Below are 70,963 nucleotides of genomic sequence, written 5' to 3'. Positions count from 1 at the left end.
GTGAAAGCTTTTTTTTTTTTCTTCCGGTTATTCTACGCGCGCTCGCTATGACCGTTGGCGGCGGCGAATTTCGACTACGCGTGCTGTGAAAGCTTTTTTTTTTTCTTCCGGTTATTCTACGCGCGCTCGCTATGACCGTTGGCGGCGGCGAATTTCGACTACGCGTGCTGTGAAAGCTTTTTTTTTTCTTCCGGTTATTCTACGCGCGCTCGCTATGACCGTTGGCGGCGGCGAATTTCGACTACGCGTGCTGTGAAAGCTTTTTTTTTTCTTCCGGTTATTCTACGCGCGCTCGCTATGACCGTTGGCGGCGGCGAATTTCGACTACGCGTGCTGTGAAAGCTTTTTTTTTTTCTTCCGGTTATTCTACGCGCGCTCGCTATGACCGTTGGCGGCGACGAATTTCGACTACGCGTGCTGTGAAAGCTTTTTTTTTTCTTCCGGTTATTCTACGCGCGCTCGCTATGACCGTTGGCGGCTGCGAATTTCGACTACGCGTGCTGTGAAAGCTTTTTTTTTTTCCGGTTATTCTACGCGCGCTCGCTATGATCGTTGGCGGCTGCGAATTTCGACTACGCGTGCTGTGAAAGCTTTTTTTTTTCTTCCGGTTATTCTACGCGCGCTCGCTATGACCGTTGGCGGCTGCGAATTTCGACTACGCGTGCTGTGAAAGATTTTTTTTCTTTCGGTTATTCTACGCGTGCTCGCTATGACCGTTGGCGGCGGCGAATTTCGACTACGCGTGCTGTGAAAGCTTTTTTTTTTCTTCCGGTTATTCTACGCGCGCTCGCTATGACCGTTGGCGGTGGCGAATTTCGACTACGCGTGCTGTGAAAGCTTTTTTTTTCTTCCGGTTATTCTACGCGCGCTCGCTATGACCGTTGGCGGCTGCGAATTTCGACTACGCGTGCTGTGAAAGATTTTTTTTTTCTTTCGGTTATTCTACGCGCGCTCGCTATGACCGTTGGCGGCTGCGAATTTCGACTACGCGTGCTGTGAAAGCTTTTTTTTTTCTTCCGGTTATTCTACGCGCGCTCGCTATGACCGTTGGTGGCGGCGAATTTCGACTACGCGTGCTGTGAAAGCTTTTTTTTTTCTTCCGGTTATTCTACGCGCGCTCGCTATGACCGTTGGCGGCTGCAAATTTCGACTACGCGTGCTGTGAAAGATTTTTTTTTTCTTTCGGTTATTCTACGCGCGCTCGCTATGACCGTTGGCGGCGGCGAATTTCGACTACGCGTGCTGTGAAAGCTTTTTTTTTTCCGGTTATTCTACGCGCGCTCGCTATGACCGTTGGCGGCGGCGAATTTCGACTACGCGTGCTGTGAAAGCTTTTTTTTTTTTCTTCCGGTTATTCTACGCGCGCTCGCTATGACCGTTGGCGGCGGCGAATTTCGACTACGCGTGCTGTGAAAGCTTTTTTTTTTTTCTTCCGGTTATTCTACGCGCGCTCGCTATGACCGTTGGCGGCGGCGAATTTCGACTACGCGTTCTGTGAAAGCTTTTTTTTTTCTTCCGGTTATTCTACGCGCGCTCGCTATGACCGTTGGCGGCGGCGAATTTCGACTACGCGTGCTGTGAAAGCTTTTTTTTTTCTTCCGGTTATTCTACGCGCGCTCGCTATGACCGTTGGCGGCGGCGAATTTCGACTACGCGTGCTGTGAAAGCTTTTTTTTTTTCTTCCGGTTATTCTACGCGCGCTCGCTATGACCGTTGGCGGCGACGAATTTCGACTACGCGTGCTGTGAAAGCTTTTTTTTTTCTTCCGGTTATTCTACGCGCGCTCGCTATGACCGTTGGCGGCTGCGAATTTCGACTACGCGTGCTGTGAAAGCTTTTTTTTTTTCCGGTTATTCTACGCGCGCTCGCTATGACCGTTGGCGGCTGCGAATTTCGACTACGCGTGCTGTGAAAGCTTTTTTTTTTCTTCCGGTTATTCTACGCGCGCTCGCTATGACCGTTGGCGGCTGCGAATTTCGACTACGCGTGCTGTGAAAGATTTTTTTTTCTTTCGGTTATTCTACGCGTGCTCGCTATGACCGTTGGCGGCGGCGAATTTCGACTACGCGTGCTGTGAAAGCTTTTTTTTTTCTTCCGGTTATTCTACGCGCGCTCGCTATGACCGTTGGCGGTGGCGAATTTCGACTACGCGTGCTGTGAAAGCTTTTTTTTTCTTTCGGTTATTCTACGCGCGCTCGCTATGACCGTTGGCGGCTGCGAATTTCGACTACGCGTGCTGTGAAAGATTTTTTTTTTCTTTCGGTTATTCTACGCGCGCTCGCTATGACCGTTGGCGGCTGCGAATTTCGACTACGCGTGCTGTGAAAGCTTTTTTTTTTTCTTCCGGTTATTCTACGCGCGCTCGCTATGACCGTTGGCGGCGGCGAATTTCGACTACGCGTGCTGTGAAAGCTTTTTTTTTTTCTTTCGGTTATTCTACGCGCGCTCGCTATGACCGTTGGCGGCTGCGAATTTCTACTACGCGTGCTGTGAAAGATTTTTTTTTCTTTCGGTTATTCTACGCGCGCTCGCTATGACCGTTGGCGGCGGCGAATTTCGACTACGCGTGCTGCGAAAGCTTTTTTTTTTCTTCCGGTTATTCTACGCGCGCTCGCTATGACCGTTGGCGGCGGCGAATTTCGACTACGCGTGCTGTGAAAGCTTTTTTTTTTTCTTCCGGTTATTCTACGCGCGCTCGCTATGACCGTTGGCGGCTGCGAATTTCGACTACGCGTGCTGTGAAAGATTTTTTTTTTCTTCCGGTTATTCTACGCGCGCTCGCTATGACCGTTGGCGGCGGCGAATTTCGACTACGCGTGCTGTGAAAGCTTTTTTTTTCTTCCGGTTATTCTACGCGCGCTCGCTATGACCGTTGGCGGCTGCGAATTTCGACTACGCGTGCTGTGAAAGATTTTTTTTTTCTTTCGGTTATTCTACGCGCGCTCGCTATGACCGTTGGCGGCTGCGAATTTCGACTACGCGTGCTGTGAAAGCTTTATTTTTTCTTCCGGTTATTCTACGCGCGCTCGCTATGACCGTTGGCGGCGGCGAATTTCGACTACGCGTGCTGTGAAAGCTTTTTTTTTTCTTTCGGTTATTCTACGCGCGCTCGCTATGACCGTTGGCGGCTGCGTATTTCTACTACGCGTGCTGTGAAAGATTTTTTTTTTCTTTCGGTTATTCTACGCGGGCTCGCTATGACCGTTGGCGGCGGCGAATTTCGACTACGCGTGCTGTGAAAGCTTTTTTTTTTCTTCCGGTTATTCTACGCGCGCTCGCTATGACCGTTGGCGGCTGCGAATTTCGACTACGCGTGCTGTGAAAGATTTTTTTTTTCTTTCGGTTATTCTACGCGCGCTCGCTATGACCGTTGGCGGCTGCGAATTTCGACTACGCGTGCTGTGAAAGCTTTTTTTTTCTTCCGGTTATTCTACGCGCGCTCGCTATGACCGTTGGCGGCTGCGAATTTCGACTACGCGTGCTGTGAAAGATTTTTTTTTCTTTCGGTTATTCTACGCGCGCTCGCTATGACCGTTGGCGGCGGCGAATTTCGACTACGCGTGCTGTGAAAGCTTTTTTTTTTTCCGGTTATTCTACGCGCGCTCGCTATGACCGTTGGCGGCGGCGAATTTCGACTACGCGTGCTGTGAAAGCTTTTTTTTTCTTCCGGTTATTCTACGCGCGCTCGCTATGACCGTTGGCGGCGGCGAATTTCGACTACGCGTGCTGTTAAAGCTTTTTTTTTTTTCTTCCGGTTATTCTACGCGCGCTCGCTATGACCGTTGGGGGCGGCGAATTTCGACTACGCGTGCTGTGAAAGCTTTTTTTTTTTCTTCCGGTTATTCTACGCGCGCTCGCTATGACCGTTGGCGGCGGCGAATTTCGACTCCGCGTGCTGTGAAAGCTTTTTTTTTTCTTCCGGTTATTCTACGTGCGCTCGCTATGACCGTTGGCGGCGGCGAATTTCGACTACGCGTGCTGTGAAAGCTTTTTTTTTTCTTCCGGTTATTCTACGCGCGCTCGCTATGACCGTTGGCGGCGGCGAATTTCGACTACGCGTGCTGTGAAAGCTTTTTTTTTTTCTTCCGGTTATTCTACGCGCGCTCGCTATGACCGTTGGCGGCGACGAATTTCGACTACGCGTGCTGTGAAAGCTTTTTTTTTTCTTCCGGTTATTCTACGCGCGCTCGCTATGACCGTTGGCGGCTGCGAATTTCGACTACGCGTGCTGTGAAAGCTTTTTTTTTTCCGGTTATTCTACGCGCTCTCGCTATGACCGTTGGCGGCTGCGAATTTCGACTACGCGTGCTGTGAAAGCTTTTTTTTTTCTTCCGGTTATTCTACGCGCGCTCGCTATGACCGTTGGCGGCTGCGAATTTCGACTACGCGTGCTGTGAAAGATCTTTTTTTCTTTCGGTTATTCTACGCGCGCTCGCTATGACCGTTGGCGGCGGCGAATTTCGACTACGCGTGCTGTGAAAGCTTTTTTTTTTCTTCCGGTTATTCTACGCGCGCTCGCTATGACCGTTGGCGGTGGCGAATTTCGACTACGCGTGCTGTGAAAGCTTTTTTTTTCTTCCGGTTATTCTACGCGCGCTCGCTATGACCGTTGGCGGCTGCGAATTTCGACTACGCGTGCTGTGAAAGTTTTTTTTTTCTTCCGGTTATTCTACGCGCGCTCGCTATGACCGTTGGCGGCGGCGAATTTCGACTACGCGTGCTGTGAAAGCTTTTTTTTTTCTTCCGGTTATTCTACGCGCGCTCGCTATGACCGTTGGCGGCGGCGAATTTCGACTACGCGTGCTGTGAAAGCTTTTTTTTTACTTCCGGTTATTCTACGCGCGCTCGCTATGACCGTTGGCGGCGGCGAATTTCGACTACGCGTGCTGTGAAAGCTTTTTTTTTTCTTCCGGTTATTCTACGCGCGCTCGCTATGACCGTTGGCGGCGGCGAATTTCGACTACGCGTGCTGTGAAAGCTTTTTTTTTTCTTTCGGTTATTCTACGCGCGCTCGCTATGACCGTTGGCGGCTGCGAATTTCGACTACGCGTGCTGTGAAAGCTTTTTTTTTTCTTCCGGTTATTCTACGCGCGCTCGCTATGACCGTTGGCGGCGGCGAATTTCGACTACGCGTGCTGTGAAAGCTTTTTTTTTTCTTCCGGTTATTCTACGCGCGCTCGCTATGACCGTTGGCGGCGGCGAATTTCGACTACGCGTGCTGTGAAAGCTTTTTTTTTTCTTCCGGTTATTCTACGCGCGCTCGCTATGACCGTTGGCGGCTGCGAATTTCGACTACGCGTGCTGTGAAAGATTTTTTTTTCTTTCGGTTATTCTACGCGCGCTCGCTATGACCGTTGGCGGCTGCGAATTTCGACTACGCGTGCTGTGAAAGCTTTTTTTTTTCTTCCGGTTATTCTACGCGCGCTCGCTATGACCGTTGGCGGCGGCGAATTTCGACTACGCGTGCTGTGAAAGCTTTTTTTTTCTTCCGGTTATTCTACGCGCGCTCGCTATGACCGTTGGCGGCTGCGAATTTCGACTACGCGTGCTGTGAAAGTTTTTTTTTCTTCCGGTTATTCTACGCGCGCTCGCTATGACCGTTGGCGGCGGCGAATTTCGACTACGCGTGCTGTGAAAGCTTTTTTTTTTCTTCCGGTTATTCTACGCGCGCTCGCTATGACCGTTGGCGGCGGCGAATTTCGACTACGCGTGCTGTGAAAGATTTTTTTTTTCTTCCGGTTATTCTACGCGCGCTCGCTATGACCGTTGGCGGCTGCGAATTTCGACTACGCGTGCTGTGAAAGATTTTTTCTTTTCTTTCGGTTATTCTACGCGCGCTCGCTATGACCGTTGGCGGCTGCGAATTTCGACTACGCGTGCTGTGAAAGATTTTTTTTTTCTTTCGGTTATTCTACGCGCGCTCGTTATGACCGTTGGCGGCTGCGAATTTCGACTACGCGTGCTGTGAAAGCTTTTTTTTTTCTTCCGGCTATTCTACGCGCGCTCGCTATGACCGTTGGCGGCGGCGAATTTCGACTACGCGTGCTGTGAAAGCTTTTCTTTTTTTTCTTCCGGTTATTCTACGCGCGCTCGCTATGACCGTTGGCGGCTGCGAATTTCGACTACGCGTGCTGTGAAAGATTTTTTTTTTCTTCTTCCGGTTATTCTACGCGCGCTCGCTATGACCGTTGGCGGCGGCGAATTTCGACTACGCGTGCTGTGAAAGCTTTTTTTTTTCTTCCGGTTATTCTACGCGCGCTCGCTATGACCGTTGGCGGCTGCGAATTTCGACTACGCGTGCTGTGAAAGATTTTTTTTTCTTTCGGTTATTCTACGCGCGCTCGCTATGACCGTTGGCGGCTGCGAATTTCGACTACGCGTGCCATGAAAGCTTTTTTTTTTCTTCCGGTTATTCTACGCGCGCTCGCTATGACCGTTGGCGGCGGCGAATTTCGACTACGCGTGCTGTGAAAGCTTTTTTTTTTCTTTCGGTTATTCTACGCGCGCTCGCTATGACCGTTGGCGGCTGCGAATTTCTACTACGCGTGCTGTGAAAGATTTTTTTTTCTTTCGGTTATTCTACGCGCGCTCGCTATGACCGTTGGCGGCGGCGAATTTCGACTACGCGTGCTGCGAAAGCTTTTTTTTTTCTTCCGGTTATTCTACGCGCGCTCGCTATGACCGTTGGCGGCGGCGAATTTCGACTACGCGTGCTGTGAAAGCTTTTTTTTTTCTTCCGGTTATTCTACGCGCGCTCGCTATGACCGTTGGCGGCTGCGAATTTCGACTACGCGTGCTGTGAAAGATTTTTTTTTTCTTCCGGTTATTCTACGCGCGCTCGCTATGACCGTTGGCGGCGGCGAATTTCGACTACGCGTGCTGTGAAAGCTTTTTTTTTTTCTTCCGGTTATTCTACGCGCGCTCGCTATGACCGTTGGCGGCTGCGAATTTCGACTACGCGTGCTGTGAAAGATTTTTTTTTTCTTTCGGTTATTCTACGCGCGCTCGCTATGACCGTTGGCGGCGGCGAATTTCGACTACGCGTGCTGTGAAAGCTTTTTTTTTTCTTCCGGTTATTCTACGCGCGCTCGCTATGACCGTTGGCGGCTGCGAATTTCGACTACGCGTGCTGTGAAAGATTTTTTTTTTCTTTCGGTTATTCTACGCGCGCTCGCTATGACCGTTGGCGGCGGCGAATTTCGACTACGCGTGCTGTGAAAGCTTTTTTTTTTCTTCCGGTTATTCTACGCGCGCTCGCTATGACCGTTGGCGGCTGCGAATTTCGACTACGCGTGCTGTGAAAGCTTTTTTTTTCTTCCGGTTATTCTACGCGCGCTCGCTATGACCGTTGGCGGCGGCGAATTTCGACTACGCGTGCTGTGAAAGCTTTTTTTTTTTTCTTCCGGTTATTCTACGCGCGCTCGCTATGACCGTTGGCGGCTGCGAATTTCGACTACGCGTGCTGTGAAAGATTTTTTTTTTCTTTCGGTTATTCTACGCGCGCTCGCTATGACCGTTGGCGGCTGCGAATTTCGACTACGCGTGCTGTGAAAGCTTTTTTTTTTTCTTCCGGTTATTCTACGCGCGCTCGCTATGACCGTTGGCGGCTGCGAATTTCGACTACGCGTGCTGTGAAAGCTTTTTTTTTTCTTCCGGTTATTCTACGCGCGCTCGCTATGACCGTTGGCGGCTGCGAATTTCGACTACGCGTGCTGTGAAAGATTTTTTTTTTCTTTCGGTTATTCTACGCGCGCTCGCTATGACCGTTGCCGGCGGCGAATTTCGACTACGCGTGCTGTGAAAGCTTTTTTTTTTCTTCCGGTTATTCTACGCGCGCTCGCTATGACCGTTGGCGGCTGCGAATTTCGACTACGCGTGCTGTGAAAGATTTTTTTTCTTTCGGTTATTCTACGCGCGCTCGCTATGACCGTTGGCGGCGGCGAATTTCGACTACGCGTGCTGTGAAAGCTTTTTTTTTTCTTCCGGTTATTCTACGCGCGCTCGCTATGACCGTTGGCGGCTGCGAATTTCGACTACGCGTGCTGTGAAAGCTTTTTTTTTCTTCCGGTTATTCTACGCGCGCTCGCTATGACCGTTGGCGGCGGCGAATTTCGACTACGCGTGCTGTGAAAGCTTTTTTTTTTTTCTTCCGGTTATTCTACGCGCGCTCGCTATGACCGTTGGCGGCTGCGAATTTCGACTACGCGTGCTGTGAAAGATTTTTTTTTTCTTTCGGTTATTCTACGCGCGCTCGCTATGACCGTTGGCGGCTGCGAATTTCGACTACGCGTGCTGTGAAAGCTTTTTTTCTTTTCTTCCGGTTATTCTACGCGCGCTCGCATGACCGTTGGCGGCTGCGAATTTCGACTACGCGTGCTGTGAAAGATTTTTTTTTCTTTCGGTTATTCTACGCGCGCTCGCTATGACCGTTGGCGGCTGCGAATTTCGACTACGCGTGCTGTGAAAGCTTTTTTTTTTCTTCCGGTTATTCTACGCGCGCTCGCTATGACCGTTGGCGGCTGCGAATTTCGACTACGCGTGCTGTGAAAGATTTTTTTTTTCTTTCGGTTACTCTACGCGCGCTCGCTATGACCGTTGGCGGCGGCGAATTTCGACTACGCGTGCTGTGAAAGCTTTTTTTTTTCTTCCGGTTATTCTACGCGCGCTCGCTATGACCGTTGGCGGCTGCGAATTTCGGCTACGCGTGCTGTGAAAGATTTTTTTTTCTTCCGGTTATTCTACGCGCGCTCGCTATGACCGTTGGCGGCGGCGAATTTCGACTACGCGTGCTGTGAAAGCTTTTTTTTTTCTTCCGGTTATTCTACGCGCGCTCGCTATGACCGTTGGCGGCTGCGAATTTCGACTACGCGTGCTGTGAAAGATTTTTTTTTTCTTTCGGTTATTCTACGCGCGCTCGCTATGACCGTTGGCGGCTGCGAATTTCGACTACGCGTGCTGTGAAAGCTTTTTTTTTTCTTCCGGTTATTCTACGCGCGCTCGCTATGACCGTTGGCGGCGGCGAATTTCGACTACGCGTGCTGTGAAAGCTTTTTTTTTTTCTTCCGGTTATTCTACGCGCGCTCGCTATGACCGTTGGCGGCTGCAAATTTCGACTACGCGTGCTGTGAAAGATTTTTTTTTTCTTTCGGTTATTCTACGCGCGCTCGCTATGACCGTTGGCGGCGGCGAATTTCGACTACGCGTGCTGTGAAAGCTTTTTTTTTTCCGGTTATTCTACGCGCGCTCGCTATGACCGTTGGCGGCGGCGAATTTCGACTACGCGTGCTGTGAAAGCTTTTTTTTTTTTCTTCCGGTTATTCTACGCGCGCTCGCTATGACCGTTGGCGGCGGCGAATTTCGACTACGCGTGCTGTGAAAGCTTTTTTTTTTCTTCCGGTTATTCTACGCGCGCTCGCTATGACCGTTGGCGGCGGCGAATTTCGACTACGCGTGCTGTGAAAGCTTTTTTTTTTCTTCCGGTTATTCTACGCGCGCTCGCTATGACCGTTGGCGGCGGCGAATTTCGACTACGCGTGCTGTGAAAGCTTTTTTTTTTCTTCCGGTTATTCTACGCGCGCTCGCTATGACCGTTGGCGGCGGCGAATTTCGACTACGCGTGCTGTGAAAGCTTTTTTTTTTTCTTCCGGTTATTCTACGCGCGCTCGCTATGACCGTTGGCGGCGACGAATTTCGACTACGCGTGCTGTGAAAGCTTTTTTTTTTCTTCCGGTTATTCTACGCGCGCTCGCTATGACCGTTGGCGGCTGCGAATTTCGACTACGCGTGCTGTGAAAGCTTTTTTTTTTTCCGGTTATTCTACGCGCGCTCGCTATGACCGTTGGCGGCTGCGAATTTCGACTACGCGTGCTGTGAAAGCTTTTTTTTTTCTTCCGGTTATTCTACGCGCGCTCGCTATGACCGTTGGCGGCTGCGAATTTCGACTACGCGTGCTGTGAAAGATTTTTTTTCTTTCGGTTATTCTACGCGTGCTCGCTATGACCGTTGGCGGCGGCGAATTTCGACTACGCGTGCTGTGAAAGCTTTTTTTTTTCTTCCGGTTATTCTACGCGCGCTCGCTATGACCGTTGGCGGTGGCGAATTTCGACTACGCGTGCTGTGAAAGCTTTTTTTTTCTTCCGGTTATTCTACGCGCGCTCGCTATGACCGTTGGCGGCTGCGAATTTCGACTACGCGTGCTGTGAAAGATTTTTTTTTTCTTTCGGTTATTCTACGCGCGCTCGCTATGACCGTTGGCGGCTGCGAATTTCGACTACGCGTGCTGTGAAAGCTTTTTTTTTTCTTCCGGTTATTCTACGCGCGCTCGCTATGACCGTTGGTGGCGGCGAATTTCGACTACGCGTGCTGTGAAAGCTTTTTTTTTTCTTCCGGTTATTCTACGCGCGCTCGCTATGACCGTTGGCGGCTGCAAATTTCGACTACGCGTGCTGTGAAAGATTTTTTTTTTCTTTCGGTTATTCTACTCGCGCTCGCTATGACCGTTGGCGGCGGCGAATTTCGACTACGCGTGCTGTGAAAGCTTTTTTTTTTCCGGTTATTCTACGCGCGCTCGCTATGACCGTTGGCGGCGGCGAATTTCGACTACGCGTGCTGTGAAAGCTTTTTTTTTTTCTTCCGGTTATTCTACGCGCGCTCGCTATGACCGTTGGCGGCGGCGAATTTCGACTACGCGTGCTGTGAAAGCTTTTTTTTTTTCTTCCGGTTATTCTACGCGCGCTCGCTATGACCGTTGGCGGCGGCGAATTTCGACTACGCGTGCTGTGAAAGCTTTTTTTTTTCTTCCGGTTATTCTACGCGCGCTCGCTATGACCGTTGGCGGCGGCGAATTTCGACTACGCGTGCTGTGAAAGCTTTTTTTTTTCTTCCGGTTATTCTACGCGCGCTCGCTATGACCGTTGGCGGCGGCGAATTTCGACTACGCGTGCTGTGAAAGCTTTTTTTTTTTCTTCCGGTTATTCTACGCGCGCTCGCTATGACCGTTGGCGGCGACGAATTTCGACTACGCGTGCTGTGAAAGCTTTTTTTTTTCTTCCGGTTATTCTACGCGCGCTCGCTATGACCGTTGGCGGCTGCGAATTTCGACTACGCGTGCTGTGAAAGCTTTTTTTTTTTCCGGTTATTCTACGCGCGCTCGCTATGACCGTTGGCGGCTGCGAATTTCGACTACGCGTGCTGTGAAAGCTTTTTTTTTTCTTCCGGTTATTCTACGCGCGCTCGCTATGACCGTTGGCGGCTGCGAATTTCGACTACGCGTGCTGTGAAAGATTTTTTTTTCTTTCGGTTATTCTACGCGTGCTCGCTATGACCGTTGGCGGCGGCGAATTTCGACTACGCGTGCTGTGAAAGCTTTTTTTTTCTTCCGGTTATTCTACGCGCGCTCGCTATGACCGTTGGCGGTGGCGAATTTCGACTACGCGTGCTGTGAAAGCTTTTTTTTTCTTTCGGTTATTCTACGCGCGCTCGCTATGACCGTTGGCGGCTGCGAATTTCGACTACGCGTGCTGTGAAAGATTTTTTTTTTCTTTCGGTTATTCTACGCGCGCTCGCTATGACCGTTGGCGGCTGCGAATTTCGACTACGCGTGCTGTGAAAGCTTTTTTTTTTTCTTCCGGTTATTCTACGCGCGCTCGCTATGACCGTTGGCGGCGGCGAATTTCGACTACGCGTGCTGTGAAAGCTTTTTTTTTTCTTTCGGTTATTCTACGCGCGCTCGCTATGACCGTTGGCGGCTGCGAATTTCTACTACGCGTGCTGTGAAAGATTTTTTTTTCTTTCGGTTATTCTACGCGCGCTCGCTATGACCGTTGGCGGCGGCGAATTTCGACTACGCGTGCTGCGAAAGCTTTTTTTTTTCTTCCGGTTATTCTACGCGCGCTCGCTATGACCGTTGGCGGCGGCGAATTTCGACTACGCGTGCTGTGAAAGCTTTTTTTTTTCTTCCGGTTATTCTACGCGCGCTCGCTATGACCGTTGGCGGCTGCGAATTTCGACTACGCGTGCTGTGAAAGATTTTTTTTTTCTTCCGGTTATTCTACGCGCGCTCGCTATGACCGTTGGCGGCGGCGAATTTCGACTACGCGTGCTGTGAAAGCTTTTTTTTTCTTCCGGTTATTCTACGCGCGCTCGCTATGACCGTTGGCGGCTGCGAATTTCGACTACGCGTGCTGTGAAAGATTTTTTTTTTCTTTCGGTTATTCTACGCGCGCTCGCTATGACCGTTGGCGGCTGCGAATTTCGACTACGCGTGCTGTGAAAGCTTTATTTTTTCTTCCGGTTATTCTACGCGCGCTCGCTATGACCGTTGGCGGCGGCGAATTTCGACTACGCGTGCTGTGAAAGCTTTTTTTTTTCTTTCGGTTATTCTACGCGCGCTCGCTATGACCGTTGGCGGCGGCGAATTTCGACTACGCGTGCTGTGAAAGCTTTTTTTTTTTCCGGTTATTCTACGCGCGCTCGCTATGACCGTTGGCGGCGGCGAATTTCGACTACGCGTGCTGTGAAAGCTTTTTTTTTCTTCCGGTTATTCTACGCGCGCTCGCTATGACCGTTGGCGGCGGCGAATTTCGACTACGCGTGCTGTTAAAGCTTTTTTTTTTTTCTTCCGGTTATTCTACGCGCGCTCGCTATGACCGTTGGGGGCGGCGAATTTCGACTACGCGTGCTGTGAAAGCTTTTTTTTTTTCTTCCGGTTATTCTACGCGCGCTCGCTATGACCGTTGGCGGCGGCGAATTTCGACTCCGCGTGCTGTGAAAGCTTTTTTTTTTCTTCCGGTTATTCTACGTGCGCTCGCTATGACCGTTGGCGGCGGCGAATTTCGACTACGCGTGCTGTGAAAGCTTTTTTTTTTCTTCCGGTTATTCTACGCGCGCTCGCTATGACCGTTGGCGGCGGCGAATTTCGACTACGCGTGCTGTGAAAGCTTTTTTTTTTCTTCCGGTTATTCTACGCGCGCTCGCTATGACCGTTGGCGGCGACGAATTTCGACTACGCGTGCTGTGAAAGCTTTTTTTTTTCTTCCGGTTATTCTACGCGCGCTCGCTATGACCGTTGGCGGCTGCGAATTTCGACTACGCGTGCTGTGAAAGCTTTTTTTTTTTCCGGTTATTCTACGCGCGCTCGCTATGACCGTTGGCGGCTGCGAATTTCGACTACGCGTGCTGTGAAAGCTTTTTTTTTTCTTCCGGTTATTCTACGCGCGCTCGCTATGACCGTTGGCGGCTGCGAATTTCGACTACGCGTGCTGTGAAAGATCTTTTTTTCTTTCGGTTATTCTACGCGCGCTCGCTATGACCGTTGGCGGCGGCGAATTTCGACTACGCGTGCTGTGAAAGCTTTTTTTTTTCTTCCGGTTATTCTACGCGCGCTCGCTATGACCGTTGGCGGTGGCGAATTTCGACTACGCGTGCTGTGAAAGCTTTTTTTTTCTTCCGGTTATTCTACGCGCGCTCGCTATGACCGTTGGCGGCTGCGAATTTCGACTACGCGTGCTGTGAAAGTTTTTTTTTCTTCCGGTTATTCTACGCGCGCTCGCTATGACCGTTGGCGGCGGCGAATTTCGACTACGCGTGCTGTGAAAGCTTTTTTTTTTCTTCCGGTTATTCTACGCGCGCTCGCTATGACCGTTGGCGGCGGCGAATTTCGACTACGCGTGCTGTGAAAGCTTTTTTTTTACTTCCGGTTATTCTACGCGCGCTCGCTATGACCGTTGGCGGCGGCGAATTTCGACTACGCGTGCTGTGAAAGCTTTTTTTTTTCTTCCGGTTATTCTACGCGCGCTCGCTATGACCGTTGGCGGCGGCGAATTTCGACTACGCGTGCTGTGAAAGCTTTTTTTTTCTTTCGGTTATTCTACGCGCGCTCGCTATGACCGTTGGCGGCTGCGAATTTCGACTACGCGTGCTGTGAAAGCTTTTTTTTTTCTTCCGGTTATTCTACGCGCGCTCGCTATGACCGTTGGCGGCGGCGAATTTCGACTACGCGTGCTGTGAAAGCTTTTTTTTTTCTTCCGGTTATTCTACGCGCGCTCGCTATGACCGTTGGCGGCGGCGAATTTCGACTACGCGTGCTGTGAAAGCTTTTTTTTTTCTTCCGGTTATTCTACGCGCGCTCGCTATGACCGTTGGCGGCTGCGAATTTCGACTACGCGTGCTGTGAAAGATTTTTTTTTCTTTCGGTTATTCTACGCGCGCTCGCTATGACCGTTGGCGGCTGCGAATTTCGACTACGCGTGCTGTGAAAGCTTTTTTTTTTCTTCCGGTTATTCTACGCGCGCTCGCTATGACCGTTGGCGGCGGCGAATTTCGACTACGCGTGCTGTGAAAGCTTTTTTTTTCTTCCGGTTATTCTACGCGCGCTCGCTATGACCGTTGGCGGCTGCGAATTTCGACTACGCGTGCTGTGAAAGTTTTTTTTTCTTCCGGTTATTCTACGCGCGCTCGCTATGACCGTTGGCGGCGGCGAATTTCGACTACGCGTGCTGTGAAAGCTTTTTTTTTTCTTCCGGTTATTCTACGCGCGCTCGCTATGACCGTTGGCGGCGGCGAATTTCGACTACGCGTGCTGTGAAAGATTTTTTTTTTCTTCCGGTTATTCTACGCGCGCTCGCTATGACCGTTGGCGGCTGCGAATTTCGACTACGCGTGCTGTGAAAGATTTTTTCTTTTCTTTCGGTTATTCTACGCGCGCTCGCTATGACCGTTGGCGGCTGCGAATTTCGACTACGCGTGCTGTGAAAGATTTTTTTTTTCTTTCGGTTATTCTACGCGCGCTCGTTATGACCGTTGGCGGCTGCGAATTTCGACTACGCGTGCTGTGAAAGCTTTTTTTTTTCTTCCGGCTATTCTATGCGCGCTCGCTATGACCTTTGGCGGCGGCGAATTTCGACTACGCGTGCTGTGAAAGCTTTTCTTTTTTTTCTTCCGGTTATTCTACGCGCGCTCGCTATGACCGTTGGCGGCTGCGAATTTCGACTACGCGTGCTGTGAAAGATTTTTTTTTTCTTCTTCCGGTTATTCTACGCGCGCTCGCTATGACCGTTGGCGGCGGCGAATTTCGACTACGCGTGCTGTGAAAGCTTTTTTTTTTCTTCCGGTTATTCTACGCGCGCTCGCTATGACCGTTGGCGGCTGCGAATTTCGACTACGCGTGCTGTGAAAGATTTTTTTTTCTTTCGGTTATTCTACGCGCGCTCGCTATGACCGTTGGCGGCTGCGAATTTCGACTACGCGTGCTGTGAAAGCTTTTTTTTTTCTTCCGGTTATTCTACGCGCGCTCGCTATGACCGTTGGCGGCGGCGAATTTCGACTACGCGTGCTGTGAAAGCTTTTTTTTTTCTTTCGGTTATTCTACGCGCGCTCGCTATGACCGTTGGCGGCTGCGAATTTCTACTACGCGTGCTGTGAAAGATTTTTTTTTCTTTCGGTTATTCTACGCGCGCTCGCTATGACCGTTGGCGGCGGCGAATTTCGACTACGCGTGCTGCGAAAGCTTTTTTTTTTCTTCCGGTTATTCTACGCGCGCTCGCTATGACCGTTGGCGGCGGCGAATTTCGACTACGCGTGCTGTGAAAGCTTTTTTTTTTCTTCCGGTTATTCTACGCGCGCTCGCTATGACCGTTGGCGGCTGCGAATTTCGACTACGCGTGCTGTGAAAGATTTTTTTTTTCTTCCGGTTATTCTACGCGCGCTCGCTATGACCGTTGGCGGCGGCGAATTTCGACTACGCGTGCTGTGAAAGCTTTTTTTTTTTCTTCCGGTTATTCTACGCGCGCTCGCTATGACCGTTGGCGGCTGCGAATTTCGACTACGCGTGCTGTGAAAGATTTTTTTTTTCTTTCGGTTATTCTACGCGCGCTCGCTATGACCGTTGGCGGCTGCGAATTTCGACTACGCGTGCTGTGAAAGCTTTATTTTTTCTTCCGGTTATTCTACGCGCGCTCGCTATGACCGTTGGCGGCGGCGAATTTCGACTACGCGTGCTGTGAAAGCTTTTTTTTTTCTTTCGGTTATTCTACGCGCGCTCGCTATGACCGTTGGCGGCTGCGTATTTCTACTACGCGTGCTGTGAAAGATTTTTTTTTTCTTTCGGTTATTCTACGCGCGCTCGCTATGACCGTTGGCGGCGGCGAATTTCGACTACGCGTGCTGTGAAAGCTTTTTTTTTTCTTCCGGTTATTCTACGCTCGCTCGCTATGACCGTTGGCGGCGGCGAATTTCGACTACGCGTGCTGTGAAAGCTTTTTTTTTTCTTCCGGTTATTCTACGCGCGCTCGCTATGACCGTCGGCGGCGGCGAATTTCGACTACGCGTGCTGTGAAAGCTTTTTTTTTTCTTCCGGTTATTCTACGCGCGCTCGCTATGACCGTTGGCGGCTGCGAATTTCGACTACGCGTGCTGTGAAAGCTTTTTTTTTTTTTCTTCCGGTTATTCTACGCGCGCTCGCTATGACCGTTGGCGGCGGCGAATTTCGACTACGCGTGCTGTGAAAGCTTTTTTTTTTCTTCCGGTTATTCTACGCGCGCTCGCTATGACCGTTGGCGGCGACGAATTTCGACTACGCGTGCTGTGAAAGCTTTTTTTTTTCTTCCGGTTATTCTACGCGCGCTCGCTATGACCGTTGGCGGCTGCGAATTTCGACTACGCGTGCTGTGAAAGCTTTTTTTTTTCCGGTTATTCTACGCGCGCTCGCTATGACCGTTGGCGGCTGCGAATTTCGACTACGCGTGCTGTGAAAGCTTTTTTTTTTCTTCCGGTTATTCTACGCGCGCTCGCTATGACCGTTGGCGGCTGCGAATTTCGACTACGCGTGCTGTGAAAGATTTTTTTTTCTTTCGGTTATTCTACGCGCGCTCGCTATGACCGTTGGTGGCGGCGAATTTCGACTACGCGTGCTGTGAAAGCTTTTTTTTTCTTCCGGTTATTCTACGCGCGCTCGCTATGACCGTTGGCGGTGGCGAATTTCGACTACGCGTGCTGTGAAAGATTTTTTTTTCTTTCGGTTATTCTACGCGCGCTCGCTATGACCGTTGGCGGCTGCGAATTTCGACTACGCGTGCTGTGAAAGATTTTTTTTTTTCTTTCGGTTATTCTACGCGCGCTCGCTATGACCGTTGGCGGCTGCGAATTTCGACTACGCGTGCTGTGAAAGCTTTTTTTTTTCTTCCGGTTATTCTACGCGCGCTCGCTATGCACCGTTGGCGGCGGCGAATTTCGACTACGCGTGCTGTGAAAGATTTTTTTTTTTTCGGTTATTCTACGCGCGCTCGCTATGACCGTCGGCGGCGGCGAATTTCGACTACGCGTGCTGTGAAAGCTTTTTTTTTTTCTTCCGGTTATTCTACGCGCGCTCGCTATGACCGTTGGCGGCTGCGAATTTCGACTACGCGTGCTGTGAAAGCTTTTTTTTTTTTCTTCCGGTTATTCTACGCGCGCTCGCTATGACCGTTGGCGGCGGCGAATTTCGACTACGCGTGCTGTGAAAGCTTTTTTTTTTCTTTCGGTTATTCTACGCGCGCTCGCTATGACCGTTGGCGGCTGCGAATTTCTACTACGCGTGCTGTGAAAGATTTTTTTTTCTTTCGGTTATTCTACGCGCGCTCGCTATGACCGTTGGCGGCGGCGAATTTCGACTACGCGTGCTGCGAAAGCTTTTTTTTTTTCTTCCGGTTATTCTACGCGCGCTCGCTATGACCGTTGGCGGCGGCGAATTTCGACTACGCGTGCTGTGAAAGCTTTTTTTTTTCTTCCGGTTATTCTACGCGCGCTCGCTATGACCGTTGGCGGCTGCGAATTTCGACTACGCGTGCTGTGAAAGATTTTTTTTTTCTTCCGGTTATTCTACGCGCGCTCCCTATGACCGTTGGCGGCGGCGAATTTCGACTACGCGTGCTGTGAAAGCTTTTTTTTTTTTCCGGTTATTCTACGCGCGCTCGCTATGACCGTTGGCGGCTGCGAATTTCGACTACGCGTGCTGTGAAAGATTTTTTTTTTCTTTCGGTTATTCTACGCGCGCTCGCTATGACCGTTGGCGGCTGCGAATTTCGACTACGCGTGCTGTGAAAGCTTTTTTTTTTCTTCCGGTTATTCTACGCGCGCTCGCTATGACCGTTGGCGGCTGCGAATTTCTACTACGCGTGCTGTGAAAGATTTTTTTTTCTTTCGGTTATTCTACGCGCGCTCGCTATGACCGTTGGCGGCGGCGAATTTCGACTACGCGTGCTGCGAAAGCTTTTTTTTTTCTTCCGGTTATTCTACGCGCGCTCGCTATGACCGTTGGCGGCTGCGAATTTCGACTACGCGTGCTGTGAAAGCTTTTTTTTTTCTTCCGGTTATTCTACGCGCGCTCGCTATGACCGTTGGCGGCTGCGAATTTCGACTACGCGTGCTGTGAAAGATTTTTTTTTCTTTCGGTTATTCTACGCGCGCTCGCTATGACCGTTGGCGGCTGCGAATTTCGACTACGCGTGCTGTGAAAGCTTTTTTTTTTCTTCCGGTTATTCTACGCGCGCTCGCTATGACCGTTGGCGGCGGCGAATTTCGACTACGCGTGCTGTGAAAGCTTTTTTTTTTCTTTCGGTTATTCTACGCGCGCTCGCTATGACCGTTGGCGGCTGCGAATTTCTACTACGCGTGCTGTGAAAGATTTTTTTTTCTTTCGGTTATTCTACGCGCGCTCGCTATGACCGTTGGCGGCGGCGAATTTCGACTACGCGTGCTGCGAAAGCTTTTTTTTTTCTTCCGGTTATTCTACGCGCGCTCGCTATGATCGTTGGCGGCGGCGAATTTCGACTACGCGTGCTGTGAAAGCTTTTTTTTTTCTTCCGGTTATTCTACGCGCGCTCGCTATGACCGTTGGCGGCTGCGAATTTCGACTACGCGTGCTGTGAAAGATTTTTTTTTTCTTCCGGTTATTCTACGCGCGCTCGCTATGACCGTTGGCGGCGGCGAATTTCGACTACGCGTGCTGTGAAAGCTTTTTTTTTTCTTCCGGTTATTCTACGCGCGCTCGCTATGACCGTTGGCGGCTGCGAATTTCGACTACGCGTGCTGTGAAAGATTTTTTTTTCTTTCGGTTATTCTACGCGCGCTCGCTATGACCGTTGGCGGCTGCGAATTTCGACTACGCGTGCTGTGAAAGCTTTATTTTTTCTTCCGGTTATTCTACGCGCGCTCGCTATGACCGTTGGCGGCGGCGAATTTCGACTACGCGTGCTGTGAAAGCTTTTTTTTTTCTTCCGGTTATTCTACGCTCGCTCGCTATGACCGTTGGCGGCGGCGAATTTCGACTACGCGTGCTGTGAAAGCTTTTTTTTTTCTTCCGGTTATTCTACGCGCGCTCGCTATGACCGTCGGCGGCGGCGAATTTCGACTACGCGTGCTGTGAAAGCTTTTTTTTTTTCTTCCGGTTATTCTACGCGCGCTCGCTATGACCGTTGGCGGCTGCGAATTTCGACTACGCGTGCTGTGAAAGCTTTTTTTTTTTTCTTCCGGTTATTCTACGCGCGCTCGCTATGACCGTTGGCGGCGGCGAATTTCGACTACGCGTGCTGTGAAAGCTTTTTTTTTTCTTCCGGTTATTCTACGCGCGCTCGCTATGACCGTTGGCGGCGACGAATTTCGACTACGCGTGCTGTGAAAGCTTTTTTTTTTCTTCCGGTTATTCTACGCGCGCTCGCTATGACCGTTGGCGGCTGCGAATTTCGACTACGCGTGCTGTGAAAGCTTTTTTTTTTCCGGTTATTCTACGCGCGCTCGCTATGACCGTTGGCGGCTGCGAATTTCGACTACGCGTGCTGTGAAAGCTTTTTTTTTTCTTCCGGTTATTCTACGCGCGCTCGCTATGACCGTTGGCGGCTGCGAATTTCGACTACGCGTGCTGTGAAAGATTTTTTTTTCTTTCGGTTATTCTACGCGCGCTCGCTATGACCGTTGGTGGCGGCGAATTTCGACTACGCGTGCTGTGAAAGCTTTTTTTTTCTTCCGGTTATTCTACGCGCGCTCGCTATGACCGTTGGCGGTGGCGAATTTCGACTACGCGTGCTGTGAAAGATTTTTTTTTCTTTCGGTTATTCTACGCGCGCTCGCTATGACCGTTGGCGGCTGCGAATTTCGACTACGCGTGCTGTGAAAGATTTTTTTTTTCTTTCGGTTATTCTACGCGCGCTCGCTATGACCGTTGGCGGCTGCGAATTTCGACTACGCGTGCTGTGAAAGCTTTTTTTTTTCTTCCGGTTATTCTACGCGCGCTCGCTATGCACCGTTGGCGGCGGCGAATTTCGACTACGCGTGCTGTGAAAGATTTTTTTTTTCTTTCGGTTATTCTACGCGCGCTCGCTATGACCGTTGGCGGCTGCGAATTTCGACTACGCGTGCTGTGAAAGCTTTATTTTTTCTTCCGGTTATTCTACGCGCGCTCGCTATGACCGTTGGCGGCGGCGAATTTCGACTACGCGTGCTGTGAAAGCTTTTTTTTTTCTTTCGGTTATTCTACGCGCGCTCGCTATGACCGTTGGCGGCGGCGAATTTCGACTACGCGTGCTGTGAAAGCTTTTTTTTTTTCCGGTTATTCTACGCGCGCTCGCTATGACCGTTGGCGGCGGCGAATTTCGACTACGCGTGCTGTGAAAGCTTTTTTTTTTCTTCCGGTTATTCTACGCTCGCTCGCTATGACCGTTGGCGGCGGCGAATTTCGACTACGCGTGCTGTGAAAGCTTTTTTTTTTCTTCCGGTTATTCTACGCGCGCTCGCTATGACCGTCGGCGGCGGCGAATTTCGACTACGCGTGCTGTGAAAGCTTTTTTTTTTTCTTCCGGTTATTCTACGCGCGCTCGCTATGACCGTTGGCGGCTGCGAATTTCGACTACGCGTGCTGTGAAAGCTTTTTTTTTTTTCTTCCGGTTATTCTACGCGCGCTCGCTATGACCGTTGGCGGCGGCGAATTTCGACTACGCGTGCTGTGAAAGCTTTTTTTTTTCTTCCGGTTATTCTACGCGCGCTCGCTATGACCGTTGGCGGCGACGAATTTCGACTACGCGTGCTGTGAAAGCTTTTTTTTTTCTTCCGGTTATTCTACGCGCGCTCGCTATGACCGTTGGCGGCTGCGAATTTCGACTACGCGTGCTGTGAAAGCTTTTTTTTTTTCCGGTTATTCTACGCGCGCTCGCTATGACCGTTGGCGGCTGCGAATTTCGACTACGCGTGCTGTGAAAGCTTTTTTTTTTCTTCCGGTTATTCTACGCGCGCTCGCTATGACCGTTGGCGGCTGCGAATTTCGACTACGCGTGCTGTGAAAGATTTTTTTTTCTTTCGGTTATTCTACGCGCGCTCGCTATGACCGTTGGTGGCGGCGAATTTCGACTACGCGTGCTGTGAAAGCTTTTTTTTTCTTCCGGTTATTCTACGCGCGCTCGCTATGACCGTTGGCGGTGGCGAATTTCGACTACGCGTGCTGTGAAAGATTTTTTTTTCTTTCGGTTATTCTACGCGCGCTCGCTATGACCGTTGGCGGCTGCGAATTTCGACTACGCGTGCTGTGAAAGATTTTTTTTTTCTTTCGGTTATTCTACGCGCGCTCGCTATGACCGTTGGCGGCTGCGAATTTCGACTACGCGTGCTGTGAAAGCTTTTTTTTTTCTTCCGGTTATTCTACGCGCGCTCGCTATGCACCGTTGGCGGCGGCGAATTTCGACTACGCGTGCTGTGAAAGCTTTTTTTTTTCTTCCGGTTATTCTACGCGCGCTCGCTATGACCGTTGGCGGCTGCGAATTTCGACTACGCGTGCTGTGAAAGATTTTTTTTTCTTCTTCCGGTTATTCTACGCGCGCTCGCTATGACCGTTGGCGGCGGCGAATTTCGACTACGCGTGCTGTGAAAGCTTTTTTTTTTCTTCCGGTTATTCTACGCGCGCTCGCTATGACCGTTGGCGGCTGCGAATTTCGACTACGCGTGCTGTGAAAGATTTTTTTTTCTTTCGGTTATTCTACGCGCGCTCGCTATGACCGTTGGCGGCTGCGAATTTCGACTACGCGTGCTGTGAAAGCTTTTTTTTTTCTTCCGGTTATTCTACGCGCGCTCGCTATGACCGTTGGCGGCGGCGAATTTCGACTACGCGTGCTGTGAAAGCTTTTTTTTTTCTTTCGGTTATTCTACGCGCGCTCGCTATGACCGTTGGCGGCTGCGAATTTCTACTACGCGTGCTGTGAAAGATTTTTTTTTCTTTCGGTTATTCTACGCGCGCTCGCTATGACCGTTGGCGGCGGCGAATTTCGACTACGCGTGCTGTGAAAGATTTTTTCTTTTCTTTCGGTTATTCTACGCGCGCTCGCTATGACCGTTGGCGGCTGCGAATTTCGACTACGCGTGCTGTGAAAGATTTTTTTTTTCTTCCGGTTATTCTACGCGCGCTCGCCATGACCGTTGGCGGCTGCGAATTTCGACTACGCGTGCTGTGAAAGCTTTTTTTTTTTTCTTCCGGTTATTCTACGCGCGCTCGCTATGACCGTTGGCGGCTGCGAATTTCGACTACGCGTGCTGTGAAAGATTTTTTTTTTCTTCCGGTTATTCTACGCGCGCTCGCTATGACCGTTGGCGGCTGCGAATTTCGACTACGCGTGCTGTGAAAGCTTTTTTTTTTCTTCCGGTTATTCTACGCGCGCTCGCTATGACCGTTGGCGGCTGCGAATTTCGACTACGCGTGCTGTGAAAGATTTTTTTTTTCTTTCGGTTATTTTACGCGCGCTCGCTATGACCGTTGGCGGCGGCGAATTTCGACTACGCGTGCTGTGAAAGCTTTTTTTTTTCTTCCGGTTATTCTACGCGCGCTCGCTATGACCGTTGGCGGCTGCGAATTTCGACTACGCGTGCTGTGAAAGATTTTTTTTTCTTCCGGTTATTCTACGCGCGCTCGCTATGACCGTTGGCGGCTGCGAATTTCGACTACGCGTGCTGTGAAAGCTTTTTTTTTTCCGGTTATTCTACGCGCGCTCGCTATGACCGTTGGCGGCTGCGAATTTCGACTACGCGTGCTGTGAAAGCTTTTTTTTTTTCTTCCGGTTATTCTACGCGCGCTCGCTATGACCGTTGGCGGCTGCGAATTTCGACTACGCGTGCTGTGAAAGATTTTTTTTTCTTTCGGTTATTCTACGCGCGCTCGCTATGACCGTTGGTGGCGGCGAATTTCGACTACGCGTGCTGTGAAAGCTTTTTTTTTTTCTTCCGGTTATTCTACGCGCGCTCGCTATGACCGTTGGCGGTGGCGAATTTCGACTACGCGTGCTGTGAAACCTTTTTTTTTCTTCCGGTTATTCTACGCGCGCTCGCTATGACCGTTGGCGGCTGCGAATTTCGACTACGCGTGCTGTGAAAGTTTTTTTTTCTTCCGGTTATTCTACGCGCGCTCGCTATGACCGTTGGCGGCGGCGAATTTCGACTACGCGTGCTGTGAAAGCTTTTTTTTTTTCTTCCGGTTATTCTACGCGCGCTCGCTATGACCGTTGGCGGCGGCGAATTTCGACTACGCGTGCTGTGAAAGCTTTTTTTTTTCTTCCGGTTATTCTACGCGCGCTCGCTATGACCGTTGGCGGCGGCGAATTTCGACTACGCGTGCTGTGAAAGCTTTTTTTTTTCTTTCGGTTATTCTACGCGCGCTCGCTATGACCGTTGGCGGCTGCGAATTTCGACTACGCGTGCTGTGAAAGCTTTTTTTTTCTTCCGGTTATTCTACGCGCGCTCGCTATGACCGTTGGCGGCGGCGAATTTCGACTACGCGTGCTGTGAAAGCTTTTTTTTTTCTTCCGGTTATTCTACGCGCGCTCGCTATGACCGTTGGCGGCGGCGAATTTCGACTACGCGTGCTGTGAAAGTTTTTTTTTCTTCCGGTTATTCTACGCGCGCTCGCTATGACCGTTGGCGGCTGCGAATTTCGACTACGCGTGCTGTGAAAGATTTTTTTTTCTTCCGGTTATTCTACGCGCGCTCGCTATGACCGTTGGCGGCGGCGAATTTCGACTACGCGTGCTGTGAAAGATTTTTTCTTTTCTTTCGGTTATTCTACGCGCGCTCGCTATGACCGTTGGCGGCTGCGAATTTCGACTACGCGTGCTGTGAAAGATTTTTTTTTTCTTCCGGTTATTCTACGCGCGCTCGCCATGACCGTTGGCGGCTGCGAATTTCGACTACGCGTGCTGTGAAAGCTTTTTTTTTTTCTTCCGGTTATTCTACGCGCGCTCGCTATGACCGTTGGCGGCTGCGAATTTCGACTACGCGTGCTGTGAAAGATTTTTTTTTTCTTCCGGTTATTCTACGCGCGCTCGCTATGACCGTTGGCGGCTGCGAATTTCGACTACGCGTGCTGTGAAAGCTTTTTTTTTTCTTCCGGTTATTCTACGCGCGCTCGCTATGACCGTTGGCGGCTGCGAATTTCGACTACGCGTGCTGTGAAAGATTTTTTTTTTCTTTCGGTTATTTTACGCGCGCTCGCTATGACCGTTGGCGGCGGCGAATTTCGACTACGCGTGCTGTGAAAGCTTTTTTTTTTTCTTCCGGTTATTCTACGCGCGCTCGCTATGACCGTTGGCGGCTGCGAATTTCGACTACGCGTGCTGTGAAAGATTTTTTTTTCTTTCGGTTATTCTACGCGCGCTCGCTATGACCGTTGGCGGCTGCGAATTTCGACTACGCGTGCTGTGAAAGTTTTTTTTTTCTTCCGGTTATTCTACGCGCGCTCGCTATGACCGTTGGCGGCGGCGAATTTCGACTACGGGTGCTGTGAAAGCTTTTTTTTTTCTTCCGGTTATTCTACGCGCGCTCGCTATGACCGTTGGCGGCGGCGAATTTCGACTACGCGTGCTGTGAAAGATTTTTTTTTTCTTCCGGTTATTCTACGCGCGCTCGCTATGACCGTTGGCGGCTGCGAATTTCGACTACGCGTGCTGTGAAAGCTTTTTTTTTTCTTCCGGTTATTCTACGCGCGCTCGCTATGACCGTTGGCGGCGGCGAATTTCGACTACGCGTGCTGTGAAAGCTTTTTTTTTTCTTCCGGTTATTCTACGCGCGCTCGCTATGACCGTTGGCGGCGGCGAATTTCGACTACGCGTGCTGTGAAAGTTTTTTTTTCTTCCGGTTATTCTACGCGCGCTCGCTATGACCGTTGGCGGCTGCGAATTTCGACTACGCGTGCTGTGAAAGATTTTTTTTTTCTTCCGGTTATTCTACGCGCGCTCGCTATGACCGTTGGCGGCGGCGAATTTCGACTACGCGTGCTGTGAAAGATTTTTTCTTTTCTTTCGGTTATTCTACGCGCGCTCGCTATGACCGTTGGCGGCTGCGAATTTCGACTACGCGTGCTGTGAAAGATTTTTTTTTTCTTCCGGTTATTCTACGCGCGCTCGCCATGACCGTTGGCGGCTGCGAATTTCGACTACGCGTGCTGTGAAAGCTTTTTTTTTTTTCTTCCGGTTATTCTACGCGCGCTCGCTATGACCGTTGGCGGCTGCGAATTTCGACTACGCGTGCTGTGAAAGATTTTTTCTTTTCTTTCGGTTATTCTACGCGCGCTCGCTATGACCGTTGGCGGCTGCGAATTTCGACTACGCGTGCTGTGAAAGATTTTTTTTTCTTTCGGTTATTCTACGCGCGCTCGCTATGACCGTTGGCGGCTGCGAATTTCGACTACGCGTGCTGTGAAAGCTTTTTTTTTTCTTCCGGTTATTCTACGCGCGCTCGCTATGACCGTTGGCGGCGGCGAATTTCGACTACGCGTGCTGTGAAAGCTTTTTTTTTTCTTCCGGTTATTCTACGCGCGCTCGCTATGACCGTTGGCGGCTGCGAATTTCGACTACGCGTGCTGTGAAAGCTTTTTTTTTTCTTCCGGTTATTCTACGCGCGCTCGCTATGACCGTTGGCGGCTGCGAATTTCGACTACGCGTGCTGTGAAAGCTTTTTTTTTTCTTCCGGTTATTCTACGCGCGCTCGCTATGACCGTTGGCGGCGGCGAATTTCGACTACGCGTGCTGTGAAAGCTTTTTTTTTTTCTTCCGGTTATTCTACGCGCGCTCGCTATGACCGTTGGCGGCGGCGAATTTCGACTACGCGTGCTGTGAAAGCTTTTTTTTTTCTTCCGGTTATTCTACGCGCGCTCGCTATGACCGTTGGCGGCTGCGAATTTCGACTACGCGTGCTGTGAAAGATTTTTTTTTCTTTCGGTTATTCTACGCGCGCTCGCTATGACCGTTGGCGGCTGCGAATTTCGACTACGCGTGCTGTGAAAGCTTTTTTTTTTCTTCCGGTTATTCTACGCGCGCTCGCTATGACCGTTGGCGGCGGCGAATTTCGACTACGCGTGCTGTGAAAGCTTTTTTTTTCTTTCGGTTATTCTACGCGCGCTCGCTATGACCGTTGGCGGCTGCGAATTTCTACTACGCGTGCTGTGAAAGATTTTTTTTTCTTTCGGTTATTCTACGCGCGCTCGCTATGACCGTTGGCGGCGGCGAATTTCGACTACGCGTGCTGCGAAAGCTTTTTTTTTTCTTCCGGTTATTCTACGCGCGCTCGCTATGACCGTTGGCGGCGGCGAATTTCGACTACGCGTGCTGTGAAAGCTTTTTTTTTTCTTCCGGTTATTCTACGCGCGCTCGCTATGACCGTTGGCGGCTGCGAATTTCGACTACGCGTGCTGTGAAAGATTTTTTTTTTTCTTCCGGTTATTCTACGCGCGCTCGCTATGACCGTTGGCGGCGGCGAATTTCGACTACGCGTGCTGTGAAAGCTTTTTTTTTTCTTCCGGTTATTCTACGCGCGCTCGCTATGACCGTTGGCGGCTGCGAATTTCGACTACGCGTGCTGTGAAAGATTTTTTTTTTCTTTCGGTTATTCTACGCGCGCTCGCTATGACCGTTGGCGGCTGCGAATTTCGACTACGCGTGCTGTGAAAGCTTTATTTTTTCTTCCGGTTATTCTACGCGCGCTCGCTATGACCGTTGGCGGCGGCGAATTTCGACTACGCGTGCTGTGAAAGCTTTTTTTTTTCTTTCGGTTATTCTACGCGCGCTCGCTATGACCGTTGGCGGCTGCGTATTTCTACTACGCGTGCTGTGAAAGATTTTTTTTTTCTTTCGGTTATTCTACGCGCGCTCGCTATGACCGTTGGCGGCGGCGAATTTCGACTACGCGTGCTGTGAAAGCTTTTTTTTTTCTTCCGGTTCTTCTACGCTCGCTCGCTATGACCGTTGGCGGCGGCGAATTTCGACTACGCGTGCTGTGAAAGCTTTTTTTTTTCTTCCGGTTATTCTACGCGCGCTCGCTATGACCGTCGGCGGCGGCGAATTTCGACTACGCGTGCTGTGAAAGCTTTTTTTTTTTTTCTTCCGGTTATTCTACGCGCGCTCGCTATGACCGTTGGCGGCTGCGAATTTCGACTACGCGTGCTGTGAAAGCTTTTTTTTTTCTGCCGGTTATTCTACGCGCGCTCGCTATGACCGTTGGCGGCGGCGAATTTCGACTACGCGTGCTGTGAAAGCTTTTTTTTTTCTTCCGGTTATTCTACGCGCGCTCGCTATGACCGTTGGCGGCTGCGAATTTCGACTACGCGTGCTGTGAAAGATTTTTTTTTTCTTTCGGTTATTCTACGCGCGCTCGCTATGACCGTTGGCGGCTGCGAATTTCGACTACGCGTGCTGTGAAAGCTTTATTTTTTCTTCCGGTTATTCTACGCGCGCTCGCTATGACCGTTGGCGGCGGCGAATTTCGACTACGCGTGCTGTGAAAGCTTTTTTTTTTCTTTCGGTTATTCTACGCGCGCTCGCTATGACCGTTGGCGGCTGCGTATTTCTACTACGCGTGCTGTGAAAGATTTTTTTTTTCTTTCGGTTATTCTACGCGCGCTCGCTATGACCGTTGGCGGCGGCGAATTTCGACTACGCGTGCTGTGAAAGCTTTTTTTTTTCTTCCGGTTATTCTACGCTCGCTCGCTATGACCGTTGGCGGCGGCGAATTTCGACTACGCGTGCTGTGAAAGCTTTTTTTTTTCTTCCGGTTATTCTACGCGCGCTCGCTATGACCGTCGGCGGCGGCGAATTTCGACTACGCGTGCTGTGAAAGCTTTTTTTTTTTTTCTTCCGGTTATTCTACGCGCGCTCGCTATGACCGTTGGCGGCTGCGAATTTCGACTACGCGTGCTGTGAAAGCTTTTTTTTTTCTGCCGGTTATTCTACGCGCGCTCGCTATGACCGTTGGCGGCGGCGAATTTCGACTACGCGTGCTGTGAAAGCTTTTTTTTTTTTCCGGTTATTCTACGCGCGCTCGCTATGACCGTTGGCGGCGGCGAATTTCGACTACGCGTGCTGTGAAAGCTTTTTTTTTTCTTCCGGTTATTCTACGCGCGCTCGCTATGACCGTTGGCGGCTGCGAATTTCGACTACGCGTGCTGTGAAAGCTTTTTTTTTTCTTCCGGTTATTCTACGCGCGCTCGCTATGACCGTTGGCGGCGGCGAATTTCGACTACGCGTGCTGTGAAAGTTTTTTTTTTCTTCCGGTTATTCTACGCGCGCTCGCTATGACCGTTGGCGGCTGCGAATTTCGACTACGCGTGCTGTGAAAGCTTTTTATTTTCTTCCGGTTATTCTACGCGCGCTCGCTATGACCGTTGGCGGCTGCGAATTTCGACTACGCGTGCTGTGAAAGCTTTTTTTTTTCTTCCGGTTATTCTACGCGCGCTCGCTATGACCGTTGGCGGCTGCGAATTTCGACTACGCGTGCTGTGAAAGCTTTTTTTTTTTCTTTCGGTTATTCTACGCGCGCTCGCTATGACCGTTGGCGGCGGCGAATTTCGACTACGCGTGCTGTGAAAGCTTTTTTTTTTCTTCCGGTTATTCTACGCGCGCTCGCTATGACCGTTGGCGGCGGCGAATTTCGACTACGCGTGCTGTGAAAGCTTTTTTTTTTTCCGGTTATTCTACGCGCGCTCGCTATGACCGTTGGCGGCTGCGAATTTCGACTACGCGTGCTGTGAAAGCTTTTTTTTTTCTTCCGGTTTTTCTACGCGCGCTCGCTATGACCGTTGGCGGCGGCGAATTTCGACTACGCGTGCTGTGAAAGTTTTTTTTTTCTTCCGGTTATTCTACGCGCGCTCGCTATGACCGTTGGCGGCGGCGAATTTCGACTACGCGTGCTGTGAAAGCTTTTTTCTTTCTTCCGGTTATTCTACGCGCGCTCGCTATGACCGTTGGCGGCGGCGAATTTCGACTACGCGTGCTGTGAAAGATTTTTTTCTTCCGGTTATTCTACGCGCGCTCGCTATGACCGTTGGCGGCTGCGAATTTCGACTACGCGTGCTGTGAAAGCTTTTTTTTTTCTTCCGGTTATTCTACGCGCGCTCGCTATGACCGTTGGCGGCTGCGAATTTCGACTACGCGTGCTGTGAAAGATTTTTTTTTTTCGGTTATTCTACGCGCGCTCGCTATGACCGTTGGCGGCTGCGAATTTCGACTACGCGTGCTGTGAAAGCTTTTTTTTTTCTTTCGGTTATTCTACGCGCGCTCGCTATGACCGTTGGCGGCTGCGAATTTCGACTACGCGTGCTGTGAAAGCTTTTTTTTTTCTTTCGGTTATTCTACGCGCGCTCGCTATGACCGTTGGCGGCTGCGAATTTCGACTACGCGTGCTGTGAAAGATTTTTTTTTTCTTTCGGTTATTCTACGCGCGCTCGCTATGACCGTTGGCGGCTGCGAATTTCGACTACGCGTGCTGTGAAAGCTTTTTTTTTTTTCTTCCGGTTATTCTACGCGCGCTCGCTATGACCGTTGGCGGCTGCGAATTTCGACTAGGCGTGCTGTGAAAGATTTTTTTTCTTTCGGTTATTCTACGCGCGCTCGCTATGACCGTTGGCGGCTGCGAATTTCGACTACGCGTGCTGTGAAAGCTTTTTTTTTTTCTTCCGGTTATTCTACGCGCGCTCGCTATGACCGTTGGCGGCTGCGAATTTCGACTACGCGTGCTGTGAAAGTTTTTTTTTTCTTCCGGTTATTCTACGCGCGCTCGCTATGACCGTTGGCGGCTGCGAATTTCGACTACGCGTGCTGTGAAAGCTTTTTTTTTTCTTCCGGTTATTCTACGCGCGCTCGCTATGACCGTTGGCGGCTGCGAATTTCGACTACGCGTGCTGTGAAAGTTTTTTTTTTCTTCCGGTTATTCTACGCGCGCTCGCTATGACCGTTGGCGGCTGCGAATTTCGACTACGCGTGCTGTGAAAGTTTTTTTTTTTCTTCCGGTTATTCTACGCGCGCTCGCTATGACCGTTGGCGGCGGCGAATTTCGACTACGCGTGCTGTGAAAGCTTTTTTTTTTTCTTCCGGTTATTCTACGCGCGCTCGCTATGACCGTTGGCGGCTGCGAATTTCGACTACGCGTGCTGTGAAAGTTTTTTTTTTCTTCCGGTTATTCTTGGCAATGTTTTCCTCCTTTCAGCTGCTGTCAAATACCGCGATTGCCGTTACACAATGACCATTCGATCGGCACGCATGTTTTCCGGCTGATGCTACACGGCCAAATTTTTATTTTACGGCAATGTCTTCCGGCTGGCGTTACATCACCTCGACGGCGCTTATGGCAGTCTTAGCGGCTTTGACGCTTGTGGTAGCCTTAGCGGCGTGCTCTGATATCTACTTCCGAACTTCGCAGCTGCGAATTTTGACTACGCGTTCTCTTATTTATTATTTTTTTTGCTTCGGTGTACTCTTGGCAACGTTTTCCTCCTTTAAGACACGGCTGCGAATGTCGGCACGCCTGTTTTCCGGCTGGCGTTACATAACCTCGACGGCGCTTATGGTAGCCTTACCTGTCTTCCGGCTGGCGTTACAAAACCTCGATGGCGCTTATGGTAGCTTTACCTGTCTTCCGGCTGGCGTTACATAACCTCGACGGCGCTTATGGTAGCCTTACCTGTCTTCCGGCTGGCGTTACATAACCTCGACGGCGCTTATGGTAGCCTTACCTGTCTTCCGGCTGGCGTTACATAACCTCGGCGGCGCTTATGGTAGCCTTACCTGTCTTCCGGCTGGCGTTACATAACCTCGACGGCGCTTATGGTAGCCTTACCTGTCTTCCGGCTGGCGTTACATAACCTCGACGGCGCTTATGGTAGCCTTACCTGTCTTCCGGCTGGCGTTACAAAACCTCGATGGCGCTTATGGTAGCTTTACCTGTCTTCCGGCTGGCGTTACATAACCTCGACGGCGCTTATGGTAGCCTTACCTGTCTTCCGGCTGGCGTTACATAACCTCGACGGCGCTTATGGTAGCCTTACCTGTCTTCCGGCTGGCGTTACATAACCTCGACGACGCTTATGGTAGCCTTACCTGTCTTCCGGCTGGCGTTACATAACCTCGACGGCGCTTATGGTAGCCTTACCTGTCTTCCGGCTGGCGTTACATAACCTCGACGGCGCTTATGGTAGCCTTACCTGTCTTCCGGCTGGCGTTACATAACCTCGACGGCGCTTATGGTAGCTTTACCTGTCTTCCGGCTGGCGTTACATAACCTCGACGGCGCTTATGGTAGCCTTACCTGTCTTCCGGCTGGCGTTACATAACCTCGACGGCGCTTATGGTAGCCTTACCTGACTTCCGGCTGGCGTTACATAACCTCGACGGCGCTTATGGTAGCTTTACCTGTCTTCCGGCTGGCGTTACATAACCTCGACGGCGCTTATGGTAGCCTTACCTGTCTTCCGGCTGGCGTTACATAACCTCGACGGCGCTTATGGTAGCCTTACCTGTCTTCCGGCTGGCGTTACATAACCTCGACGGCGCTTATGGTAGCCTTACCTGTCTTCCGGCTGGCGTTACATAACCTCGACGGCGCTTATGGTAGCCTTACCTGTCTTCCGGCTGGCGTTACAAAACCTCGATGGCGCTTATGGTAGCTTTACCTGTCTTCCGGCTGGCGTTACATAACCTCGACGGCGCTTATGGTAGCCTTACCTGTCTTCCGGCTGGCGTTACATAACCTCGACGGCGCTTATGGTAGCCTTACCTGTCTTCCGGCTGGCGTTACATAACCTCGACGGCGCTTATGGTAGCCTTACCTGTCTTCCGGCTGGCGTTACAAAACCTCGATGGCGCTTATGGTAGCTTTACCTGTCTTCCGGCTGGCGTTACATAACCTCGACGGCGCTTATGGTAGCCTTACCTGTCTTCCGGCTGGCGTTACATAACCTCGACGGCGCTTATGGTAGCCTTACCTGTCTTCCGGCTGGCGTTACATAACCTCGACGGCGCTTATGGTAGCCTTACCTGTCTTCCGGCTGGCGTTACAAAACCTCGACGGCGCTTATGGTAGCTTTACCTGTCTTCCGGCTGGCGTTACATAACCTCGACGGCGCTTATGGTAGCCTTACCTGTCTTCCGGCTGGCGTTACATAACCTCGACGGCGCTTATGGTAGCCTTACCTGTCTTCCGGCTGGCGTTACATAACCTCGACGGCGCTTATGGTAGCCTTACCTGTCTTCCGGCGACGTTACATAACCTCGACGGCGCTTATGGTAGCCTTACCTGTCTTCCGGCTGGCGTTACATAACCTCGACGGCGCTTATGGTAGCCTTACCTGTTTTTTCGGCTGGCGTTACATAACCTCGACGGCGCTTATGGTAGCCTTACCTGTCTTCCTGCTGGCGTTACATAACCTCGACAGCGCTTATGGTAGCCTTACCTGTCTTCCGGCTGGCGTTACATAACCTCGACGGCGCTTATGGTAGCCTTACCTGTCTTCCGGCTGGCGTTACATAACCTCGACGGCGCTTATGGTAGCCTTACCTGTCTTCCGGCGGCGTTACATAACCTCGACGGCGCTTATGGTAGCCTTACCTGTCTTCCTGCTGGCATTACATAACCTCGACGGCGCTTATGGTAGCCTTACCTGTCTTCCGGCGGCGTTACATAACCTCGACGGCGCTTATGGTAGCCTTACCTGTCTTCCGGCTGGCGTTACAAAACCTCGATGGCGCTTATGGTAGCTTTACCTGTCTTCCGGCTGGCGTTACATAACCTCGACGGCGTTTATGGTAGCCTTACCTGTCTTCCTGCTGGCGTTACATAACCTCGACGGCGCTTATGGTAGCCTTACCTGTCTTCCGGCTGGCGTTACATAACCTCGACGGCGCTTATGGTAGCCTTACCTGTCTTCCGGCTGGCGTTACATAACCTCGACGGCGCTTATGGTAGCCTTACCTGTCTTCCGGCGGCGTTACATAACCTCGACGGCGCTTATGGTAGCCTTACCTGTCTTCCGGCTGGCGTTACATAACCTCGACGGCGCTTATGGTAGCCTTACCTGTCTTCCAGCTGGCGTTACATAACCTCGACGGCGCTTATGGTAGCCTTACCTGTCTTCCGGCTGGCGTTACATAACCTCGACGGCGCTTATGGTAGCCTTACCTGTCTTCCGGCTGGCGTTACATAACCTCGACGGCGCTTATGGTAGCCTTACCTGTCTTCCGGCGACGTACATAACCTCGACGGCGCTTATGGTAGCCTTACCTGTCTTCCGGCTGGCGTTACATAACCTCGACGGCGCTTATGGTAGCCTTACCTGTTTTTTCGGCTGGCGTTACATAACCTCGACGGCGCTTATGGTAGCCTTACCTGTCTTCCTGCTGGCGTTACATAACCTCGACAGCGCTTATGGTAGCCTTACCTGTCTTCCGGCTGGCGTTACATAACCTCGACGGCGCTTATGGTAGCCTTACCTGTCTTCCGGCTGGCGTTACATAACCTCGACGGCGCTTATGGTAGCCTTACCTGTCTTCCGGCGGCGTTACATAACCTCGACGGCGCTTATGGTAGCCTTACCTGTCTTCCTGCTGGCGTTACATAACCTCGACGGCGCTTATGGTAGCCTTACCTGTCTTCCGGCGGCGTTACATAACCTCGACGGCGCTTATGGTAGCCTTACCTGTCTTCCTGCTGGCGTTACATAACCTCGACGGCGCTTATGGTAGCCTTACCTGTCTTCCGGCTGGCGTTACATAACCTCGACGGCGCTTATGGTAGCCTTACCTGTCTTCCGGCGGCGTTACATAACCTCGACGGCGCTTATGGTAGCCTTACCTGTCTTCCGGCTGGCGTTACATAACCTCGACGGCGCCTATGGTAGCCTTACCTGTCTTCCAGCACGCGTTACATAACCTCGACGGCGCTTATGGTAGCCTTACCTGTCTTCCGGCTGGCGTTACATAACCTCGACGGCGCTTATGGTAGCCTTACCTGTCTTCCGGCTGGCGTTACAAAACCTCGACGGCGCTTATGGTAGCCTTACCTGTCTTCCGGCTGGTGTTACATAACCTAGACGGCGCTTATGGTAGCCTTACCTGTCTTCCGGCTGGCGTTACATAACCTCGACGGCGCTTATGGTAGCCTTACCTGTTTTCCGGCTGGCGTTACATAACCTCGACGGCGCTTATGGTAGCCTTACCTGTCTTCCGGCTGGCGTTACATAACCTCGACGGCGCTTATGGTAGCCTTACCTGTCTTCCGGCTGGCGTTACATAACCTCGACGGCGCTTATGGTAGCCTTACCTGTCTTCCGGCTGGCGTTACATAACCTCGACGGCGCTTATGATAGCCTTACCTGTCTTCCGGCTGGCGTTACATAACCTCGACGGCGCTTATGGTAGCCTTGCGTGTTTTCAGGCTGGCGTTACATAACCTCGACGACGGTTATGGTAGCCTTACCTGTCTTCCGGCTGGCGTTACATAACCTCGACGGCGCTTATGGTAGCCTTACCTGTCTTCCGGCTGGCGTTACATAACCTCGACGGCGCTTATGGTAGCCTTAGCGGCTGCGACGCTTGTGGTAGCCTTGGCGGCGTGCTCTGATATATACTTCTGACCTTCGCAGCTGCGAATTTCGCGTGCTCTGGTTTTACTTCCGATGTGTAGCAAGTCGCGTACGGTTAACTGAGGTTAGAAGATTAGTCTGGAGACGTGGCACTGGTAAGAAACTACGAGTGACCAGAGAGAGGGTGGGGCCGGAGCGGACAGCGACGACTCTGCCTAGGCATCTCTTGGTGGCTCCGATAGGAACCGGTTAAAAAATTGTGACAGCAGGTGCTGTCGCTGATAGGCATCTCTTGGTGGCTCCGATAGGAACCGGTTAAAAAATTGTGACAGCAGGTGCTGTCGCTGATAGGCATCTCTGGTGGCTCCGACAGGAACAGGTTAAAAATTGTGACAGCAGGTGCTGTCGCTGATAGGCATCTCTTGGTGGCTCCGACAGGAACCGGTTAAAAAATTGTGACAGCAGGTGCTGTCGCTGATAGGCATCTCTTGGTGGCTCCGATAGGATCCGGTTAAAAAATTGTGACAGCAGGTGCTGTCACTGATAGGCATCTCTTGGTGGCTCCGATAGGATCCGGTTAAAAAATTGTGACAACAGGTGCTGTCACTGATAGGCATCTCTTGGTGGCTCCGAAAGGATCCGGTTAAAAAATTGTGACAGCAGGTGCTGTCACTGATAGGCATCTCTTGGTGGCTCCGATAGGATCCGGTTAAAAAATTGTGACAACAGGTGCTGTCACTGATAGGCATCTCTTGGTGGCTCCGATAGGATCCGGTTAAAAAATTGTGACAGCAGGTGCTGTCGCTGAAGCCAGCGTTGTTTGCCCCGACTTCGAAGCAAATAGATCAGTGGCGACTTCGACGGCGAAGCCAGGGTCCTTTACAGCGGATAGCATCTTGCGATGGCTTCCATTAGGCGCAGAAAAGGGTCTGAACACTTCGTGCGGCCGTTGATGGACCAATGCCAGTAGAGGTGCAACTCCAGAAGAGCCGATGACGTCTTCTGGCCGTTGCGCACTAGCTTGCGCTTGATTTTTTGCCATGCGCTTTCAATGCGCTGAGTGTTTGCTCCGGTCGTGGGGTCGACAAATTGGATGGTGTGGTTCACCGTGTGCCAGTTGATTTTCAGGGGAACTCCGGTTGGGTCCTGAAGGCTCGGAACACAGTTGTACGCGGCCCATTCATCACTGTAAACTTTGGTTCCTGGCTTGATGTTGGCCGCGATGATAGGGCCTAAAGTAGCTGCGTCCCTCTTGTCAACTTTGAAGTGGCGAAGCTCGCCAGTCTGGGACCACACCATCCCGAACACCCACGGACCCTTATCGGCGACACCACCGTAGTTATTCTGGTGCCTTGGAGGAACATTGTCGCCGGATAGAAGCCTTCCTTTGTTGGCTTTCCGCTTTCCACTCAAGAGGCATTCATCGATTTGAACCTCTTCGCCAACTCCTCCCATGGGAGGCCGTTGGAGAAGCTCCTGCTGCAGCACTTCCCGGGTATAGTTTCGCCAGTCAGTGCGGGCATCGTTGTGAAGCTCGAAATCTTTGAGCACGAGCTCCCGGGTCTGTCTGGATGTCAGTTCTTTCGCCATACAGTAGGTGATCCAAATTATGTCTCGCCTTGACAACTTTACATTTGGACGTCCCAAACGGTCTGTACAGGAAAAAAAGACCCTTGGCCTTGTACCCCTTGAAGCACACTGGTGCCATGAAGCTGTGAAAGCTGCTCGCGGCACCTGTTACATCTAAAACTTGGCCGCATTCCATTTTTGGCTTTCCTGTTCAATGTCACCACTTCTCCTTCGCAGTAAGGCTTGTCGGGGTTAAAGGTAAGGTCTTTACAGACACCCCAGTACTCCGAAGTTGCAGGGCGGCCTCCCTGGCTACTGGCTCGGGATGGCCGGCTTACAGTTGATTCGGGGGTAAGCCTAAGCTCGCGGAGGAATGCTTGCTCAGTCTCAAATGTCTTGATGGCGGCACACACCTCGCCGACCGAAGGGTCAATTCTTGAGGTCGCCATATAACTGTGATATCCCGGTTATAGGGCTCTTTTCGGGGTAGAGAGCAGGAATCACACACGAAATAGGGCCAGCAGCAGACTTAATCAGAGCTTGATGCCCCCGCTCACCCAACGGTCTTGAGGCTGAGCCTGGACGCCACTGCGGTGATCCGGTGTTTGAGGTGGGAGATGGTGGCCTTAGATTCAGGCAGCGCTGATGGTGACGGTTTACACAGCGAGCTCAATATATGCGCCGGCAGGACTAGCGAGCCGTCTTCGTATCTTCAGACAGTCGTCCCTCGGAACACAAGGCTAGGTTGACCAGCTATTGGCCTCGAGATCAGTCGCCACCTTGCGGCTCAGCGGCGAAACCTGCCCAGTGTGGATGCGTTTTCGCGTCGCGTGCCAGCTCGCAGGGATTCACGCGCGCGCATGCGGCGTGTACAGGAGTGTTTTTGTTTGTTTCGCAGTTCTTGTGAGCTTTTGCTTACCTATATGCCTCTTGCAAAATAAATATGAACAGTCTATAACCCCACGCTTCATTAAAAAATATATATATACTTGTCCGTATCGAGCATGTCATGCTTGGATAAAGACATCATCCATCGCGGTCTTCGGCGCTTGAGATCCTTTGACATGCAATGTCTCAAACGAAGTGATACTGTCGTTACCGCCCTGTCAAAGCAAAACAGATCGCTGCCGTCAATAAAAGTTAATGCAAACGCTCAGAAATCGCATATTCCCGTTTCTGTTTGGAATACCGCAGCTAATAAAACATATGCCACCGCAGACGGCTTCATATAGCAGAATGCAGTTTGAACAGACTGCCTACTATGCCGTCTGTATGCACGATAGAGTTGTGTGAGTACTTTTTTAATTTTTTTTTTTTTACTTTTAAACCTATGTCGCGGTGTCTCAATGGTAAGGGCACTCGACTGCTGATTTCGAGAACGGGGGATTCAATCACAATTGTTTCGAAAGGCGTTCCTCTGCTGTGGGATTTGACTGCACAATAAACAATCCCACGTGGTAAATGTGGTGTTAATAATAAAAAAAAAAAACGACACCAAAACCAGCCTCTGCAATCATCCGTCATAGCCGATGCCGCTTTCATGCGTTAAACCCGGGCCAATATGCATTGTTGTTGAAGGCTTCTGTACATCCGTAAAAGTTTTAGTGAGCACATTTTGCTTTAGACAAATGCTCGAACGTTTGGGAAACATATTCCCTGCACCTAATTGTTACCCTAAATATTACATAATGCACCTAGATCAATGTACTTTACTGGTAGCTTATTATAATCATTATAATCGCTTTTCGTCCAAGGGCTGTCTTCCGACAAAACTCGTCATTTCTGACAAGGGGAGTAAAGCAGCTTCATGCGGACTTAAATATCAGTGCATAGTTCGGGAATAAATACATTTTTATAGTCGCATGATAAGGTGACCTCCAGTTCTTTCGGAATAGTTTTATATCCGGCATCTGTTTTGGACGCAACCCTGATATTTTACTTCGCATAAGATTTAGTCACTGCTAAATAATTAGTGATAAATAAATTTTCAGCCTGTAAAATTGCTTTCCAGAACATGACAGTGCCCATGCGCAGTTTATAACGATGTCTTCGCAGCGAGTAATTCGTAGCTTGCATTTTAACGTTACTGAAAATTAATCGCTGATCATTGTAAATTCTGTCAAGTGTGTAAAAGTTCTCTCACACGGTGAAATTTATTCGCATTGCAAAACAAAATAATTACACTACTAATTTACCGTTATATATTAACATCACACACATCAGAAAACCCTTATACTTTCTGCGGTTTCAGGAAATCATTTACAGTTAGTGGCGCATGCATTAATACACTATCACATTCTATGACAGTGGCCGCAAAAAGCATCTCGGCAAATTCAATCCACTCAGCGCTGTACACGTGAACAAATCTCATTTTTGGGGAATGCTTGTGCATGGTTGCCTGGGCCAGAGTTGATGTGCACTCAGTCCAAAGCAACTCGCCATGCAGTGCGCTGCCAATGCTACATTTAACCTGCTTAATCCTCTAGTCAAGTACGATATAGTGAACCAGGCTGCCTCGATTCAATCTAAATTACTGCAGGTCAGAGCACGAACCTTGTACCTGCGTGGGCTTGACACTAGATTCGCCGGTCTCACTCGCATGTGACACGCGCAAACTGTTTAAAAGTCGACAAGAAAAACAAAGCTGTCATTAGGCAGGCCCAAGCATTAGGCGCGTGAGCGTGGTACAGCGCAAGAAACGTGCAAAGTAAATCTAGAAGACTGGTGGTTGCGTGCTTTGTTTTCCTAAAATCCGCTCTTCTTCTGCTGCATTGGCGAAATTCTTAGACTTTTTCTGCAATATTGCAGAAATACTGCAGAAGACACGTTTTCATCGTCAACAAACCCGCCGTAAACTCGGAAGCAGACCTACGCAGCGTGCGTTTCTGCGAGCGCCGCCGGCTGCCGATCCACACTACCGGAGTGACGGTGGCGCCACCTCTAGGTCGATCTCGCGGCGTCTCTCGTTCCTGTGTGCCCAACCGTCCTTCTGTTGCTTTCCTTGTCACCTCGGGCCCTTTCTTCCCGTTCCAGGAACCCTGGCCATCCTCGAAACAGCGCACATGTATCCGTCATTAGCGCGTCGTCCCCGCATTCCGGTTTTTGGACAAAAGGCGACACGAGCCGGCAAAATTGTGGAGAGGTCGGTGGTTCGCGGAATCCCGCGCTACCCGGATCCCAATTTCCGGCACAGGCAATTTAGCCATCACATAACCAAGCTGCTGTCGACAACAGGCGTGCCGACATTCGCAGCCGTGTCTTAAAGGAGAAAAACGTCAAGAGTACACTGAAGCAAAAAAGTAAATAAGAGAACGCGTAGTCAAAATTCGCAGCTGCGAAGTTCGGAAGTAGATATCAGAGCACGCCGCTAAGGCTACCACAAGCGTCAAAGCCGCTAAGACTGCCATAAGCGCCGTCGAGGTGATGTAACGCCAGCCGGAAGACATTGCCGTAAAATAAAAATTTGGTCGTGTAACGTCAGCCGGAAAACATGCGTGCCGATCGAACGGTCATTGTGTAACGGCAATCGCGGTATTTGACAGCAGCTGAAAGGAGGAAAACATTGCCAAGAATAACCGGAAGAAAAAAAAAAACTTTCACAGCACGCGTAGTCGAAATTCGCCGCCGCCAACGGTCATAGCGAGCGCGCGTAGAATAACCGGAAGAAAAAAAAGAAAAGAAAAACTTTCACAGCACGCGTAGTCGAAATTCGCAACCGCCAACGGTCATAGCGAGCGCGCGTAGAATAACCGAAAGAAAAAAAAAATCTTTCACAGCACGCGTAGTCGAAATTCGCAGCCGCCAACGGTCATAGCGAGCGCGCGTAGAATAACCGGAAGAAAAAAAAAAAAAACTCACAGCACGCGTAGTCGAAATTCGCAGCCGCCAACGGTCATAGCGAGCGCGCGTAGAATAACCGAAAGAAAAAAAAAAACTTTCACAGCACGCGTAGTCGAAATTCGCAGCCGCCAACGGTCATAGCGAGCGCGCGTAGAATAACCGGAAGAAAAAAAAAAAAACTCACAGCACGCGTAGTCGAAATTCGCAGCCGCCAACGGTCATAGCGAGCGCGCGTAGAATAACCGAAAGAAAAAAAAATCTTTCACAGCACGCGTAGTCGAAATTCGCAGCCGCCAACGGTCATAGCGAGCGCGCGTAGAATAACCGGAAGAAAAAAAAAAAAAAAAACTCACAGCACGCGTAGTCGAAATTCGCAGCCGCCAACGGTCATAGCGAGCGCGCGTAGAATAACCGAAAGAAAAAAAAATCTTTCACAGCACGCGTAGTCGAAATTCGCAGCCGCCAACGGTCATAGCGAGCGCGCGTAGAATAACCGGGAGAAAAAAAAAAAACTTTCACAGCAGGCGTAGTCGAAATTCGCAGCCGCCAACGGTCATAGCGAGCGCGCGTAGAATAACCGAAAGAAAAAAAAAATCTTTCACAGCACGCGTAGTCGAAATTCGCAGCCGCCAACGGTCATAGCGAGCGCGCGTAGAATAACCGAAAGAAAAAAAAACTTTCACAGCACGCGTAGTCGAAATTCGCAGCCGCCAACGGTCATAGCGAGCGCGCGTAGAATAACCGGAAGAAAAAAAAAAAAAACTCACAGCAGGCGTAGTCGAAATTCGCCGCGACCAACGGTAATAGCGAGCGCGCGTAGAATAACCGGAAGAAAAAAAAAAAAACTCAGAGCACGCGTAGTCGAAATTCGCCGCGACCAACGGTAATAGCGAGCGCGCGTAGAATAACCAGAAGAAAAAAAAAAAACTCAGAGCACGCGTAGTCGAAATTCGCAGCCGCCAACGGTCATAGCGAGCGCGCGTAGAATAACCGAAAGAAAAAAAAAATCTTTCACAGCACGCGTAGTCGAAATTCGCAGCCGCCAACGGTCATAGCGAGCGCGCGTAGAATAACCGAAAGAAAAAAAAAAACTTTCACAGCAAGCGTAGTCGAAATTCGCAGCCGCCAACGGTCATAGCGAGCGCGCGTAGAATAACCGAAAGAAAAAAAGAACTTTCACAGCACGCGTAGTCGAAATTCGCAGCCGCCAACGGTCATAGCGAGCGCGCGTAGAATAACCGGAAGAAAAAAAAAAAAAAACTCACAGCACGCGTAGTCGAAATTCGCCGCGACCAACGGTAATAGCGAGCGCGCGTAGAATAACCGGAAGAAAAAAAAAAAAAAACGCACAGCACGCGTAGTCGAAATTCGCCGCGACCGACGGTAATAGCGAGCGCGCGTAGAATAACCGGAAGAAAAAAAAAAAAAGCTTTCACAGCACGCGTAGAATAACCGAAAGAAAAAAAAAACTTTCACAGCACGCGTAGTCGAAATTCGCAGCCGCCAACGGTCATAGCGAGCGCGCGTAGAATAACCGAAAGAAAAAAAAAATCTTTCACAGCACGCGTAGTCGAAATTCGCAGCCGCCAACGGTCATAGCGAGCGCGCGTAGTATAACCGGAAGAAAAAAAAAAAAAAACTCACAGCACGCGTAGTCGAAATTCGCCGCGACCAACGGTAATAGCAAGCGCGCGTAGAATAACCGGAAGAAAAAAAAAAAAAAAACTCAGAGCACGCGTAGTCGAAATTCGCCGCGACCAACGGTAATAGCGAGCGCGCGTAGAATAACCGGAAGAAAAAAAAAAAAACTCACAGCACGCGTAGTCGAAATTCGCCGCGACCAACGGTAATAGCGAGCGCGCGTAGAATGACCGGAAGAAAAAAAAAAAAGCTTTCACAGCACGCGTAGAATAACCGAAAGAAAAAAAAAACTTTCACAGCACGCGTAGTGGAAATTCGCAGCCGCCAACGGTCATAGCGAGCGCGCGTAGAATAACCGGAAAAAAAAAAACTCACAGCACGCGTAGTCGAAATTCGCAGCCGGCAACGGTCATAGCGAGCGCGCGTAGAATAACCGAAAAAAAAAAAAATCTTTCACAGCACGCGTAGTCGAAATTCGCAGCCGCCAACGGTCATAGCGAGCGCGCGTAGAATAACCGGAAGAAAAAAAAAAAACTCACAGCACGCGTAGTTGAAATTCGCCGCGACCAACGGTAATAGCGAGCGCGCGTAGAATAACCGGAAGAAAAAAAAAAAAAAACTCACAACATGCGTAGTCGAAATTCGCCGCGACCAACGGTAATAGCGAGCGCGCGTAGAATAACCGGAAGAAAAAAAAAAGAAATCACAGCACGCGTAGTCGAAATTCGCCGCGACCAAGGGTAATAGCGAGCGCGCGTAGAATAACCGGAAGAAAAAGAAAAAAACTCACAGCACGCGTAGTCGAAATTCGCCGCGACCAACGGTAATAGCGAGCGCGCGTAGAATAACCGGAAGAAAAAAAAAAAAGCTTTCACAGCACGCGTAGAATAACCGAAAGAAAAAAAAAACTTTCACAGCACGCGTAGTCGAAATTCGCAGCCGCCAACGGTCATAGCGAGCGCGCGTAGAATAACCGGAAGAAAAAAAAAAAAAAAAAAACTCACAGCACGCGTAGTCGAAATTCGCAGCCGGCAACGGTCATAGCGAGCGCGGGTAGAATAACCGAAAGAAAGAAAAAAATCTTTCACAGCACGCGTAGTCGAAATTCGCAGCCGCCAACGGTCATAGCGAGCGCGCGTAGAATAACCGGAAGAAAAAAAAAAAACTCACAGCACGCGTAGTCGAAATTCGCCGCGACCAACGGTAATAGCGAGCGCGCGTAGAATAACCGGAAGAAAAAAAAAAAAGAAATCACAGCACGCGTAGTCGAAATTCGCCGCGACCAAGGGTAATAGCGAGCGCGCGTAGAATAACCGGAAGAAAAAGAAAAAAAACTCACAGCACGCGTAGTCGAAATTCGCCGCGACCAACGGTAATAGCGAGCGCGCGTAGAATAACCGGAAGAAAAAAAAAAAAGCTTTCACAGCACGCGTAGAATAACCGAAAGAAAAAAAAAACTTTCACAGCACGCGTAGTCGAAATTCGCAGCCGCCAACGGTCATAGCGAGCGCGCGTAGAATAACCGGAAGAAAAAAAAAAAAAAAAACTCACAGCACGCGTAGTCGAAATTCGCCGCGACCAACGGTAATAGCGAGCGCGCGTAGAATAACCGGAAGAAAAAAAAAAAAAAGCTTTCACAGCACGCGTAGAATAACCGAAAGAAAAAAAAAAAACTTTCACAGCACGCATAGTCGAAATTCGCAGCCGCCAACGGTCATACGAGCGCGCGTAGAATAACCGGAAGAAAAAAAAAAATCTTTCACAGCACGCGTAGTCGAAATTCGCAGCCGCCAACGGTCATAGCGAGCGCGCGTGAGCGAGCGCGGCGATTATTTTGCAGCGGCAAGCGCGGTATTGTAAGCAACGTTTTTAGATTCCTTTCAGTTTGCAAGCTCCCCCGAGTCACTCCCGAGAAAGCGGCTCCCGTCCGTTTCCACTCGCCATGCGGCGCTGCTGTCGCTGTCGGCCCGAAACCGCTCGCACTCTGCTGTTGGTGTGGTGGCAGCCTTCGCCGGTTCTCATCCACGATAAAACTGGGAACGGACGCGTAGAGCTCAAATTTGCTGGGCTTTTGGAGCTGTCACGTTAAAACTTCAGTCTCATGGTTAAAAAAACTGTTTCGCCTGAGGGTACAGGCTGGGTGAGGTAAAGAGCAGGCTGATGCCAGTTCGAAAAAAAAAAAAATCGTTTATTTGCCTCGCGCTTTATCGCATCGCATTTGCGACGTTTATCCTGGACATTTTAGTATTTGTTGGAGTAAAGCTATAAACAGCTATTCGGGAGAATGCACGGCACATTAAGGAATGAGAACCAGCGATGTTCCGTTTCTAGTTCGCATTCACGAAATTCCGCGCTGTTACCAACAGAGCACCGCGCATACGAGCAGCGTTTTCACGTTTTTTACAATGCCGATTTCACTGGATTAAATGCAGACACACTTAGCCGGATGCACGGAAGGAATAGCTGCAGAAGACGAGCTTTTTATTTGCAATGATCGCACAGCCGGGAGCAGCGTTTTGCACTTTAATTTTTAGAGTGTTAATTTCAGTGAGCATAGGCAAGCATTAAATGCAGGCACACTGAGTTGGAAGCACAGAGAGAATGGCTACAGAAGGCGAGCTTTTTTATTTGCAATGGCAACCTTTTCTCTGTTTTCCAGCCGGCGATTCTGGTCTCTCGCATAGAAGTGCATGCGTGTAACTATGACGAAATGCAGAACCTGGCATGTAAAAGTGGCCTTATGTTCTGCACAACCAAGCCGGGCAAGGTTTTGGAATTCCAGCTCATCAAGCACATCCCAAAAAATGTCCCCAAAAACTGGACCTCCTTTCAAGGAAACCGAAACTGCTTTGTTCACAATATTAGTAAACTCTAGCACCTTTTTTGTGGGATGCTTTAGGCATCCTTGATTGAAGCTTTTATACACTGTAAGGTATGCGTCTTTACCAACAACTGGCACATGAGAGCTGATATCTTCCATGCAGGAAGTGCAAGTTGAGGTTTTGGAGAATTTGTGGACCACATAGCCTGAAAAATAGTATAGTATGCTTTCATCGACTTCTGCTTTCGAGTAAATGTGGTCACTGTCACTGTGATCGGGCGTGTCAACTTCAGAAGTTAAGTCGAGCATCCTCGACTCAATCAGTTCATGCAGGTGAGCTTGCTTGCATCGGTGTGCTTCTCTGCATTTCTTCAGTGTGTCTTGAACACCCACAAGCACAGCACTCGGTGCACCCTCCACACTTCCACGCAGCAGTCGAAATATTTGGGTAAAGCTCACAACTGTAGGATGAGATTCATGCCCACTTGTCGCGTGGAATGACGACAGTGCCTTCATTAATCTGGTGCACAAAATGTTTTAGTACATCCTCGTCGTGGAAGTGTACATCACATACAACGAAAGAGCTGGAAAGCTGTCTGTCCAGTCGGGGAATCATGCGCTGCCATTCTAGGAGATGTACAGGGTCGCCGGAAAAAATGTCTTTTCCCGGTAGCAGGTGTCTGGGAGCCATAACCGCTTTTGCAGCCGGGCACGAAGCAACGTGGCATGTTCGCTACTCACTTCGTAGACATAAGCAAGTGGCAATAATCACGGCACCACACACCACAAACACGCACACTTGCAAAACCACTGCGAGCGCAGGTACAAAGGGCCGCGCCAGTCGGGCAAACCAACGTTTTGGGGTTTTGGGGCAAACAGCGTGGCGAGCGCCACCGCGCGGCAGGAAACGGAAAGGCGACACTCCCCGCGCCGCAGCTTTCAAACTGAAAGGGATCTAAAAACGTTGATTGTAAGCGTGGGATTGCGAGGAGGAAAGTTCCGAGGAAGTGAGTGAGGGAGCGGTGGACGGAGTGCAAACAGCCACACTGTGCCCGTCAAACTTGTGGGAGTGTTTGGCCGTCAAATTTGGTGGAAACACTGGTAGCATAGTCTGGCAACAGGTTAAGTTACGCCAACCGGAACGAAGCCCGGCCTGCTACGTCGCCCGAAACCGGCGGGAGGCGCCTACTTCCCGTCGCCACCGCCGCGGCGCCACCGTTCGGGGATAGCCGCTCGCGGAGAGCTGCGCCTGGCTGCGCTTTCAGGGAGGCGTCGGCGTGGTAGAAGCCTTTTATTTTAAGGATATAAGAGCTCCGCTTCACACAATTTGCCAACACTAATTAGTATATACTGTCATGTCTAGTGTGATCATGTCAGCACTTAGCGCTTGCTCAGCAACGATGTATACGGTGGGTCAAGGCCACTGGATTGGAGAGCTCGCATTACCTTGATGTTTCTTTCGGATCAAGTTGTTCGTCACATGAAAATGTCACCCGGCTGTGAACAACTCCAAGCTGTTCAGCTGCCATGGTAGCCTAATGCATAACCACTTAACTATGTCGCGAATTCCGTGTGTCATTTTCATACCATTTACTCATTTCTGCATACAAATTTTATGCACAAATTGATGTCAACCTGTTCTAAGCTGACAGGGCTATCCAATAAAAATATATTCTCCTACTGTGAACAACCTCTGTGAAAATGCAACATGTAACCAACCTTTCTATCTCATTCTGACAAATGTTACGTTGGAAATATGAAGATGTTTATTACGTTAAATCTACATGATAACCTGGGATCTTCGACTCAGTTGGAGACCTTAAACTTTTTACGAAAGAAGGCTATCCGTGATGGCTTCACGCATTTTGCATGACCGAACTAAGCGCGCTTCATAGAGCCGGTCTGCCTCAAGCTTGCTACGTATATGCCCCGAAAGTTTTTATTACTATTTTTATTGGCTTCTCGCAAACCCGTACAATTTTTGCTGGTTTGTAATTTTCAATGGAAGAACGCGCATCGAGTGTTCCTGTTGTGAAACTCTTAGCAGCAGTCTCAACAATGTTCACGCTTCAGAGCGCAACTGCAGCCGAGATTCAGCGAGCAGCCGAGTACGCTTATTAAATGGCCACACAAAAAAGGAAGAAAATTACCAATCGCAGATGGAAAAACCTTTCATGAGAGCGGTTTATGCCATAGGGCTATAGGAGTATAGTGTACCTGACTTGGGATCTAAGGGTCCCACTTTCAATAATTCCCATTTCACCCTTACATCTTATTGACTCTCTCTGATTTGGCAGCTCTTGCCACATTGAACATGTCATGTGTTCTCATTGCGCCAAAGGTGTCTGGCCATATCAGCAACAAACGTGCCTCTTACCAGAGAGGTATTTTTCCGACTTTCCGCCGACAGAGCGGGCGCCGGATTTTCTGCGGAACGTGGCTTTTCAGTTTAACGCGTCGACTCAAACAGTCTCAAGAGCATAAACAGATGTTGTATGCACAGGCTCCTTTGCTTGCAAGGCCACTCAGACTAGCGCGGCAAAATTTAGAACAAATTGTATACTTATATTAAAAAAAAACGCTTCGTACCGTTTTCTGATATGTCCTCGCAACATAACCTGCGAGGAAAGCTTCTGGTGCTACTTCATCGTGTTCATCTGCTTCACAACTCATCGTTAAAAATCCTAGTTCACTGGCCAGCTCCCTGGTAACCAAATGGGTTAAACAACATGACGGGAACACATTAAAAGAGGACGACACAACTAGCGCGGTTGTGCCGTCCTCTTCTCCTGTGTTCCAGTCACGTTGTTTGCACTGTTAACCTATAATTAATCACCAACAAGTCCAATTTGCTGTCCCTTTTAGCAAATTCAATGTCAGCTGATAGGGCATTATGCTTCAGCATCTGGACTTTTTAACCTCAGCGCCGCTTTCATTTCAGAGGAAGCGAGTGCATTTCCACTCCTCGCTACTGCCTTTGTCTGAAGCGAGCTCAGCAGATAAAATTTGAGGATCGCTTAGATGTCTCTTAAGCGGAGGACGGCGAAAGCCTACCCTTGTCCTATCATTTGCCTCTCATCGTTTGTCACAGTTCGTCATTTCAAGTCGTCGTTAGATATATTGGTCATTTCCCAGTCATGATGAGTCTGCCTGCGTAGTCATTGTAGCCCTTACCACTCATAACTAAGCAGGTTACTCATTTAGAATCAGCAGTGGTCATTACATGTCATCCTTTCACATATTGGTCATTTCGCAGTCATTAGCAGTAATGATGAGTCATGCCTAGTTATTATAGTCATTACCCACATCGCTAAGCACTTGTACTCATTTCTAATCAATTGCGCTCATTACAAATCATTTTAGCCATTATCAACCATTATTAGTCATTAGCATTAGTCATTACCTCTATCAATGTCTATTTATAACTTTTAATGATTACCTATCACCATCATTCATTTTCATTCTTAATCTCCCTCCTTGCACGTCCGCGTTTGCGACTGACACACCAGTGCACAGATGCGACGCACAGATTACAGCCACAGCTTCTGCGCACAGATTTTCGCTCCGTGAGCCTCGAGCAGCTTTCGCCTTAAACAACAAACACATCCCGTCGCAACGTTAACGTGCTTGCACACACGCACACTAAAAAGTTTGCGTTTACCACGCAGACACGAGGCGAACACGTCCAGAAAGGAAGCAAATCGGGCGCTCGGAGCCGGCGACCCCGGCGACGACGTGTCTCCGAACAGTGGCGCCCTCAGCAGAAATAGCGGGCTCAACTGTAAACTCTCCAAGGACGCGCTTGCCCATTGACGGCGGCGCGACGCAGCAGGCCGCACCCAGTGCGCTTCCATCGAGCGGCCGTGCCTGTGCCATAGCCTCCTCTATTTTTTCGTGCCTGCCGGATGCGCCCTCCGCGGCCGTCGACGCGACTCTGCTGCTACGCCACTTAGCGCCGAGTGGTGGCGCTAGTCACGTTGGGGTTCGTCTGCATTCGCCGCGGCTGCACCACGCAGTCGCTTTGTCGCGAGCGGGCATTTTTTGATCCTTATAAACTCATGATTCACTCTCTTTGGCTCACACGTGCAAAACCTTAACCTTGCTGGCGTTCGTTATTGTGACAGCACTGCTTAGACGCTAAATTCATGCGTCAGGGACCCAAAAATCGGTGACGATCAACACATGCGGTACCATCTGCTCCCTTCCAACGGTGAGCCAAGAATTGTTTTGTCTGGATAGCAATAACGCTATTTGTAGCCTGCCTAAATCTGCCTGTGGCGTACTCTGTCTATAATTCGATCAATATTAGTGGTCGCATTTTCTCAGACTGCCAGCCCTTAGTTTTGTTGTTGTGCTTGTGCTCGATGAACTTGTGCTTGCACGGAACATTTTAAGTATACGATTGTAATATCAAAGCGCATTATTAAGCCGCTGACAGTTGCCTTGCAGGTACTTAATGGCATACTACTGTGTGCCACGTTGCCGCTCAGGTGGGAAAAGCAAGATTCCAGGAATCTCGTTCCACGAAATTCCGGCGGACACGGCGCTACGGGAGCAGTGGTTGAAAGCCATACGGAGGGACAACTGGGTGCCGAACACAACCTCGAATTATTCAAGAGTGTGTAGCCGGCACTTCAAGGAAACCGACTTTGCGGAGGGCAAACGGCGCCACCTCAAGAAAGGTGTAGTGCCCTCCTTGTTTCCAGAATACCCTTCGTACATGAAGCCAAGGCAGTTACATCAAAGGAGTACAGAAAGCATCGGGAAAAGGACGTTTCTGAAAACCAACGAAAAGGAACCTGAGCCGGCTACAAAGCGGCAGAAGTTCCAGGATGGCACAGAAGCAGAAATGTCAGAGGACAATTCTCAAGAGGCCAGCCAGTCTTATCCAGAAAGAGATGAACAGGCCAAACCTGAAAATGAAAAGGAACCGCAGGAGGCTCCAAATAGTACACATGCGAATTTTTCACACCAAGCAATTCAAGTGAATGTTGGAGTGTCCAGCTTACTTGCAAATGAAAGAGCAAGATCGAGACGCAGAGAAAGGGATCTCAAAAAACAGGTTGAAAAGCTTCGATGCACTGTACACCACTACAAAACAGAGCTTGAAAAATTGAAAAATGATTGCAATTTCGGTAATCTGCAGTACATTCGTCAGCAGGCAGAAGAGAAGAATATTTCCGCTCTTTTTTTATGGGATCAAATTGTTCACTTTCGGCGCAAAAAACCAACTTGGACTGAAGACGTAGTGTGCCATTGCATCGTGCTACGCCACCTCTCCACAAAAGCTTACGAGCACGCAAGGAGGGAGATGCTACTCAAGCTACCTAGCAGAGCTACCCTTTTGAATTACCTTGGGAGCAGCTCGGGTGAGACAGGTGCCATTGCTATTCGCGTGAATATTCATGCATGTACCCTTCAGCATACGTTTCAGAATCAACCAGCTTTGCAAAATTATTCGTGGACGCTATTACACTGAGCAGGAAATTCACAGAAAAATGCGGAACCTGCTTCACGAGTGGCGCGACCATCAATGCGCCCTTGAAACTGCATGCGCAGCACCCGTACGTGAGTGGCGCCCCCACCACGATGAGTGGTTGCGTCGCGCAACTGCAGCGACGGCGCGCTCCCATTGTTCGCTCCGGGATCTGGCAGGCACAGAAAAAATAGTGGAGGCTATGCCTGTGCTATGCGCGGGAATGCACAGCGCGACATCTTGAAATGCTGCTGTTCGCTAGTGCTCGTGATCCTTGGATAAAAGTTGAAAGTTATCTATATTGATGGCTTTCTGTCTGCGTCTCCGTAGCCCTTAGTGGCGCGATTAGAGTCGTCTGGGAACCTGTCGTACTTGCCGCACAACACAGTCAGCAGCAGGATGTTTCACATACCTGACCAGCCACACTCGAGGGGTCCTTTGTATTGCACCCCTGCAACACATGCTCAGAAAGGGCTTGTACGCTGACTGACAATACCGTGCATACCTTCGCACCACAGAACACTCGCCGAGTATTTTAACCCTTTCAGCCCTGAATTTTTTTCGCCCCTCCAGGAATTTTTCTTTTGTGGTATTTTGCTTGACTACTACTCAAGTAACACACCCACAAAAGAAAAATTTCTAGGATCTCATTTTTATAAAAGATGGCGCCGTGTCCTATATTTAGGACACCAGGGCTTGATGGTTGCAAGAATGAAAAACGGAAGGTTTGGTGTTACTCCTAATTCTCAAGCTTCAACGAAATTTCGAACGTAGAAAACAAACATTCTGCTTTCCCAGAGGTTGCAGCTAATGTTGAATATTGATTAGTGCGTGTGGAACGCTTTGAAACTGTTCTTTGCACTATATATACGTAGGTGGACGTTGCACTTTTCGCATTTCATTTTTGGCTTCCCTTTGCAGCCTTCCATCTTGCATCGCTGTTGGTCTTCCGTCACTACTGGCCAGTGCCCGACTTTGTCATATCTCACGTCATACACAGGCCTCTGGGCTGTGAACTTTTGCCTTTTGAGAGGCTGCAGGGGAGAGAATGATGGTCTTCCGCGTTTTCGTGGCATGTTAGTAGCATCAGCTTTTGCTAGGCATTCCACGATACTTAGAGTAAATTCAAGCAAATCCATCTTCTCTTTGCTTAGCCCTTGAATTTCAACATCGCGCCTGTATTCAAGCCACGAGTTAGTTACAGCCAGGTTCATGAAATGCATGATGACTTGTAGTGTCCATTTTCGGCTGCGAATGGATGTACGGTACAAGCTTATCAAGAAGTCAGTCTTGTCGACTCCTCCCATGCTTCGGTTGTATTCCCGGACAACTGCGGGGTGCTTCACATTTACAAATTTTCCGTCTGCTTTACTCCATCGAGAAACTTCATCCTCATCTTCAATGCCGAGGAAATTTGAGGCTAAGTTGACCGCCCTATTGTCCATCCATCTCGCGACGATGACTTTTCTATCGCTGCTCACCATGCCGTCAGAGGACCCTCGTCCCTCCTTTTTCATTTGGCCTTCTGGCTTCAGCGGCCATTTCTCTGTCCGGTTTGATCGGATTGTCCCTGCAGCATATGTTGTCTTCTCACGAAGCACCCGCAGAACAGGCAAGGAAGTAAAATAATTGTCAAAGAAAAGTTTATGCCCAGCACCATCTGGTATGCGCCTCGCAAGATGGAGGATGAAAGCTCCGGTCACACCGAAGTCCTTTTTGTCGGCTGGGATAAGTTCCGTAGTTGAACCTTGATAGACGAGGAAGTCGTAGATAATCCCCGAGGCACCGCATAACACGAAACTTTCACTCTCCATGGATTCGACTTCCCTTTTATGTACTGTTTTATATCCAGCTGTCCTTTGAACGGGATTATTTGTTCATCGATGCATAGATATTCCTCCAAAGGTAGCTTTAGGCATCTTTCACGAAATGCGTCTAAAAGTGACCTGACCTTCCAGAGGCGATCACTACTGATGTGGTTTTCATTCACATCAACAATGTGCAAGCAGTTCCTCAGCTTCTGAAACCGGTTTCGTGACATATTCACAATTGAGAAAAGCTCAGTTTTGAGTGATGGCTTCCAGTACAAGCGAAGGCATGGGTAACGAAAGATGCCCATCGCCAGATGCAATGAGATCAGCTTTCCGATTTCTTCTTCATCAGTCTCAACAGATTTTCCCTCTTGGGAAACAGAATACCTGTTTGTTTTGTCCGCAAGGTCAGCAAATATGCTCTTTGGCACATACTTGGAAAAATACTCATACGGGGTCGGGGGATCATCAGAATCATTCTCTTTATAATCGCCAGACACTTCAGGCTGATACTTGGCTGCTAGCTTTTTGAAAGCTCTCCTGCTCCATCTTTCCTCCTGTGTTGCTTTCTCACCTTCATCATCAGCTGAAGGAAGTTGACTGCTCCCCTTGTGCATCACTAGCACCGTCACACACGTCATCAAGAGAGTCATCCACGTCATCCTCTCCCATCTTCTACCTCCGACACGTCACCATCCTTCAGAGCGGCAAACATGACGTCTGGATCCTCGAGGCGCACATGCCTTAATCGAAGCTGCTTTGCAGTTGAATAAAAACCCGGTCGGAATTCTGGCTTCTGCAATAGAAAAAGAATCCAAGAGAATGTTGTCATTGCGTTTCTTGGACGATCTCGTTCTTGTTGCCTCGGTATAGTTGGAGCGTTGTTTTCGCCTTCATCGCCTTTTGCCAGCGGATGGTCTCCGTCTGCTGCACTTGGGCTAGTACAGCACGTGTGTTCTTGCATTCGGCGTCCTCCTCGATGGGATGTTCGAAGAACCCATATATTCGCCGGAGCCGCTGAACACGGGAGCACCACTGCATCCTGATACCTTTTAAGGGCAGGTATCTGTACACCCTGCGAGCCCAGCGGGTGTCGACCATGTGGAAGCATCCCTCAAACGCGATCTTGCTTTTGTCCTATCGGGCTTCAAATGAAGACCATCCAACATTCCCTTGGATGGCTTCTATGGCAACTGGACCATGGCAACCGAGGGCTATGCGGCTGACTTCGTGCTGTCCTCGTTCAAGCCACGCTCACGTTGCTGCGGACAGACACACGACGGCATTCCCAAACGTCAAGCTGGGCACATGTACCGCTTTCCAAAGCTAGCGTAAAATCAAGTAGCGGCTACCACCCCAGAGACATCGTCGGCATAGTATGCACGTGGCCCGTCGTGATGATCGTCACAAGAGGTCTTCATATGCCGTGTAGCTGCCCTCCTCGGTACTGATGGTAATCCCAAGATAGTGGTACTCTCTGGATTGCGGTATCAGCTCACCACTCGGCAGGACCATGCCGAGAGAGTTGTCTAGGGGGTTGGAAACCCAAAGTACAGCGGACTTCTTGGGATTGAAATGGAGTCCAAGTGGGCCTGGAGCTTGATCTGCAGAGATGGTGACGAGCTTCTGGAGCTGCGTTTCGCTCTCGCACAGCAGGAGACAAGGTCGTCTGCAAGCAGCAGCCCTGGGATTGTCCGGCTGTTGGGTATTCCGGCCCATGTGAAGTGGAGCTTGAAGCCCAGGCCCGAATTAACGAGCGCTCATTCCACTCCCGACGTGTATAGCATGTACAATGGCGGCGACATTGGGCACCCCTATTTGAGCCCTCTGCATCCTGCCACTGGCTTGGGGGACGTGCTGCCGAAGCATGCCACAACCATGTCGTGGTAGAGACAGTGCAATAGGTTTCACCATTCTCGTAACATATCTATGTCATTCAAGCACTGGAGCATCGCCCTATGAAGCACACTGTCATATGCCTTGGCAGCGTCCATAAAACAGCCCGCGAGACCTCGAGATTCCTTGCGGGCAACCTCAATGCACTGGGTCAACACTAACAGGTTATCCTCGAGGCGACGGTTTCTGCCAAATTCTTTCTGCATTTCGTTGAGTTTGCCATTTGCCTTGACCGAACCACTCATCCATTCCTTCACAACTTGCGCGAAGATGCGGTAGATCATACCTGACTGTCAAGGGCCTGTAGTCGCGGAGAAGGCTAGCGTCTCCGTCCTTCTTTAGGATGAGGCAAACTCTGCCTTTCAGCTGGTCAGGTGGAATTGGGTCTCCGTAGATAATCCCGGTGAGTAAGTTTGCAAGAGTGTCTCGTTCTCTCTCACCGAGGCTTTTTACAAGCCCTGCAGGTATACCATCGAGACTCTGGGCAGTCCGCGATCCGATGCGAGCAATGGCCCGGTCTACTGCTGCCCGTTCCACCTTCCACGGTGGCGAGACGGTTGCGGCACTTTCCAAGTCCGTAGGCGATGGTAGCTGCTCACACAGCGGTTCTTGCGAAGGCACATCACACACCACGGATGTGCTCTGTGAGATGTTGGGGGAGATTGCCGATCACTGCGCTGGCGATTTCATCCCGGAGCGTCTGTTGCAGCGCCTTTTGGTCAAGGGACGTCAGATACGACCAGAACTTATGTGGTCCGCTGCGCCCTGACATGCGCCGGTATTCATTTTCTGAAATTTTCCGCTGGACGACCTGCTGCATCCGCCGTTTACCTGTTATGTAGTCATCCCACGCCATCCGGCATTTATCAGCGGGGAGGGTCTTGACAGCTGCACGGTGTCTTCAATTGGCCTTGCTTAGATCTTCGAGGGTGGCTTTTACTTCAGCATCCCACTAGCCTTTTTGTCGGGTTCTGCCGTGGGTGCAGCCAAACACCGTGGCGCCATCTAGGGGCAAAACCTGAAAGCATCTCGTGGTGTGATAGGAGAGGTGGTTTTTATTTAAGGATGCTGTGTAGGGAGTGCAAAATAGAATAAATTATGACAAACACTCTTAGAAGAAAAAAGAACAGTGTGCATTTAGGAAAATCAGCGATATTTTGCTGATATGTCACATGGGGTACTACACCGAAAGTAATAGGGTTTCTCCGCTAGATGGCGCCTCAGCTGTTTTTATGCGATTTTCAATGGCAAATAAAATTGTAAAGCCTCTTTTCTTTAATAATGTAGTGCTCGATCTGCTCTATATGAGACAAGGTCTTTTCTTCTCCACCATTATCTCATGATATTTTGGCCAGTCAGTGCTATGTCCCTTTAAAGCTTTGCTGACCTCTTTTCTTTGTATAAATGGCTTCATTAGGTTAGCATGGTACACACGCTCATCACGTCTCTTGCCTGGCAGTCTTACCAATAACCTCAGAGATGCAATCAAGGGCTTCAGCAGGTCCTTGCCATTGCACCTCGAGCCTTTGCTGCCTGTTAGGCCGCACTATCATCACTTGGTCACCAATCTTGAATGACCTCTTCCTGGCATTCCGATCTTAGTTGCGCTTCACCACTTTCTGAGACGTCAGATACGACCAGAACTTATGTGGTCCTGTAAGTTTGATTTTACAGTTTCTCTAGTCTCCCTTAACCTCTGGTATAGTTCGAGCGCATGCTGTACAAGACTTCTATCCACTCGTTCGTCTTCCCATAGCTCACGAACTAGTCTTAGCAAACCGCGGAGGTTGTTTCTGTATACTAGCTCTGCAGGAGCAAATCCAGTCCCTTCATGTGGTGCAGTTAATTTGTTCAACACATTATTCCGAAGGGGGTATGGGTGCAGTCCTGGCTGGCAACCTCAGTCCAGGGCACCAGTTGAGCGCGCAGCCAGCTGTGCCCGCACTATAACTATAAGCCTCTACTGGACGGGCAGGCTTGAGTTGCAGATTTGCTCTTCCCAGGTCTCACTGGTGTGTGTGTGGGGGGGGGGGGGAGGGAGGTTGGGGTATGAGGTGCAGCCCCGTGGGACATGGGCCAGGGTGGTGGGGCTGGAGCAAAAAGGGCAGGTGCGGGTGTATCGACGGGGAAAGTATCTGCCTGTAGATTGCATCAATCGTTAGTCTGTTGGCTTGTGAGGCGAGGATGAGGAGGGGGATACAGAAACTGAGCGGCTGGGAAGTAAGTGTGTCGACGTATGCGGGTGGGATCAGGACTGGAGCAGGATTCAGATTAGAAGAGCAGGAGGTCGGCTCTGCTCGGTAAGTATTCTTACGGGCTAGAGCGAGTGCTCTGTTGTTGCCGGCCACCAACTCGTGGCCCGAGGTCCACACGAGGTCGGCCATGTGGGAAGGAAGGAAAGTGGACAGAATACGGAGTGAAAGCAGGGAAATTTAGCCATCACGGAAGCTACAGAGGGCAACCTGTGAGTCCAAGAGGACGATGGAGTGCTCCGAGGTGGAAGTGCTATGGCTATTGCAAGGGCAATGGCAAACTCTTCAGCTTTTGCAGTGTTCCTTGTGCGCAGAGTGGTGAGGACCTGCAACTGTAGGGAGGCGTTCACAACTGCCATGGTGTGAGCATGGTGGTCTGGGTGCAAGGTGGCATCAGTGTAGCGTACATCATCGCGCGAGTAGTTGCGTTGTACCATAGCCTCCTTTATACTCTCTGTGCCTGTCAACGCGGCGCGCAAACAATAGAGCAGCGCAGTCGGGTAAAGTTGCACGGCGCTGCCGCTCCCCTCGCTGAGGGTGCCACTGACGTAGGGGTCGAGGCGCACTGGTACGAACGTCGGCGCAGGGCGGGATCGCTGTTATTCGCTAGCGGGATAACTGTTTCTAAACATGAATTGTGCATATTGAGCATATTCACTTGTAAGGCTGACATCCAATAAGCATAACAAGTTATCATGATACTTGTTAGGCAATGACACCAACGCTATATGACATTTTATGTCAGGCAGTTTCAAGAAGTTGCGCATGGCTTGAAAAACTGCATGACTGCTCCGCTAGCGCCAAAGGTAATAGAAAAATTACAATGCTGCTCTACGCTGCAATGAAACAAAATTTAAGGAAGGCACCAGCATTTATTTACACATTCCACAACAGCAATTGTGCTACAAGAGTACCATGTATAGAAGTGGTGTGATGAATAGTTGCCACAAGTAGGGGAAAATATTCGCGGTGACTGCTGTCACTGATAGCACTTCAGAAGCCAGCTTAATTTACAGATGATTGGAACAACTGCATCGCAGTATTCCATTGAGATCTGTAAGGAGAACAATTTTGGCATCAGGTTTTACTTTCAATGATTGAGCGCGTCATACAAACGTCTTTTTTTAACTTGAAAAACAAGGAAAGACAAATGTACGCGTTGCACCTTTCTGTTTCGATCACTCCAAAATAATCGGCACAATAGGCAAAGCTTGTGTTCTTATGTTTTCACAGAATTGCGCAGTTAGCGAAACAAAAAATGCTGCGCTGGAGCATATGTAACATACCACACAGACGAGCTAACCAGGAAGGAAGTTAACATCGCAGTCCAGAAAATACATGTGCACATTTAATGTTAGTATTACGTTACTGATGCGTAATAAACACACTTCTGATGCTGTCATTATTTTTCACAGACCTTAATGCGGTTGAGTACGAGTTTCGCGGTTTCCGATGCTAGTTGACAAGGAAAACTAACATAGGCTTTGCACGATTTGGTTTAACTCACTTTAAAGTAGTCATCTTCACAATAGGTAAATCTTGTGTTTTTATTTTATCACAAAATTTCGTAATTAGCATATACAGCAAAAAAAAAAAAATTCGCAGGAGCACATCTAACACAATACGCAGACGAGCTAGGCAGGGAAGCAATTAGCATTGCAATCTAGAAAGCATCTGCACATTTAACATTATTATTGCAGTATTAACGCTTAATAAATACAGTGTTTGGTGTTGTCCCTATTTTTTACAAGCCTCAAAGCAGTTGAGCACTACGCAGCGATCGCCAGAAGGACAAAGCAAAGCTGGCACTTACCAGTTGGTACAATATTGTATTCCTCCAGCACCCGAAGGCAGAGAAAAGTAGAAGCATGACCTTGCACACTGCAAAACAGTCCATGAAACAGCGAGAAAGTGGCAGCGCGTGGCTATCCGGACCGCTTTGCAACACGGCGCACCCGGCAGCCGCCTGGCGAGGGTGACCCTACGTCGCTGTCGCCATCTCTCGGCAGCCAGCAGCGTAACTTGTCAACGGAGGAGGAGTGGCGGCCACAGCCGCGGAGCGGAGAGTTGCCAGGCACAGAGTGTATAAAGGAGGCTATGGTTGTACATATTTGGTGCAAGCTTGGCGGCGGCCTTGTTGAGCGTAGGATTCATTCTGCGAGGGATGGGAGCAACCACGATGCGTTGGCGTAGCTTCCGGGGTAGCAGGGCAGTTTTCATGTATGATTAGGGTTATTCGTTTTCGGGTTTTATATTTTTTCAAGTTCGGGGGGTAAAAATCGGGCGTTATTTTTCGGCTTTATAATAGGGGAGAAATCGGGTTTTTCGTGGGAAAATTCCGCAATTCGGGTTTTATCGGGTTAAATTTGCAAACTAATAATTTATTCGATTTGCTCTAACCGATGGGTAACAATTAGGGCTAGATTTTGGGCTGCTTTCAAGAAAATATTGCAAAATTTGGCGTTTCTTTGGTAATTAATTATTACTCGCAGTGAGAGGCAATAGTCAGTTTCGAGAAAAGAAACATTTTATTCACGAGGCCTGGTCATCGACGTTCTACACGTCCTTATTAACATACATAATCATCTGCATGCGCAACATCTCGGTTTCCATACGAGACCTGTCTGGTCTCTGCAGGTACCTTAGCTGAGAGAACGTTCGCTCAATGTCACAGCTGCCATTAGCTAGGCACAACAATGATAACGCTGCATATGCTAGCCTTGGGTAACGCACAGTTGCGTCGTTCCAAAAGTCCATCACTTCAACACCTTCATTCGTGGGGCTTGCTTCCAGCAAGTACTGGTTGAACTCCTCGCGAAGCAAGCCTACATCGTCCATCACGGAATTAAAGAGAGGTCGGTAGTCATCAAACGACTGACTCAGCAGCCGCTTTTGGAACGGATTGAGTACGGCTCCCAGTTTCCACAATGTCATCTGGTTTTCTTCTTTGTCTGAGACGTTCCGTTTAAAAGTGCAGTCCCATTTTGTGGAGATTTTGGCGCAAAACTCTTCACAACAAGTTTTTACTAATATGGCACTGCTCTTAGGCAACAGAGACAAAACACCTTTCGCCCGATCACTTTTACCGATCGTCGTGGAAAGCTCGTTGACAGTCTGCTGTAGCTTGACGTTTACGAGGTGATCGAAGCTTGGCATGAGGAGTTCTCCGCTTTCAAGCGTTTTCTGGACATCTAAAAGAGGTTCGAGTGCATCTCTCATTAAGACTGCCTTTGCATAAAGAACCTCTTTTTCAGAAAGTATCGCTCGAATAGCTTCCGCTTTGGTGCTATCATGCGAGCATTCAACAAGTTCTTTTAATGAGCTCCACATTTCTATGACGACAACAAGCACTTTGTAGAAGCTCTGCCATCTCTTCGGAGCTACAGAAGGAGGCTTCTTTGCATCAGCGCCAAACAGACTATTAGAGGCACATATTTCGATGTAATTTTGGTGCAGCTTGTTAGCGTGCCTAAATAATGCTCCAAACTTGATCACTGCGCATTGAACATCAGACATGCTAGGTGACGAAATTGCATGGTCAACGCTCACATGGATCAAATGGGCTAAGTCCTTTACATGCAAGATGTGGATCGCTTCAGCTTCGCAGATCTCACGTACCATTTTTCGCATGTACTCCGCGGAATCCGTGGCTGCGGCTACAACATCCTTCCACGTCTTGCCCACAGTAAGGAGAGCCTTGCCGACTACCCGGGCCACTGTGTAGCTGTTCGAAGCATTAACTCTGTCGACGTCGACTAAACAAACCTGCTTCTTTTTTGCTTTTTGACTGTAATAGCACATCAGAGTGTTAATGGTAGGCACCCCGGTTATGTCAGGGGATTCGTCGACGATAACACTCACTTTAACGGCTTGCATATCATCACGGATTTTCGCCATGTCCTTGTCAAAAGCGTCTTTCAGATATTTAATCCGAAGTCGCTGTCCAGTCGGCGTAGTTTTAGTGTCCTTGCAGTATTTGCGGGCGAAATCCCCCAGAGGTCCATCCGCCTGATGCATGCTGATTCTACTGTACGCCAGGGCACGAACGAAGTTGTGAATTACGCCATCCGCTTCATTTTCTTTCGCACACTGCCTACAGGAAACATCAAAGAGCGTTGGCTGAGATGTTCCCGCCTTTTCAGCTTCTTGGACCGCCATCTTAAACTTCTTATGACGCGATGACGCGAGATGCTCGCGAATTCGGTCGTAGGGCTTCTTCGCTGGATCGGTGACTATCTCGGTGTTGCAGTACTTGCACACCAGCGCGCGGCTGCCTTCAGAGTCTTTTGTTTAGTCTGCAAATCCTCGTGTTCTTTGCACCAATCATCCAATGTCTTTCGTTTTCTTCCCACCTTGAACGCTAGTCAACAGTGCTGCGAATGCACGATGTGTAAATATCGCCGCTGCGCGTGCCCAAGCTACCGGCGCTGTGTTCGGGACTCCGACGTTAGATGGCACCACGGGGCCTGCAATCAACGATTGTCTGTCTGTCGGCCGCTTTGGTCGCTTCTCGGTTGCGCACCAACTGGAGGCACAGTAATTCCGTGGGCACAGTTGTTTCAGAAATCGGGAAAAATCGGGTTTTACCCGATATTTTAGGAACACGCTCGGGGTGCAAAAATCGGGTAAAATCGGGTTTTACCCAAAAACGAACAACCCTATGCGTGATGTAGGTAGAAGGTACCAGACTGCTTGGAGGAGGTGGCGGCCCTGCGGGGTCTGTGCAAGTCGTTCACGTTGCAAAATCAGGTGAGCTTCAATGTGTTGGATGGAGTTGTGAACGCCCATGCCAAGCAGTCGGGAGGTAGCTGCATACAATGGAAGGCCCAGCACTTGCTTGTAGGCCATGCGGAGGATGGCGTTTAGGCAGTCAAGTTGTTGGAGAGTGAGACGACAGTAAGGAAGAGCGTAAAGAATGCGAGAGACGGTGAGGGATTGGACGAGGATCAATGTGTCGGATTCCTTGAGGCCATGACGACGGTTCGTGATGCGGCTGATCATGTAGGGAACTTGATGGGCAGATTTGGTCAGGCGTTTGCATGGTGGCGGAGCCACAATGGTGGAGGTAAAATCCGGGGATGTGCATTTCTGTGACTTGGGGTAGCAGTTGAGAGTCAGTGAAGAGCGACACTGGTGAAGGAGGGCGAACACGTCTTGTTTTCGCATGATGGTCATCACGGTGGATTTGGACGGGAAACAGATCAGGTCACCGGTTTTGAGGTACTGGGGGTAATATCTAGGGCGATATGAAGGGTCTTGCTGTGCATCCAGTGAGCCCGAAACAGTCCAGAGGGTCAGGTCGTCGACATAAAATGCGTGGTGAAGATGAGGGATGCTTGAGAGCCAGGCAAGGAATTGGCTGAGCGATGTTAAAAGGAATGAGAGACGAGACTGAGCCCTGAGAGGTTCCTCGATCTGGGACTGGGGCTTCGGTAGAGCGGAGGGAATCGAAACCAATGGTTGCTGTTTGAGTTGAGGGGAATTTTTGGACTTAGGAACCGCAGTTTGTGAGAGCAAGGTTTGAGAGGATCAAGTTGTGACTGACATTGTCAAAGGCACCCTTTATGTCCAATTTGGCTATGAGGGGGAGGGGGTCTGATCAGAAAGGTCATCGAGAATCCCCTTTTTGAGCTGGAGGTGGACGTCTTGGACGGAGAGCTTCTGGCGGAATTCAAAAAGGATGGGAGGAAAAAAGTCGATGCATTCAAGATAGAGATTAAGGCGGTTTAGTATGGCATATTCGAAAAGCTTGCCGACACAAAATGTGAGTAGGTAGGGCGAAGATTGTCAAGTGCCGGGCGTTTGACCAGTTTAGGGATGATAATGAAAGTGGCATGCTTCCAGTCAGGTGGCAGCTGGCCTGTAGTCCACACCTGGCTGAGCTTGGTGAGCGTGTCGCAAGAGGTATCGTCAAGGTTTCGAAGGATGTGATTGGTGATAGTGCCGCTGCCCGGCGCGGTATTTTTGCTAAGGGCCATAGCAGCGGCGTGTACCTCTGTGTTAATGAAATCTGTCTCGGTCGGGGTCTGGTTCTCCATTGTATGGGGTCTGCTAGAAGTACTTTAGGTGATAGACGGCACTTCTGGAGGCAGCACACAAGTGTCCTACTTCCCTTGTCCGCCCCGAGATGGCGCTAGCGTGAGTAGGGCCACCCATGCCCGTCGTTGAGCATTTTTGACGTCCTGCCCTATGAGTGATCCTGTGAACTCTGACGCTGCGGCGTGCATTTACTCGCCTAAGCGAATACCGTTAATGTTATATGGCACTGTTAGCGCAGAACACCTTAGTATGCAGTTTTGAGCACGAAATCGCCGTTGATCGCAATCCACCGAACTGCGGTCGCAACGGTTAGGTGTTGTGCGGCGGCGCAGCATCATTTAATATATTCTATGCTCACCATTTCAATATTTATCTTTCCTTTGCCTAATGCCACCCACTCGATTCATGAGGCTAGGTAACATATATCTTTTAATATCTAAAGCTTGTTCGTACTTGTGTGAAGCTGCAGACAAGCTACAGATGCTATTCTGCAGCGCAGAGGAAATGAGGCAAGTGGCAGGGTCTGGGATGCACATGATTTATTTTGACAAACACCAGTGAAGCAGAGCAATAATCGGCAATGCTAGCACTTCTTAAATGGTGACAAAGACTGTAGCGACAATATTTTTAACAAAATATTTACAGCAACAGCAGAAAAAAGACACAGCACATTGCAAAGCTGTACTGTAAAAGTAATGTACATCTTTAACTGCAGTTTACGAAAAATGTGAATCTTTCACTAGCATTTGCATGCAGGGTGATCATTATATAAGGATGTTCAAGCCGGCCGAATGACATGCAACAAAAGGCAGAAATTAACATTTTTTTTTGCAGTGAACACATAGCCTGGTTTGTGACCAGCAAATATGCATGTCTTGCTTTCAAATAAAATATTTTGAGCCAAATGAGGGTTGTGAGGAGTCTGCACTGGGAGTGAAAAAAGTCGGACAGCCCAGCAACTTAAACGTTGACTTCAGACAGTCAGCGTACATTAAGAAGTTTTTCTTTCGCGGTGCTTAGTAATTGGTATTGAACATCTCGTGGTCTTTTGCTTGCGTGCTGGCTGGTTTCTTAATAATAATTATGTGATATTACATGGCATGATAGTTGGAGCATTCACCTTATATTCAGGTTTGATGAGGTGTACAGGTTTTAGTCCCATACTCGTTATCACCTCATGGCAGTCCATTACATTCTTCAATAGAAGGTTGAAGGATTGCTTTTGTCAGCTTTGAGAGTTTTTGAAGGTTTTGGCTTTTGTTCGGCTCATTTTTCTTGAGCTGTTTGCAGTACTGGCGCATTTGCAATCCGACGTAGTAGTGCAACACTTGTGCCATTATATCTATTTTATTCTGGACATGGAAAAGATAGATTGAAGTTTCGTAACGCGTAGTCGATGGTTACGTCATACACTTCTTTATCGTCAGCGGGCTTCTGAAATATTTCTTTTGTCTGCTTCATGAAGTAGAAGAGCGCAGAGTGAGGCTGTTTAAGCCCTCCACATGTTTTGCACATAACGAGAGCTGCTTCAGGCTTTCTTGCCACATCATCTGTTGCTACTAACCTGAGTCTACACTGTGAACAACTAGTGGTGTTCAGTAGCTTCCTCGTCAAAAAGCCTGTCACATAGTAAACAATGCAATCTGTCACGTTGGTTTCCACAGAGATATTCTCAAACACAGCCTCAACATCCAATTTCGCTCTCCATATAGCTGTCAAGTTTTGCTGGCAGACTGTCGGCAGACGTGGGTCCTTTTTAGCCTCCAACTGGCAATTCCCGTACTTAGGCGGTCTCATGAGACTGTAGATAGACAGCATGTTGTAAAGCTGCAAAAAAGTTCGCAGACAGAGGTGTTCATTTTAACCACCTTCATGACAGATTACGGCAAAAAACTTTTCCAGAACATCTTGATTAAATTTTGCGGTCCGGGCATACTTGAATTTGCCTGTTTCCAGGAGATGTTTAGATAGCTGGATTGTGGAAAGAATGGTCACTCGCAACCCTTCAGCAGTTGAGTCCGATGAAAAGCTACGGGGATCAATTTTTCCAGCCTTGACTTCTTTCTGCCACTCCAGCACCTTAAAATCCTGACCACCCAACCTCAGGCCTTCGTGTGGATGTCTGCGATTTAGTGCATCAAATTACTCATTTTAACTGTGAACTGAACTGCACTTTCTACGTTTCGGAGTCTCTTGATCCTTCGCTTGGAATGAAACTCCAGGCTGTTTGAAGACATGTTGTCATAAGGCTGTCATATTTTGAAGACATGTTGTGCATTGACTGTTCGACATTTATCACTGTTTCCTTTATTTCTTCCAAGGCATCTACTTTAACTTTCATTTCAGTTAAAATGGCAAGTTTGGGATGAATCTCTAGAATTTCAAATGAAAGGTTCGGCTCAGCTACCTCATCATCAGCTGCGGTACTCTGACCACTTCGGGCCTTGGCTGTTTTGCAAGTGGCACATTTTCAGGAATTTAAGGCTGCCTCAGATTTTTTTCGGTGCGCAGTTAGGTATTTCCCAGCAGGTGCCCACATGATAACTGAATTGACATTCCGAACAAGATAGGTAAATTTCGTCGTCGCCAAACAAGTTGCTGCACATGAGACATTCTGACATGTTTATAAAAACAGGCTCGCTCAGCAGCAGCGGCAGCCACTCTCCTTATGAGTACAAAGTCAACGGGCCCAACCCGTAACATATGAAGGGCGGTCTTAGGCGAGCACCAGGAACATTCGGCGCCACTGCTGCTGAGTGTATGTGAACGCTGCTGTCGATGTGGGCCCTTTTTATAGCGGTCCTGAGGTGACAGGTAGTTATGAAGTGGCGATGAACGGAACAGGGGCGTTGTCTTCTGGTAATCGGCTGGATCTGAGCTTGAGGAAGCAGCAAGGCACGTGCTGGTGATGGGGTGAATCCATGATCGCTGTCCAGAGAAGAAGATGCGAGAGAGGAAGATGCAAGTGGAGCATTGACGTTCGAGAATGTCTGGCAACAGCTTCATCAAGCGCTTGCAACCATTACTTTGGACCTTTAGACAGAAGTAAAATTTCTCCTTTTTCTTTCACCCTGCCATATTTTAAGTCCACAGCTATTAACAGCACATAGAATGGCTTCAGCATGCTTAGTTTTGCTGTTTAAATTAATAACACTTGTGGTTGTTACAGTCTTCTGCTTCAACCATCAAGCAATCAATCAGCTAGTTGACCACTCTGATCTTCATGTGCAAATTGTCTGGCACAACAAAATGCAGGTTCTCTCTCATGTTTTTGAGAGTGCCAGAAGCGATGGCTCATTATATACGCATGCACTTTCAAGCCAACTCGGTTTTGTTCTTTTAAACTGACTCGACAAAAAGGACATGGCTGTCTCAAAAAAGCCGTCGGCTTTAGTAGTGTCACTAGGAAAATATTCAAACCTGACCCCAAGCAAACAGAAACTGGGACTTCCTCTCCCTTCACATTAACACTGCCTCTTTTTGTTAACACTGTTTACTTAAAAAATAAAGTCTTTCAACAAAAATTAAGTCTCTCAGGCATTCCCTCGTTTGAAAGTAGTTTTCAGAGATATCGACTATACTGCCAGCAGTCAGTGCAGTTTGTGGTTCTGTAACCGAAGAATGTTGTCAGTAAGGACAAAAGATAGATTTGTCCAACTGATTTGTTTGCTCACAAGGCAGCCATCTTCTTATACTTTGACAAGGATTAATTGCGACCGAAGTTGTTCTCTTGTCAAACATTTGTTCACTGCGATTCATGTTCGATTTTACCTGAGCGCCGGCAAATTTTCCAGACATTTTGAATGCAGCTGTTTTTTCAGCATTGCTTTTTCCTAAATCGCTACTTACAAAATTGTTGTCTAAAAGCGAGGTGATTTCACGCAGAGTTCTTTTGTCTGAGGGAAGAAAGGTACTCATAACTACACCATCCAGATGGTATTCTGTTTTGACAACTCACGCCACAAAAATTTTGTCATCAACCATAGCTGTCTAGTATTTCTTCTAATACTTAGCAGATCAAGCTGCTTACTACATGCAGCTTCCTCTTATCCGAGTGTCTGGAGCAATCTTTCACCTTTTGCCACATGCAGTGTCGAAGCATTTGGCAATACCTGAGGAAGCGAGTTTTTGTTGTCTTTTTCTAATTCAAGACCCTTCTCAAAACAGCTATGTGTAGAGGTGCGAAAAGACCTTCATGTGCTGCTCAATCCATTCTGTGCATTTATTGTACAGCTTGAATTTAGGTGTCCTTGATTGTATTACATAATTCTTGTACAAGTGAACTTCCTTTGTCAAAGAACATCTGTATAGAATGTTTTTTTTTTTAGCAAAGCTTCTTTCACTCTTCCCTTCACCCTGTTCTACTGAGAGTCAACTAAGCTTTTGAGATTTTCTTGGTTCTGTAGGCCTCGGCACGGGTTGGAATTAAAGAGCAAATTATTTAGCACGCAGTAGACGCAGTGCAACTACATATACCATGGCTTAGCCAAAGTTGGAGAAGTAACAAAAAAGTGTGCCTTTGCCGCAAAGAACAATTACAGGCGCTTCATAGCAGATGTACTGTTACGCATGCAGCCAAACAGCCACAGCGTCAGGGATCAACCACAGCAGACAGTGTCTCCCGGCGAATTACCTTCCTTTTGTTCTCATCTGGAGAATATACAGTTGTGCCCCGTTAATACGACCCTCGTTAATATGGACAACCCAAATTATGGACAGTTTTTCTGGGGACGCAAGTTTTTCAATGTATTTATGCCTCGTTAATATGAAAACTCGCTGTCTGGACAATCGACAAGGGAAGAATGCACACGGCCCACTTGGGCCCATGTATTTTTGTCTCGTTAATATGGACAGTGCTTAAAAAAAAGCAGAGGAGTCCGAACACAAATTAAAAAAGGGCGCGCCGCCCGCGAACCTATGCGTCAGCCGATACGGCCGGATGCCTGAACGAGTCCTGTGGGGTTGGAAAGAACAAAAGCGGGCGTGTCGCCGTTTTAGGGGGAAGGGGGGGGGGAGCGCAAGGCGGAGAGGAACGTACACAGCAAACCGAGGGTCAGCGTAAGAAAGACCCCGAAAGGAGGGAACCAGGAGATTTCTGGGCGCATCGGCAGTGCCGCCGCAGTCGGGAAAACAGCAACATGTGGTTGCAATAAATTCTGCTGAACGTGAACAGAGAGGCCGGTAAAAGCGTAAGAAAGAAATGGCAGGAAGAAAGACAAGTACCTACAGTAGCGACGGGAACGGAAGTTTTCCTTCCTAAAGCACAGTATGTGTTCCATGAAGCCACGCTTTTCGGAGAGAGTTAAGACACACTCACAAAGTAGAGCAACAAAATAAAGGCGACGTACGAGCACGCAACCGAGACTGGGCGTCCCGTCCTGGACGCGCTTCCCTCTCATGCTCCTGGTTTTCGTCCCGGTTGCGTCGCCGAACAGCCACATTTTGCACCCCAGGTTGTCCGCATGTCGGCTTCTCTTTGAGTCAACGATGCGGCCCTGACAAGGTCTGAGCTCTTCGTAGTCGGCTAGCCATCGTTTTAAACTATAGTTCAGCTTGCAGTGTTTGTTTTATAGGATCGAATAGAAACAGCGCCAAAAAGATGGGATGTTCGATAGCCCTCTGCATTGCAGCTTGCCAACTTGACTCCCTCTCTTCCTTACGGAAACAGTACAAGACAAAAAAGAGAGAATCAGAAGAACGGAAAGGCAGAAAGGTTAACTAGGAAAAAAATTGCAAAACATCAGGAGCTTGCAACCCTCAAATTGAATCTGGATTTTGGCATGGCGGGAGCTAAACGCAAAAGAACAGAGCTGAACGTAGGCGCGAAGAAACAATCTGTGAATAGAAGCGGCGAAAGCCATATCTTAGTCAGTCCAAGCCGTGAGGGACTAGTATCGACAGCTGGGCTGTCTCCTTGCCTCAGAAGAATCTCAAGCAGCTACTTAGCGGCTACTTTGCTCAGTGACGAGGCCATTTTAGAAGTGGCGGTGAGTAGAGAATCGGACGCTGATTAATCGGCCAGTGAGGAATTCGTGCTGGAAAGTTCGACCAACACAAAGCCGACCATCACGCGTGTCATAGTACGCGAGTCGCTTCAGACTGCACTACAATATTTCGAAGATAACAATGATAAGGATAATGCACTCAAAATTGCCGGTGTTCTGTCAAATTTTTAGTCCAGTGCACACGGTTATCTACAAAAGCAGTCATTAATTACAATTCTTTTTTCTCAATAAAATCCTTTTTGTTTTTATTCATGACTCGTTATTATGGATGACTCGCTGGGTGGACAGTTTTGGTCAGAACCCAAAGTGTCCATATTAACGAGGCACGACTGTATAGGTAACACATGAGAAAGAAAGAAAATCTAAACGAGAGGGGGAAAAGGTGCCACGCATGCGCTGGTAGCCCATAATTGGTTGTCAGTGCCAGTCTGCGCCTGGTTGAACTTGGCTATCAGCATGTACACAAAAACTTTTGTAAACATGCAACCAATCTGCTGCACAGGTTTTGCCCGCAACATAAACTCGTGTGCACCACAGTAAGCATGGGCGAAAGAGTGCGTCCGTCTTGTATCATGCCAGACGGAACAATGCGAACACAATTGAATACAATATATACACGAATATCACACAACTCGGCAATACATAGATCGTATACCTGCATAAATCAACATGAAAATTCCCTAAATAAAGCAGATATAACACAACATTTATAGCACACATAACATGAAAAGCACTGACAGTGGCAATAAGTCTCAGTAAGTTGCATAACATTTGAGTAGTTGCCTGCACTATCGAAACGAGCACCTACTTGAGGTGTCACAAACCCTTCAAATACCACAACTACTTCAAGCCAATTCTTTCTATGGAGAACTGTCGCTGCATGGCACATTAGCTAGTATATTCTAAGCACTGTAACGAAACTACAAAAGCACGATTGAATAACCCTAGATGTGACTGGCTGCTATAGACCTTTTCAAAATTGGCCAAAGGGTGCTGCCATATTTGAGACTGGGCTGTGCTCATAGCACAGGAAAAAGCTGCGGATTCTCTGCCACGCCTGCTTCCCAGCCCAGTCAAAGCGGTTTCTCCCAGGGACGTGAAAAGGTCTGTACTACACAATAAAGCCTAGGTCTGGGCCAGGCGGCGTACATACTTTACGTCGCTGTTGTCATCTCTACAGCTAACGGCACAACCTGTAGGGAAGAGAGGGGGGGGCAACGAGCCTTATACTGAGCCTTACAGTCGCCAAATCTCGTGTTCTTTCCAGCCTGAAAAAGAATGCATAAAAGACAATTAAAGAAAAGTAATTCATCGCAGGTATTTTTACATGGTTGCCCTGATGCTTTATAAGATGGTTCCTCACGCAATTGATGATGTGTGGAACATTGCAGACGAAGTATATGGGCTTGCCATCCCACAATGCTATAACATGGTTTTGTTGTTTCCAGTTTGATCACTCAGAATGGTGAGGACAGTTGCTCTTGCTTGTGAGGCCACGCCACGGCCTTAAGCACCAGTTCTGCCGACCTGCCCAGAGGCAGTGCTTTCGGTTGCGAAGCTGGCGATCGCCTGCACTCATCTTTCGAGCATTGGCACGAGCGTAAGAACTAAAGCTTGGCCTGCTTGCTGGCATTTGCTCCGACAACACCATAGTTGATAGAGCCGTTGACTGAGCTTTGTTCAAGTCGTAACATAGCTTTGGTCCTCTTTTATTTACATTTTATCTTGTATTTGCTTAAGAACAACATCAAAACTAGTTGCAGGGATTGCCCTTCAGTGCCTGATTAAGGCGACTCATGCTTGGAGTAATAGCATTTTGAGGTCATTCAGAAGCTAGTAGGCCCTTGCCAGCCTCGCAGGCATGCAGTTGAGAAGCCATACGGCTTCATAACGCATTCCAGACGGCGTTTTGGCTTTTGCCCAAATGCCATTATTAAAGCCAGCCGTTGCAAGTGTGGAAGGCCCTCTGGACGCCGCTCTAGATTCCTGATCTGTTTTCGAGGTATTTCTTCCTTTATTTTTCTTATAGCTGCCACAGCTCACAGAAGTGCTTTTCTTTGGGGTCGCCTCTTTTGTTGTTGAAGATTTTCGTTTTTCTGCCCCTTGCTCGCCGCACTTATACCCATAGCCTTAAGCAGTTAGGACAAACTTGTTGCGATCTTAACACAGTGCAGTTCTTATGATGTCTTCTCTTTTTGCATACTCTCCGTGTTGTGGCCCCCTCGCACATTATTGTTTCACTAGCCTGCTTCAGAACCTGGTCTGCTTCTACGTTGCCAACACTTTGCATACATGCAAAATTCTTGGGCACTTTACTGCTCTATGCATTCATTGTACATGATAGCCACACGTCAGTAATTAAAGTCTTTTCAACAAGCAAGTTCCCTTGAATTAGATCGGTGAGTGTAAAATAGCCCTCATCTTTCGTGTTTCCCCATCGCGAAAGTACTGAAATTTACATTGAGTCTTTGGTAATGGTACAGACTCCAGGCAGTGGCGTAGCCAGAAATTTTGTTCGGGGGGGGGGGGGGGGGGGGGGCTCACGTTGCAGTGCGTCCTCCTCCATATAGAATTTGTCGATAGATCAAATATGATTAATTCCAGCCAATAGCCAATAGCCATTATGAATTAGGTGCTGCAAACGAATTCTTGAATGCCACGCAGTACGCACTGCCAAGACAAATGTAAAATATTAACTTTATTATAAAAGAACATATATGTATGTGACAAACATTGTGGCAGAAATAACTGACATCAATGCTTCCCTGAT

The 70,963-nt window shown here is 49.2% G+C and overlaps 2 protein-coding genes and 1 pseudogene across 2 annotated transcripts; all 3 read right to left on the bottom strand.

Moving 5' to 3' along the window:
* Nucleotides 1-35,700: 35,700 nt before the first annotated feature.
* LOC146194467 (uncharacterized) lies at nucleotides 35,701-36,490 on the bottom strand. The gene has a single exon (XM_084596056.1). It carries the CDS (start codon nucleotides 36,431-36,433, stop codon nucleotides 35,723-35,725), a length of 711 nt encoding a protein of 236 aa, XP_084452182.1. The 5' UTR covers nucleotides 36,434-36,490; the 3' UTR covers nucleotides 35,701-35,722.
* A 7,911-nt stretch (nucleotides 36,491-44,401) lies between these two features.
* On the bottom strand, nucleotides 44,402-45,555 carry LOC146194466 (uncharacterized). The gene has a single exon (XM_084596055.1). It carries the CDS (start codon nucleotides 45,228-45,230, stop codon nucleotides 44,499-44,501), a length of 732 nt encoding a protein of 243 aa, XP_084452181.1. The 5' UTR covers nucleotides 45,231-45,555; the 3' UTR covers nucleotides 44,402-44,498.
* A 1,848-nt stretch (nucleotides 45,556-47,403) lies between these two features.
* Nucleotides 47,404-54,181, bottom strand: LOC146194465 (uncharacterized; annotated as a pseudogene).
* Between the last annotated feature and the right edge of the window lie 16,782 nt (nucleotides 54,182-70,963).

Source organism: Amblyomma maculatum, chromosome 3 (genome assembly GCF_055883805.1).
Source record: "Amblyomma maculatum isolate TAMU_Amacu chromosome 3, ASM5588380v1, whole genome shotgun sequence".
NCBI lineage: Eukaryota > Metazoa > Arthropoda > Arachnida > Ixodida > Ixodidae > Amblyomma > Amblyomma maculatum.
Note: the sequence above shows the minus strand (reverse complement) of the source record. Positions and strands in the feature narration are given on the sequence as shown.

What these genes read in the sequence shown, in the direction of transcription:
- LOC146194467 (XM_084596056.1), bottom strand. Translation starts at nt 36,433, where the DNA reads ATGGCGAAAGAACTGACATCCAGACAGACCCGGGAGCTCGTGCTCAAA.
- LOC146194466 (XM_084596055.1), bottom strand. Translation starts at nt 45,230, where the DNA reads ATGAAGGCACTGTCGTCATTCCACGCGACAAGTGGGCATGAATCTCAT.